Below are 72,089 nucleotides of genomic sequence, written 5' to 3' on the forward strand. Positions count from 1 at the left end.
AGTGCTGTCTGTCTTTGCGGTATATGTATGAATGATGTAAAAGGACTGATTTTGTATGGTGCAGGATACGAATTGTATGTTTACTAGATCGACACGGTACGCAGTGCTATATATTGATGGGTCGGAGATCGGTTTCACGTTCTAATATTCAAGCTCCTGTCCTCAGGGGGAGAGCAGTGTATTAGAGTAGGAGTCTTCCCATATTTGACAATATGTAGGGTACGCAGTGATATATTGCTGGCTTGGAGATCGGTTTCATGCTCTGATATTCAAGTTCTTGTCCTCAGTCAGATAGCAGTGTAATTGAGTGATAGTCTTTCCGTATTTGACGATGTATAGAGTACTTTTCAAGGTTTAATTATGGGTGCAGTATGGCTATCTATATAAAGTAGTTTTCTCTGGCTGAAATTCTCATCTGTAAAAAGAAAAAAGAAAGTGGATGGTGCTTTCACACCAGCGCCATCAGTAATTTGGTGGGCAAATTTGATAACAGCAAATCATAATCCCCCATTCATTCACAAGACAGTCTTTGTGCAGGGATATAGGAGTCTCTACATAGTGGTAAGAACGTTTGTGTATGTTGAGTGCAGGAAGGGTAAGACATGATAGGTGGGGTGCCATGTTAGGATCATCAGGAGGATGCATTCGGCGTTATTCCGGGCTATTTTCGTAAACACGTTCTGTTAGGACAAGAATTTACATGCAGACAAGCTGCGACATCATAAAGGCTCCTACAAAAGTGACTGTTAACTATATCTGGGACACTATACAATTTCGAAGGGGTCGACTTGGGTCTTATTTTACATAGCCATGTGAAGTCAGTATAACATTGAGAACTTTTTAGATGGGGAGTTGTCACATGGACGTTTTGCGGCTTGGTGTCAGTCATGCTGGGGCAGGTAAGCATGGCTGGACACAGCTCATAGTCCGATTAGGATTGCTAGGGAGTAAGCAGCCTGTTCATTTCTGGAACAGATTTCTATAGCGTGATCTGTGACGTCAGCATCCACAGGCGTAGAATCAGCAACGGTAAACACAGGTGTGCTCCCCAGAGGTGTTTCACATATGGGATCAGTGTGAGTACACCTTGGAGTTCTGTGGCGAGGTGGGCAGGGGTGTGTGCTGTACCTCACGTGATTGGCGAGAACGTGATGGCAGGGGAGGGGACACTGCAGAATCGGGCCACTGATAGTAGCCTGGTTGCTGCAGCCCTAACCCACTAGCATGGTGGAGGGTGTCCCATGGACGTCAAAGCGATGCTGTAGCGACTGCGGCCAGGATAGGGTTGGGGCCGGGGGCAGCAATGGCGGCGGCGACTGCGATTGGGGCGGCGGAGGGGGCGGCGACGGCGTTGGATGTTGAGTGGTGGGATGTGTTTTTTACCAGTGATCTTTTGTTTAAACTGTATTCCATCGCTTCACCGACCAATAGGATGTTGTGAATTAAAAAAAATTACCCCCATAGATGTGGAAAATATCGATTTAACTAATTTGCATAATTTTTTTTACATCAGTGTGGTGTAAGTGGTACATTAATTAAGGGGTGGGCGGTGTGCGTGAGTGGGTGACATGGAACAGAACAGCAAGTTATGCGCAGAATACTGGCTTAATTTGCATAATTTTTATGTAAACCATAGTAAAATAATTTAAGGTAGTGGTTGACAAAGAAGAATGCGACAGAAATGGCGTTCGAAAGCATGTACAGTTCATGAAGTGTACCAGAAAATGGTGGGAGGACGTAACTAATTACTTAATTTGGTATCAAAGGCGGTACAGTAGTTTAAGGAAATGGGGGTGGCATGGAAAACCATTTAACAGAACAATAGGTTAAGTGCTGACAAAGGCCCAAACATTAGGTTAAGACACCCAGAGTACAGTGCTGAACATTAGGTTATGCAACATGTTCGGTCCATATAATTGCTTCTTACAAGACCCACATGCTTCCAAACAGCAGAGAACGATGAGCAAGAGAAATCCAACCAAACAAACTGATTTTTTTATAAATAAACAGTATATCCTTGAGTTTCCTGTTACGAGCTCCTTCCTCTCTCCATCAGCCCAGTGCAGGCTGGGTCCTTTTCTCACCAATCCCTATGAAGAGGTGGCAGTCGGATAACTTAGGTTAGAGGAGGTAGCCTAAGTGCCCTTTCTTTCTCACCATTTCTTAGGTTAGTAGAGATAGCCCAAGTGAACTTTCTTTACCACCAAAATTCAAACTTCGCGCAAATCCCTAGTGAGAGGTGGCAGTCGGATGACTTGGGTTAGTGGAGGTAGCCCAACTGCCCTTTCTTTCCCGTCATTTTCTTAGGTTAGTAGAGGTGCGTTGAATTGTCCTGATGGAATCTGAACTTCCCGCCATTTTCTCTGGGAGGGGGTTAGTTGACCTATCTTCCCGCCAAAATTCAAACTTCCCGACAAAATCCGCCATCTTGGAAGAATCATCAGATGACATCACGGCCGCCATCTTGGATGACATCATCGCCGCCATCTTGGATAACGGTACTTTGGGCCAGAAATAGTTTTTTCCCAATACTCACGAGTATTTCAATGTTAGTTTCGAATTCAGTGACACCGAATGAACAAAGCTTAGCTCATTTCATTTCAATAAAATTTGGTGAGTAAAAGAGTGTATTCTGTGGAGTTATAGGAAGAAAAATGCGGCAGTCTGGTATAGTAAAATCAACTTTTCTTATTCAAACTGTGGTACAGTAGTCCTTGCTTTCAGAAAACATGCAACTAATTCTAATGGAAACTGTTGCACTAAGGAGGGTAGTATACTATTGTGCAAAGTTTTTTGATAAACATCTGTGTTTGTTTCATTATTTGCCAAAATCAATGTTTCACTCTGAAACTACAGCAACCATACAGACTATCAAACTATCTCTATAAAAAAGATGCCAGTACTGAGGCAAAACCTTTCGTCCAATCCATTTCGGGTCTTTCATCGGTACTTTGAGAGCTCACCCCGTAAAACCTTCTATTTTGAGTAGCCTTGTGATAAAACATATCGTGATGGACTCAACTGACTCTCTTTTCATTTATAGGACTCAAGGAAACCCGAGACGCTGCAGCCAGGAGCCCCACCATCCATTTCGAGTAGTGACATCAGTGACGAGCAATTGCCCAAAACTAATAACAGAGCGGAAGAGAGTAAACCGTCTAAAGAGGCACTGTTGACTGCTGGGGAGATGGTAAGTACGGTACATGGCAACTTTTAGCTCTTGATCTGTTTCGCTGTTTAATCTTACTATTCATAAAAATATTTTTCAGAGTAATTTTTTGTATCCTCTCATAAAAATATTTTTCAGAGTAATTTTTTGTATCCTCACCCACTCTTTTTTTCTCTGTGGCATCATACATTTGTGATCAGTGATCTCGGGGTATCATCAGCGTTGATGTCTGTACCCTCGATGAGTCATTCTGTCACTTTCGATAACTGAACTACAACGGAAATCCTCTACAGTATTTGAAAATCATGCCTTTTGATCGATTCTAACATTTCAGAGGTCATTTCCAACAAGCGTTAATTGACTGTGTTTTCTCTGGCATTTCCTACTCACAAAAATATCGCTGACAGTGAACCTCCGTGTCAAATCTCTCCGACCGAATGCCCGAACAGTCCAGCCCCATAGTTCTGCCACATTTTAATATATAAAAGGTGTGCCTATAATGCACCAAGAACGCTTAGTATATTTCGTAGAACGACAAGAAGGCCATTTTTCAAGAGGAAAACCTGTCCAGAAGTGCGTAGTTATGACGCTGCCGGGCATCAAAATTAGAATGTTGTGGCGTCAAAGATTCCCAGATTTCGTATTCATAATGATTATGTAACATGTTAGCGGTCTGTGTAAAATGCATACACCGACTAAACCTAACTGCCCTATTCCCCACGAGCTGCACCTTCACTCAATCCTTTGTTCTCATCATAAATGTATGGCTGTGTTGTGTACCAGTGCAATAAAGTTATTAAGCGCATTTATGACACGTAGCAAGGCAAAAGTAACGAAATGACCGTTAGGCTTCTTCGGTATCGCAAAGCTGATTGCAACAGCAGGACTGCAGAACGATTATGCGCAGTGGTTTCCTACCGATAAAATACTACTCACCATTCGATATGCGGCGCAATAGGCAGAAGAGTAAAAGAGACCAATAAGTTGCAACTACAGTACTTTTCACCTGCAATGTTTCTATATTTGGAACGAGTACGTGGAGAAAAGTGTACACCTGTTACATGTTCAATAGTGCTGTCTGGAATCGAAAAATACATAAAATACGTTATCCATACACATAAACAATCTATGTACATGTATTTTTTATCCTAGTGCGCCGGTCGGTGTGGCTGAGCGGTTCTAGGCGCTTCAGTCTGGAACCGCCCGACCGCTAGGTCGCAGGTTCAAATCCTGGGTGTGATGCCCTTACGTTAGTTAGGTTTAAGTAGTTCTAAGTTCTAGGGGACTAATGACCTCAGATGTTAAGTCCCATAGTGCTCAGAGCCATTTGAACCATATTCTAGTACAGATGGGTGTTTGCGATCTGACACATTATAGACGTGCGTTTTTTTTTTTTTTTCTCAGTTATTTATCAGACGAGTTGGAACGGCAGCATAAGCGTTTCAGTTTGTAATTAATGGTGGGAAGGTCTGAATCCATACTTCTGGTTTGGTGGGGGGGGGGGGGGGGGAAGGGAGGGAGAGGGGGAAGCTGTAGTTTAAAAATATTCTGTCATAGAGACACATTTGATTCAACAAAGGTGTTTTCTTAACTCTCTTGCTGTCTGTCACTTTATAGTGGTGACTGCTGAAATTCATATATTTTTATACTGGTATGCAGCTATCTCCTTAGACTGCTGTGTATCACGCTGTATTCAGATTACAACACTGAAAAAATACAGCTCATCCACAAAAGTATGTAGTCCATTATGGTAAACAACGGCCCTTGTAATTATTCACATTAAACTGTTTATCTTACAACAGATAAAAAATTTATCCTAAAAAATATGAATTTGATTTATTACTTATTCCTGCACTACACTTAATTTCAAGAAGGATTACAAATTTCTGTAAAATGTACATAGATTTGTGAGTAAACTAACATCCAAAATTGTAATTATTTTTCATTTTTAGAGAGTAATAAATATAATATCTTGAAAGAACATTACAGACTTCTGTATTACATAAATGTCAGCAAGAACATCGTTGTAACTTCCTGAACTACTGCTATTTTCACTGAAATATTCTGTTACTAATATTTTCCAATAGGTGGTATATGTTATCGTATACGTCCTCTACTTGGGCTTCGTTGGACTCACTTTTAAAAAAAAAATCGATCACGATAAATGGGTAAGATAAACACAGTGTAAACACTAGCGTAAAGAAAATAATAGCACAAAAACAAGTGTTTTGAACTGTAATTCCCACCTATAGTTTTCGAAGAGAGTCTCGTTCTCGATATTCAGTCACAACCATTACCGAGCGAGGTGGCGCAGTGGTTAGCACACTGGACTTGCATTCGGGAGGAGGACTGTTCAGTCCCACGCCAAGCCATCCGGACTCAGGTTTTCCGTGATTTCCTTAAATCGCTCCAGGCAAATGCCGGGATGGTTCCTTTGAAAGAGCACGGCCGACTTCCTTCCCCATCCCTCCCTAAGCCGATGAGACCGATGACCTCGCTGTCTGGTCTCCTCCCCCACAACAACCCCAACCCAACAACCATTAATTTTTTGAACATATGAAACTTATGGACACTAGACGCCCACAACCTGTTCTTTTCCCAGCGCGAGGAGCAAGCGGCGGCCGCTCAGAATTTCTGAACATTTAAAATACTGATCTGTATACATTCTAATAGAGGTTATGAAGGGGTCTGGATATTCTGTAAGAAATTAGCGTTTTTAAAATTCAAACTATTGCATAGCAGGCCAGCCATTGCTATTAGTTAGCGCATATTTCGTAAGAGGAGCTACTATTTTAAAGCAGTGCTTCCATTGGTTCTATCATTTTCTGTATGTTTCCAATCCGTTCATTGCCAACTGATGCCCATATTGTGATATTTTTTCTTTATAAGGCACTTCAGCTTAATCAAACGTTAACAAACAACATTTCAGGTCGTAAATATAATTTTCACGAATGTATCAATGCCTGAATTGTATGGACACAAAGGATCTACCACCTGCACGCTACTTCTGGACGTTAAATAGAATTTCACGAAATATTTATTATGTGCACAAATGTAATACAAATTATACAGTACTGTAGTATATTATTCAGTGTGACAACTCAGAATATTCTCATAATAAAAGCGAAATGCACACGGTCAAAACCGTCACTTTTATAAGCAGTTTGCACAAGTGCTCTACATTAAGGAATCGAAGTTTCAGAGAAAAACTACTGAAAGAAAGAACGGCCAACTAACAAAACTTGTAAGATAGCATAATTGTACACACTTTATTCGCCTTCCGGTAAGAATCACAAAGGATAACGAAGCACATTCGATGAGCAGAAGAATAAAGGCACAATTTAAGCGTTCTGATATGGCCGCCGCGTCGAGGTTTAGTGTTAGTTTGTCACTCGTGCATCGCTACCAGCCCAGGCACCACTTATCATTTAGCTTCCATTATAGGAATTAAGCACAATATAAAGACGTTCGTTTTCAAATGTGATGTTTATTTACAGCAATGGAGTTAAGTTGAGCCTGCTGTGATACTGATAACTCGTTTGGTTGCTGACATTAGAAGTAGCTGCAGCTGACCAGAAAACTATGGAGTTGTAAATGAAAATGTACAGTGGTATTCGAAATAAAAAAAATAATGGTTGAAGCACTTAACACTGTGATTAGAAGCAGTCGTAAATTGGCACAATGCATCAAATTAAATTAAGGCTGGTGAACGCAATAAACGTTAGACTGCTGCGGTTGGGAGCATTCCACATCACAAAAACTGTCAACTTTTACCAATATCTATCGAGGTGAACTACAGTAGTGGAAATCAGTATAAAGACAGGGTTCCTACGAAAGTAGTAGTACAATGTATGTATCAAACTATATCGAATGTATTATGTAAGTAGTTGAAATGTATAAGACATATACGATTATGCTGAAATTTCATAGTTTCTTTCATAACACGAGTAACAGAATAAGGCGCTTGCAGTTCCAGGGTAGAGATTGGTATAACTGTCCTGTTGTGTTATTGCGTTGTTAGTGCTTTGTCTAACCTCAGAAATTCCCTTCGACATTGATTTTGTTAGGGTTTGTAGTTGCAATGAAATTGTAAACCACTCTTCTCATACCCCACTTTCCAGACTACAAATGGCCACAAATTGCCTTCCATTACAGTTAACACAACTTGTAAGTAGTCCCCAGATGTTTTCCATGGGGTTCATTTCAAATTTAGGTGTAGACACCGATGATTTCTTTATTTTCAGACTACTTTTTGGTTGTAGCAGAAACATGCACATATGCATTGTCTTGTTGCAACATTAGACTTTCGTTCCCTTCGTACTCATACATTCTAATCAATTCTTTCTGTATCATCTCAGTGTACATATTAGAGTTTATTGTAGTGTTCAGTCAAGTAATGCTTGATTTACCTTTAGTGCAGAAGGCTGCTCAAATTGTAACTCTTCCGTCACCAGAGTTTTTTCTCATTCTTACCTGCTGCTCTGTTCTCAGATCATTCCAGTAATACTGAAATCATCTGGCTCATCTAAATTAAACTTCTTCTAATCACTCAAGGTCATTTGATCCCATTCTGAAGTCCATCACAAATGTTGTTTTAGCAAACTCCAATCTAGCCTTTTTATGTTTAGTTGTTAGAGCAAGCTTCTGTACTCGTTTCTTGAATGCAAGATATCTGTCATGTGACAAAATCTGTCTTACGTGTCTGGCAGTTACTAACAACTGTAAATCAGCGGTTTGTGGCCCTTGCTTTGCACAAAAGGAAATTTCCATGTCTCAAATAATTTTCTGCTTAGCCCACGTTTTACCTGTTGTGCATAACGTGCGTCCAGCCTAACGAAACTACGCACCGATTTTGTTTTTTCATGTCATGACAACTGTTTTCCGCGTGTCATTGTCACGATCGTGGTTAATGATACAACATCCCCTGTCACGAATAGTGTGTATTTGCCTTTATAATGATTTCCAGTACTTCAAGGGGTTGAGCAACAAGTAGATTAGGCAGACCACGACGGCCTATATTAGAGGCGTCCGAGGGCGGAATATATTGTCTTATCTTTATTTAGGCCTCATACAAACAAATACACCCTCGAAAGATGATCAGCGTTCTGTTAAGAACTTGTCGAGTCTGAAAGCTATGTCGGCACTTTATCCTCTCTCTCTCTCTCTCTCTCTCTGTCTTTCTCTTTCTGTCTCTATCCCTTTCTTCTTCTTTTTTACGCGAGGAGAAACACGTTTCTCGGGGCCTGATAAAGCGGCGGGGGGTAGTAGGGAGGTGCACGTGGCTACAGCTCGGCGGACACACCCCTCCACCTCTGGATACGCCAGAGAGTGTGGATATCGCCAATTCCCGCATTTTCCTTACAACCAAGGCAAAACCTCCCTAAAACTATGATCGGAAACGGGTGACTGGGACTTATTTCAACTTTTTTTTGTGCCTCATGATGTCATTGTCCCACACAAAAATCGCCGCTCGCGACAGCCGTGCGGTCTGAGGCACCTTGCCACTGTGCGGTCTAATGCACCTTGCCACGGTTCGTGGGGCTGCCCCCGTCAGAGGTTCGAGTCCTCCCTCGTGCATGGGTATGTATGTTGTCTTTAGCGTAAGTCAGTTTAAGTTAGATTAAGTAGTGTGTGCGTCTAGGGATCGCTGACTGGTTGGGTCCCACAGAAACTTATCACAAAAACAAACAAATAAATTAAAACATACAAAAATCTAAAAACTTGTGTGTGTATATGTGTACTCCAATGTGTGTATGTTGTATGTCTACAACTGCGTGAAACTGTATATGGGTTCTATTTTGTGTGTTCTGTGCGTATCCAATGTGTCGACAATCATGCACATCATGAAAAAAAGTGCTGTGCATTCAGTATTTCATCGCAGCTGGCTTCATGCAATACGGTCCTCCTCTGACATTACAGATTTAGCACACACCATAGTCTTCATACAAACCCAATGAAACTAGTCAAGATAGTCAGGAGGTGAAAGGTCTGCTGTGCTGACCGTGGTGGCAATCGACCTGACCCATTTCCACCAGTCCAAGATTCTGTTCAGTCCATCGTTCAGTTGGTGTCACGCACTTGCGTCAAACACAGTTTGAGTTCTATTATCTTGCCACCACATATTTAATAAACACGTAGGGCTGTCTCATTTAATAAGGTACAAAAACGCATTTTGAGGTAAATGAGGTACGTATAGCCGGCCGGCGCGGCCGAGCGGTTCTAGGCGCTTTAGCCCGGAACCGCGCGACCGCTACGGTCGCAGGTTCGAATCTTGCCTCGGGCATGGGTGTGTGTGATGTCCTTAGGTTAGATAGGTTTAATTAGTTCTAAGTTCTAGGGTACTGATGAACTCAGATGTTGAGTCCCATAGTGCTCAGAGCCATTTGAGTCATTTGAGGTACGTATACCTGTCAATCTACTTGCTATTAGATACAATCCGGTGATCTGATGACAAATTATCCCCGTTCACACTGAAACTGTGATCGTTTTTTCTGACTACTTGCGAAAATTTGAGTGTTGTTCATGTTCTCAAGGTCATCTCAAGGAAACGTTCATTCATTGATTAATAGCGCCAGTGTCAGAAATTGTGGCTAGAGCGCGCAGCGCTATAAACACCGTTTTACTAACTGCACTTGTCGTTGGTAGTCCTTCGTTATTGTAGCGTGGACTTCTTGGAGACGGCATGGATCTAGATCTTGTTCACAGACCACTTTCTACACGTAAGCAGGAGATGTACCCAAAGCTTATGCCACTTGGCTAGTGCTGGTTGACAGTTGTCCTGCGAAATGTTAACATCGTCTTCAAAGACAATCATTCGAACCAAGAGTGGACGGTCGGCATCCATTCTGGCACCTAATACCGGATCTAAATATAAAGTAATTACGAAAATTGTTCTCCTTACAGACGTTTATAAGCTGACGTTCTGCTTTTAGAGTCAGTGCTTTAATTTCGTTTTTATTTTTTCAGGGAAAAGTATTTTGATATATATTTTTTAAACAATATTAGGATTTTTGTTCATTCCTTTCTTAAAAATCATTCTTTGATCATTATGGACCAATTTAGAATACTACTTTGCTAGCAGTAGCGTAAAAGGCTTCAATCTCCTATGAACGGACGATGTGTGTATTACATATACATACGAAAGTACCTAGTCGCTTTCCCCTCGAACATTTGCTTTTCAAACTGGAAACGGGCTAATGTGAGTAATAATTCGCCTCTATGATGAACTGTACAGTATGCTTACAAGTTTGAGTCTAGGTGTAGATATGTGTATGGGAATACATACAGTTATTCCTAATAATTGCTATACAGGAATTGAGTACATACTCTAATCGACTGCAACATTAAGAGTCCACTGTAGAGGTGTGGGTAGACCCTGGTGGAAGAAGGTGGATCAGGGTGAACAGAAGTCGATCATTGTAGGAGGATCCCTTTATTAATTTATAACAGACTCAAACATTCATTTGGCTCTGGATGGAAAGTGGGTCTCGACCTTCAGATCCCACGACGTTCAAGTGTTCTCGTAGAACACCAGCCGCTGTTGTGCTCTGTGCTGCTTGGGCGTGGTGTGGCCTTGTGCTGTAGATAGTCTGAGCAGGCCAACTTATGTCAGTTGCCGATGCAGTAGGCTGTCACTGCTGAGTCCTGGACTGGACGCCAAGTCTTGCCTGGCTTTGGCAAGCGAAGAACGCAGACGTTCGGAGAGCGAACGCCAGACTGGCACTTGGCTGATGGTGATTACTCCTGGAAAATGTCCCAGTTATTCGTTAGGTGTGAGTACTTAAATTGACCCTCAGCCCATCAGGCTGCTGCTGGACCCCCTTGATGGACGGGCATGTCAGGATGACAGCAGAGTGGAATCATTGCTGGCAATACTGGCACGTCCGCCGCTGACGCAACAAAGAATATCCAGGTAGAAATGATGGAACAAGTTCATTTATAAAAGATGAATGGCACCTCTGCTACGACGTGGATTGAAACAAAATATAAAATAAGTCACTTCTAGAAATACAACAATAATACTTCTGTCGGCTGATAGCCAGTTAGATTGTCACTGAGTGTAAATTTCTTAAAACACACTATGCAAACATCAAAGTCCCATTTGACACCCAGAATTATAGTACAAACTCAATGAAGAAAGTTTAAGTCCAGAACCTACATCTGCATCTACAAGGCTGCTCTGCAATCACACTAACGCGCGTGGCAGAGGGTTCTTCGAATCACCTTCACACTAATTCTGTATTATTCCACACAGCGCGCGGAAAAAACGAACAACTGTATCTTTCCGTCTGACATCTGATTTCCCTTATTTTATTACCATGATCATTTCTTCCTGTCTAGGTCGGCCTTAGCCAAATATTTTCGCTATCGGAGGAGAAAGTTAGAGATTAAAATTTCGCGAGAAGATCCCCAGCAGCGAAAAACGCCTTCGTTTTAGTGATTTCCACCCCAAATCCTATACCATGTCCGTGACATTCTCTCCCCAATTTCTCAATAATACGAAATGTGCTGTTCTTCTTTAAACTTTCTCGATGCACTCCGTTAATCCTATGTGCTAATGATCCCACACCGCGCAGCAGTACTCCAAAAGAGGACGGACAAGTGTAATACAGGCAGTCTCTTTAGTAGATCTGTTGCATCTTCCAAGTATTCTGCAATGAAACGCGGTCGTTGGTTCGCCTGCTCCACGACGTTTTCTATGTATTCTTTCCAATTTAAGTCGTTCGTAATGGTAATTCCTAGGTATTTTGTTGAATGCAAGGCCTTTAGGTTTGACTGATTTATGTGTAACCGGAGATTAACGGATTTCTTTTAGTACACACGTTTCATTATTTATGGTCAATTGCCAATTTTCGCACCATACAAATATCTTTTCTAAATGGTTTTTCAATTTCTTTTGTATTTCTAATGACTTTTCTAGACGATAAACGACAGCATCACCTACAAACAACCTAAGACAACTGCTCAGATTTTCACCTGAATCGTTTATATAGGTAACGAATAGCAAAGGGCCTCTAACAGCCTCTTGCGTAACGCCAGAAAACACTTCTTTTCTACTCGATGACGGTCCGGCAGTTACTACGAACTGTAACCTCCTTGACAGGAAATCACGAATCCATTCGAAAAACTGACACGATATTCCATAAGCACGCAATTTCACTACAAGTCGCTTGTGTAGTACAATGTCAAAAGCTTTCTGGAAATCTAGAAATACGGAATCAATTGGAAATCCGATGCCAATAGCACTCAATACCTCGTCTGAGTAAAGACCTGGTTGTGTTTCACAATAAAATAGTTGTTGACTGTGAGTCAATAGACCGTTCTCTTCGAGATATTTCATAATGTCCGTAGAATATATGTTTCAAAATCCTGCTGCATATAGGCGTTGCTTCTCAACACTATCGGTGTGACTTGCGCAATTTTCCTGTCTTTGGGCACGAACGTTTCATCGAGCGAGAGGATGTATGCGATTGTTAAGTGTGAAACTATAGCATCAGCATAATTTAAAAGTATCCCACTTCGGATATTCTCTGGACCAGAAGACTTGCTCTTGTTAAGTGATTTAAGCTGCTTCACTACTCCAAGGATATCTACTTCTAATTTACTCATTTGGCAGCTGTTCTTGATTCTAATTCTGGAATATTTACTTCGCCTTCTCTGGAGAAGAAATTTCGGTAGGCTGTGTTTAGTAAGTCTGCTTTCACAGCACTGTCATCGATAGTATTTCCATTGCTATCATGAACAGAAGGCGTTGATTATGTGTTGCCGCTAGCATACTTTCCATACGACCAGAATCTCTTCGTATTTTCGAAATAAAGTTTCGTTGTGGAAACTATTATATGCATCCCGCATTGAAGTCCGCACTAATTTTCGAGCTTCTGTTAACGACCTCTAATCTTAGGGCATTGTGTTCGTTTGTATTTGGCACACTTTCTTTCGTTGTTTCTGCAACAGTGTTCTGACGCGTTTTGTGTACCGTAGGAGATTAGCTCCGTCGTTTGTAAATTGATTTCGTATAACTCTCAATTGCTGTCGATAATATTTCTTTCAATTCCAGCCATATCTTGTATGCAATTACATTGTTAATTTGGAAGGAGTGGAGAGTGACTCTCAGTAAGGTGTCGAGTGAATTTTTATCTACTTTTTTGAATAGGTATAATTTCGTTTAATTTTCGAGGATTTGGGGGTTACAATATTCAATCTCGCTACGTCAACCCTGTGTTCACTAATCCATGTATCCGTTTTGGTACTCGTTATTAGCTCAGGATTATTTGTTACTAAGGGGACAAGTGTGTTTTTACAACCGTTTACTATTCATGTGGGCTCATGAACTAACTGCTCGAAATAATTCATTATTCATCATTCATCGCAATCTGAGTTGATCCGAAACATTATATAGTCCTTTAAATTCTTGGTCCTCCAGTAAAATTGACGATCTAAATTTCCGCCAGTGGGTGCTAATAATTATAATCTATGGATTGGCTAACAATACGAGCCTCTGACTGCCAATCCATTCTGTGAAAACCTCACATCTACAGCACTTTCCATTTCCGCAATATTTACAAGGCAAGTTTTTATTGATTCACCTATATATTCCTTCCTCCCATGTATATCTTGCGAAAAGCCCTTGAAGCTAAATTTAGATTGGGGGCTGGAGCTCTGCAACCCCTTCTTGTTGACACTGCAAAATGCGCATAGCATGCACCTTCTCCGTTACTAAGGTCGGTTCGAGAACATTTCTCCAAATCATTTGGTGCCCCCCCCCCCCCCCCCCCGATCACCACGCTCCCAAAGATACTAGTTAGTCGCTTGTCCTTGAGTTCTCGTCAGGCCGTTCAAAATAAAGCAAAATCAAGTATTTGGTAGTGATAGATGTAATTAGTTGTCAAATAAGTCCTACATAGGAACTCCTCTGTAACAGAAATAAATTCCCTTGAATCTTATTCAAGGGCTAAATAGCAGGAGCAGTTCATTTTCATTTAAAGTAATTACTAAAATCTTCAAAAACTTTTAGTGAAAGCAGATGCAATTAATTTAACCATGTTGTTGTTGTGGTCTTCAGTCCTGAGACTGGTTTGATGCAGCTCTCCACGCTACTCTATTGTGCAAGCTTCTTCATCTCCCAGTACCTACTGCAGCCTACATCCTTCTCACTCTGCTTAGTGTATTCATCTCTTGGCCTCCCTCTACGATTTTTATCCTCCACGCTGCCCTCCAGTACTAAATTGGTGATCCCTTGATGCCTCAGAATATGTCCTACCAGTCGATCCCTTCTTCTGGTCAAGTTGTGCCACAAACTCCTCTTCTCCCCAATTCTATTCAATACCTCCTCATTAGTTATGTGATCTACCCATCTAATCTTCAGCATTCTTCTGTAGCACCACATTTCGAAAGCTTCTATTCCCTTCTTGTCCAAACTATGTATTGTCCATGTTTCACTTCCATACATGACTACACCCCTTACAAATACTTTCAGAAACGACTTCCTGACACTTAAATCTATACTCGATGTTAACAAATTTCTCTTCTTCAGAAACGCTTTCCTTGCCACTGCCAGTCTACATTTTATATCCTCTCTGCTTCGACCATCATCAGTTATTTTGTTCCCCAAATAGCAAAACTCGTTTACTACTTTAAGTTTCTCATTTCCTAATCTAATTCCCTCAGCATCACCCGACTTAATTCGACTACATTCCATTATCCTTGTTTTGCTTTTGTTGATGTTCATCTTATACCCTACTTTCAAGACACTATCCATTCCGTTCAACTGCTCTTCCAAGTCCTTTGCTGTCTCTGACAGAATTACAATGTCATCGGCGAACCTCGAAGTTATTATTTCTTCTCCATGGATTTTCATACCTACTCCGAACTTTTCTTTTGTCTCCTTTACTGCTTGCTCAATATACAGATTGAATAGCATCGGGGAGAGGCTACAAGCCTGTCTTACTCCCTTCCCAACCACTGCTTCCCTTTCATGCCCCTCGACTCTTATAACTGCCATCTGGTTTCTGTACAAATTGTAAATAGCCTTTCGCTCCCTGCATTTTACCCCTGCCACCTTCAGAATTTGAAAGAGAGTATTCCAGTCAATATTGTCAAAAGCTTTCTCTAAGTCTACAAATGCTAGAAACGTAGGTTTGCCTTTCCTTAATCTTTCTTCTAAGATAAGTCGTAGGGTCAGTATTGCCTCACGTGTTCCAGTAATTCTATGGAATCCAAACTGATCTTCCCCGAGGTCGGCTTCTACCAGTTTTTCCAATCGTCTATAAAGAATTCGCGTTAGTATTTTGCAGCTGTGACTTATGAAACTGATAGTTCGGTAATTTTCACATCTGTCAACACCTGCTTTCTTTGGGATTGGAATTATTATATTCTTCTTGAAGTCTGAGGGTATTTCACCTGTCTCATACATCTTGCTCACCAGATGGTGATACTCCTAGCACAATTTATAAATTATTTCATATTCCATCGGAAAAATAGGAAAGAAATTAACACAGATCATCCTATTTTATCTGACGTCTTAAACATGAGACACTGTTTAACAACTCAAGTCGTATGTTACACGTTTAAAAAACTCAGTACTAACTTTGTTAAATTACATGAAATTTTCTATGAAAGTAATTCAAAATTGTTGATATTTATCAAAATTTGTATGTGTGCAACTGAAGCCATTGTCTCTAAACCACATGAAATTACTTCTCACAAGAAAACTGTGAAACTGGTCAGTTTGGTGGAGACAATATTAATCGTGATCAAGCGAATTAAACTACTGTTACAGTGAAGCAAAGCGCTAGCACATTGAAGATTTACTTCCGATATTGTGGATAGTTTTACTGCACAGCCATTGCAACACCATTACATTGTGCCACATTAACGGCAGAATTTTGGCGATGGCACGTGATTTGCCCTCATCTTAACACATCAGGTAAAATCTACATTACGTTTACACGTATACTCCACAAACCATCTTAGGGTGCGTGGCGTGCTATAATTCGTTTTCACTGTCACTTCCCTCTTTTGGCGTTCCATTCGCGATTGGTTCGCAGGAAGTACGATTGCTGGTAAGTCTCTATGTGAGCTCGAGTCTCTCTTTCTTTACCTTCACTGTCGTTTCGTGAGATATATGTAGGAGGAAGCTCTCGGAACTTTAACGGACAGAAGGAGATGGCGCAGTGGTTAGCGCACTGGACTCGCAATCGGAAGAAGGACGGTTCAAATCTTCATCCGGCCATCCTGATTCAGGTTTATGTTCCTAAACTGCTTCAGGCAAATGCCGTGATGGATTCTTCGAAAGGGCACTGCTGACATCTTTCCCCTGCCTTCCCTAATCCGATGGGATCGATGACCTCGCTGTTTGGTCCCCTTCCCGCGAATCAACCAACCAACTTTAACAGTGAACAGTACCGTGATAGAGCACGCCTCTCTTGCAACGTCTGAGACGGAATTTGGCTGAGCGTCTCCGTGACGCTTTCCCGTTCACTATATGAAGCTGTGAGGAAACGCACTACTCTTCTTCCTCTACCAGTCCTGCCTCGTACAGCAATATTCAGGTACTGGTCGAACGAGGGTTTTGTAAGCTACTTCCTTTGAGAGTGGGCCACATTTCCTGAGGATTCTTCCAGTGAATATCAATCCCCCACCTGCTTTACCTGCAATTAGTTTTATGTGGTCGCTCCGCTTTAAATCAGTATGTACGCACACCTCTAGATATCTTATGGATATGACTTTTCAGATGATTGTTCTGCAATCGTGATATCACTTTATAAAACGTGTTTCTGCCTACTTATGTGCATTACGTTTGTTTATGCTGAGGATCAATTGTTACCACCTGGACCACGCTTTGATCTGCAGGTCTTCCTGCACGTCGCTACCACTTTATTTCATTGCAACCTCTCTGTAAACAACAGGATCATTTGCAAAAAGCCTTGTACAACTTCCGACATTGTCCATCAGGCCACATAAAGTGGATTTTACTATTAATTTATATAGTCCCATACCACTTTCTTTGGGTACGACCGAAGTCTGATGATTTGTATCCTTTCAGAATTATGTGCTGTGTAATGTTTCCAAGAAACTCTTCAGATCAGTCACAAAGTTGGTCTGACATTTATGAGCTAGTATTTTTTAGGTAGCATTGCGGAACTGTACCTAAGGCACTGCGGAAGTCAAACAACAAGGCATCAACCTGGCCGCCAGTATCTACTGCGTTCTGGGTCTCGTAGACGAATAGAGCGAACTGGGTTTCACACTGTTGTTGTTTTCGGAATCCAGGTTAATTCCTACAGAGGAAATTTCTGGTCACCATAAATTCTATAATACGGAGCATAAAATGTAATCCATAATGTTTTAACAGACCGACATCATAAATAAGATGTATACTTTCTCCAATCATTAGGAACGCTTGGGTCCTCCAGCGACCCAAGGCACACTCCTGCTATAAGAGGAGCAAGTTCTTTTGCATATTCTCTGTAGGATACTGTCTGTATCCCCACAGGTCCAGTGGTCTTCATCTGCTGAACCATCTGATTTGCTTCTCTATCCGATATCACCTATTTCGATATGGGTCATCTTGACGTTCGTGCGATGATTTAAGAGAAGAACTACAGTGTGACATTCCTCAGTGAAACTGTTTTGGAGAAAGGTGCTTAGTAATTCAGTCTTCTGTGTCTCCTTCTCTGTTTCGATGGCATTATGGTCAGAGAGTGCCTGCACAGTTTGCATCGATCTGCTTGCTCACTTAATATCCGACCGAAACTTCTTAGGATTTTTTGTCAAGTCGGAAGATAGAACTTTGCTTTCGCATTCCCTGAATCCTTCACGCATGGCTTTCCCTGTACTAATAATTGCTTCAGTAGATGTTTGTTTGTCTGTGAGGCTACGGCTACGGTTAAGGCGAGTACATATAGTGAAATTGGTCAAAAAGTGACATTTTCTGATTGTTATCTCTTAATAATATATTATCTCTCCTGAATAATTTGCTGCATCATTTGTCGATTAATTCCAATTGGAAGTGTACATTTTATCATTTCATAGTTAATAGTACAAGTGTAAAAAATCCGGTCAATCTATATTAACTTGCTATATCTGGAACTATTCAATCTACAAGGCTGTGGTTTTCATTGAATTCATGTTAAGAGGTTAGATGCGCTGTGTAAACAAAAATGGCACCATTGCACACGCATCTTGTGGATTTACTTTGTGGGTGTAGTGTTTTATAAGTGTTGAACTGTAAACATGATGGTATGGTGTACTATTACACGTTATTATACCTGTTTTCAGCATGACGGAACGTCAGAGTTCTTTTAAGAAGCGACATTTCCACGGAAATCAGCATACGACTGAATCTGAATCCAGTGCTGATCCTGAAATAGATGTTTCACAAACACACGAAAAGGACACGCCTACTAATGCTTCGAGGACGAAACGTGGAAACCTTTTATTGACAAAGGAAATCATGTAAATAGTTTAGGTTATGTTTTATTACGTTTGAGTGTGATGGGACAAGTTATACAAGATGCTGTATAATGTAAGGTTTGTGGTGGGCAAATTTGCATCTTTGAGGAAACAACTGCTGGCGGAGGTTCGAGTCCTTCCTCGGGCATGGGTGTGTGTGTGTTTGCCCTCAGGATAATTTAGGTTAAGTAGTGTGTAAGCTTAGGGACTGATAACCTTAGCATTTAAGTCCCATAAGATTTCACACACATTTGAACATTTGAAACATCTGCAAGAACTTGACTATCTAACAAACTTGTTGTTTGGCGCAAAGTTTGCAGGCTCTCTATGTCATTTTGGACTTCTCAAATTTGCAAGAATGACTTGTTTGAGAGCAATGTTAGATTCTTGTATGGAATGAGGTGCATCGGTAAAGCATTCACTGCAGCTCAAGTATTACGTGCGGTGCTGAACTTGTGAAACCCACCAATCAGATCAAGTAAGTACAAGGAAGTAATTGGTGAATGTGTCAAATCTGTTGCTGTTGCTACTGCTACTGCTAAAGAAGCAGTAGAATTAAATAATATGACAGACTTAGCTATGCCAGTTGATGGTGCGTGGCAGAAGAGAGGCCACACATCTAAAAGTGCAGTTGCAACTGTCAGTAGTGTAAACACAAGTAAAATTTTAGACATCGAAGTGCTAACTGAAGACTGCCATCAGTGTAAATCAGTTGACAATGAAACAAGTGAAAGTCATAAAACAAATTGTGCCAAGAATTATGAGGGAACTAGTGGGGGTATGGAGGCTGATGCAGTTTTTTTCTATGTCGAGACGCTCACAGCAGGAAAGAGGTCTGTGCTACATTGAGTACTTGGGGGGGGGGGGGGGTGATTCAAAGGCCTTCAAATTAGTTGAATGTGTGGGCCACGTTCAAAAACGGATGGGAACACGCCTCCGAAAATTGAAGCAGACAAAAGGAAAATAGAAGTTATCGGATGGAAAGACTCTAAATGGTAAGGGAAGACTTACAAACAAAGACATGATGAGCTACAGCAATATTATGGAATGGCAATAAGGAATAACACAAATGACCTACAAGGAATAAAAAGAGTAGTGTGGGCTACATTCTTCCACAAATCATCCACTGATGATACACCTATACATGGTCTTTTACCACCTGGTGCTGATTCATCGTGCAAGTACTGCAAAGCTGAGGAAGCGGGTACAGAGGAACAATTTAGGCACAAAAACAGCATACCATCTGCAGTGACAGAGGTAATTAAGCCAATATGTAGAGAGTTAGCTAATCGTGATCTTCTCTCCAAACGTCTCTATAGTCGAACGCAAACCCCGAATGAGTCTTTCAATAATATCATTTGGGCTTGCATACCAGAAAATGTCTTTCTAGGCATTAAATTCAATGCTTGGGTGTTTTTGATGCTGTGGCAACGTTTAATGATGGGAATAAGGGAAGAATGGGGGTACTAGAGTAACTTGGTATCACTGCAGGAGCCAACACACTGCAAGCCTTCCAGCGAATGGATCGACACAGGATCATAAAAGCTCAGTGTGCAGCAGAGGAAATGACTAAAGAAACAAAATTCAGGAAAAGAAGGAAGCTTCTAGATTTGTAGGATGATCAAGTACTCGATCCACATAACGCAAATTATGGGCCTGGCTCTTTCTAGGAGGTGGCATGGCTCCACATGTGAGTTAATATCATTTAAAATGTTTAAACTTGATTTCCCGGAAATGGCATTTTTAAAATATTTGACCCATTATCTGATGAACAATAACAGATACATATGTCTTATTTTACACTATGTTACCTCTTAGTATACTACACCTGCTGAACCACCAAAACATCTCTACTCGTAACGATTTTTAAATAGAGAAGGAACAGGGGACATTTTTAAAAAGAATTGAACATAATATTTGAAAAATCGTAACTAACTAATTTTAAGTCTGTATATTCTGATCCTGGTTCAGTAATCAGAAGAGGAGTGAAACTATACTTCCTAGAAATTTCAGACCTCTGTCTCTCAAAGGTTCTGAGATAATGAGTCATCAATATTGCAAATTTAACATATTAGGTATAGGATGTATGTCCTCCTCTTAAATTAGCAGTGAAGCTCTTTTTACTTTTCTAACAGCTTTTCGACATGGCTGTCGAGCGAAAGTGGTGTTTTCAACTCTCGCAACCCTCCTTGGCACATACCTGTGTTAAGCGTATTGTACAACACTCTTGAACTTCTTCGATTGGTGCTCAACACTGCCTGTTCTGGAGACTGAAATTTTCATGTTGACCACTGAGGCCATGTAAAATCTCTTGCTTGTCGCACGTGCTATGTAGACATATCTTCCTACATTTGTTTGTATTTCTATGTACAGCAGTATTCAGTGATGCTGTAACATCTTTATGATCACTTAATTGCTGTTCTACGTCTGAGTCGAAAGTTAGGGTCTTTTGGTAACCAAGACATCTAATAAGTTGGTTTCTCGAGCCGGAACCTAATTAGTGGTTTAAATTAATTTTCTGGCGAGGTATTTAGAACCATTTACTACGATTCCCAGAACCTGCTAATTGCCTTAATCGCTTGAGTCTCCCAGTCAACAGCTGTTAAGCTGAAATCTTCACGTAATCGTTACAACGCGGAAGGGCTGTAACAGATACACTGACGAAAAAAATTTCAGCGCCAAGAAGGGTTGTGCGAGATAAACTAAAATTGCCAGAAATGTTTCTACATCTCAGATATGGAGTCTATTCAGATTTCGCACAAGGCGCATAAGAATGGCGCTAGTAGCACCGCTAAGAGGACGCAAAACAAGTTTGCTTTAAGCGCAAGTTTTAACGGTAATGAGCGTTAATTATGTTTGAGATTGGACTTGGTGAGCTCAGGAAGATGTTGACAATGTCTGCGAGAAGCTGGCTGTTCTTTGCTCGATTTTTGAGAAAGACTTGGCGGGGATGTAGAAACATAACTGCTGGCAGCTGTGATCGCGAGAATGTGCTGTCACAAGAAGACCGGTCTCCGGACGGCCACGTAGCGTTATCGAGAGGCAAGAACATTGTGTTCGGCATATGACTCGTACTACGTCAGCAGCAATTTCAGCAGCTGTTGGCACCACAGTGACACAACGAACTGTAACAAATCGGCTACTTCAAGGACAGCTCCGAGCCATACTACCTGCACCGTGCATTCTAGTGACCCCAAACCACCTCCATTTTCTGCTTCACTGGTGTCAAGCGAGAGCTCGTTGAAGGCCAGTATGGAGATCTGTGGTCTCTAATGAAGGCTGGTTCTGCGTCGGTGCCAGTGATGGCCTTGTGTTGGTTAGTAGGAGGCCAGTTGAGAGCCTGTAGCGAATCTGTCTGCTAGTTAGATACACTGAACCTAAACCTGGAGCTATGGTCTCGTATGAGTCTCGTATGACAGCAGGAGCACTCTCGTCGTTATCTCACGCACCCAGACTGAAAATCTGTACGTCAGTCTGGCGATTCGATGTGTTGTGCTGCTATTCACGAACGTCATTCCATGGCGTGATTTCCAGCAGGATAACGCTGGCCCACATAACGATTTCGTAACTCAACGTGCTTTACAGTGGCAAAATGTTGCCTTGGCCTGTTAAGTCACAAGATCTGTCTCCAATCGAGCACATATGGAACATCATCGGACGGCAACTCCAGAGTAATCCACGTACATCATTAACTGTCCCTGTATTGACCGACCAAGTGCAACAGTCATGGACCTCCTCCCACGAACCGATATCCGGCCTTGTACAGCACAATGCATGCACATTTGCACGCTTGCATTCAGCATTCTGGCGGTCGCAAAAGTTATTAGTGTAACAATTTTTCACTTTTCCAACGGCTTATCTCGCGGTTACATTATCCTATGATCTTGCAGTGTTGATCGCTTAAATACATTTCCTAGACAAATATATTCCAGAAATTTCATTACTCTACATTAGTAACTTTTTGGTATTGCGACTATTTTTCCGTCAGTTTATGTTTGAGAAGGCCCCGTGAGGAATAGTGGTTTTTGGGACGGGGGAATTAGGGGGAGGGAGGGAGGGAGGGAGTCTTGCTAGTGCTCGATTCTATTTGAGCTAGGAACACTGAGCAAAAGTTTTTAGTTTGGACTGGACCGTCGGCCATTTGCGAACACCTGACTTCTTGTATGTGTGTTACAGTATACTGAGCAAGAACTGAACGACGAAATGGAGCCGAGACAAATTGTGCAAATCGATTAATTCATTTTGCAAAAAAATGTTAATTGTCCTAAAATTAATGCTCAGCTAATGGTGCCTTTGCCAACGGCCTTGTCGCAGAGGTAACACCGCTTCCCGTCAGATCACCGAAATTAAGCGCTGTCGGGCTGGGCTCGCACTTGGACGGGTGACCATCCGGTCTGCCGAGCGCTGTTGGCAAGCGGGGTGCACTCAGCCCTTGTGAGGCAAACTGGGGAGCTACTTGATTGAGACGTAGAGGCTTCGGTTTCGTAAACCGACATACGGTTGGGAGAGCGGTGTGCAGACCACATGCCCCTTCATATCCGCATCCAGTGACGCCTATGGGCTGAGGATGAGATGGCGGCTGGTGGGTACCGTTGGACTTTCATGGTCTGTTCGGGAGGAGTTTAGTTCAATGGCGCCTTTTGTATGTGCACGTTCCGATTTTACGCGCAGTTACTTGCGAAAAATACGTTTATCTTGGAGGTTTTTGAAGCTCGTCACTTCTACAGTACAAAAGTGTACGAATCGGTTCGAATTTTGAACTAAGGTACATAAATGGACAAAGTCAGAACGAAACTTTTTTATCCAATAAGGTTTGTCCGTCATCGAGATACGAAGGTTTAAATTCGAAAATTTATTTGACACTACAATAGTGAAACCTTGGTCGCAGTACACACACACACACACACACACACACACACATATATATATATATATATATATATATATATATATATATATATATATATATATATATATATATATATCCCTTAGAAAAAAGGATTACATTACCGGTTTCAACGAACTATGTCGCCATTTTCAAAAGTAAAAACATAAGTTGGAGAATAGAATGGGAATTAAGACCACACATCTTACAAAAATTGCAAGAAATAATGAGACCAGGCAACTGTGGCAATGGTGGCACAACCAAGTAACTACAAGTTGTGCCTATGTTTGCCCAAACGTTCTTTCCATGTCCTACTGTAGAACAGATAAAACTACACCATGGTGAAATTTGGCAAGAATTCCCGCAATATCTCCTGCTGTGACACAACGATCGTATGGCTGATATAAATTCACAATTCGTAAGTATACCAAGCACAGCTTCCATAAGGAATGCAGCACATAATTTTGCTATGTTCTGAAAAAAGAATCTCAAAACACAATGTACTTTCATGTAGGACTGACACACTGCTAGTTAGAAAAACTATTAGAAAACGAGTAATGCTCGTTGGCTAGAGAAAGCTGTTGCGGAAACTTGCTGCACTACACATCTCTATAAGTTGTATCAAATGTTTTCTTAGTATCAGGTTAACTGAACGATTAGTTGAAAGGTAGTTTGTGAGTAAAAACTTCAATATATTCTCATTCGTTTGATGCAAACAGTGCGAAGCCTGTGCTAACCTTTAGTTATAGTGTCAACACTCACACGCAATCACAGTCATTGCTAATAGCAAGCTTACGGTTAATAACCGAAACTGTAACCAAAACGATGTCAAAACGTATTGTTTGTGACATAATTCTTGTGTAAATACTCCACAACTCGATCCCTCTGAACATTCAGTTCTCGGTCCCGGCTTGCGCGGTATACTAGGCGGATTTTGGTTGATTGAAAAGTCACAGTTTACGTATAAAAAACGTAATTTCCGTTTTTCGTATTTCAAATTCGCTTGCATTCATTTTGTAGCACTTCACAGTCAATTTTAACTCATTATTCCACAAAATCATTACATTTATTCAGAGCTCTTTATAACCGCGTCCGAACATGATCAAGGCTGAGATCCGAACTTTACCTAGACACTGGAAATCAGTTCTCTTAGTTCACAACGTATGCATAAACATACTGTCCTCTAATTGGCTGATACACATCATAGCCAATCCGATGTTAGTACTGAACTGCACGATTCCAAGTCTTTTAGATCTGACCAATGACAACCTAGCAGCCTTTATAAGCACTTTATTATATGAACAAGTTTAGATAGTCTACAAATATCAAAATAACTTCCTCTTTAAGTAACTTAACTATCGTAAAATGTTTCTTGTGTTACCGGGACCATAAACTTGCTAGCTGCACTTTACAAATTCCCTGTGGGAGTATGATTCACTCTCTCTGTACAAGCACAGTTCTTGCACTAACATAGACACAGTTACTAGACATGGTAATAATCACTTATTATATTATTTTGCATTCATATATTCATTCACACTAATAACTAAACATATTAAATCATTAGTGATTAACAGAAGACATAAAATCCATAAAAGATAATGTATTATTTCCAAAATGCATGGTTTTGATTATTGGATTTCATACTCTGTAAGATGCTGACACCTTTCGGCCACAGTCGTAACTCCTTGAAACTACTGTGGGATCAGATCTCTGTTGCTGGCACAATTAATCAATATCTGTATGTATCAGACCGCTACTGTCCGACTTACAGAGCTGCAATACAAGGCACTATGCCTCAAGTGGACCCAAAAAAATGCAACGTGGGCTATGCCTTTAATGCTGTAGGCTGGGAAATGTCAGTGGAACGGTACACGTTGGCCATATTTTTATTTTTTATATTAATTTTTACATATTTAAATTTATGAAACTATTGTTAAATTTTAGAGCTGTCTTACTGAATCTGAATGGCAATTATTAAACTTGACAACATGAGTTAAAAAATTAAAAACTAAATTAATTACTGGACATATGTCAAGTGGTTCAGTCTGCCCTTACATCGGGTAAGTAGGCCCAGAGGCTGGGTCACGTTGACTCATGTGATCTTTGGATAAGATAAACTAGTATAACTTTAGGAAATGAAATAAAGCTGATAGTTATCAAGAAACACACTGTAATGCACATAAAATCAAGTTGAATATTGAATCCAAAGGATCAGCACAGTTATAACTTTCATAAAATAGTCCTCGTATTTCATTTTTCACGCATGATTGATGAGTCCAACACTGGCAGTTTGTGCACTGAATCCATTGTGCTCCAGGTTGACTGTTTGAAAAAGACGTGCGCCACTTTAGGCACAGTGAGTCTTCATCATTCTCATCGTCTTCGTCGTCATCAGCGTCATCTTGCCTTGGTTCCCTCTTGCGTTGTCGGTCTGCTGCAGTTGATTTAGTTGATTTCATTCTACCATTGCTCGTACTTTGTTTTTGAAAAAGTGTTTTTTAGCCTGTGATTTAATTTTTCCTTCCAATACTTTCGCTTTCTTTTCTTTTGCACCTTTTGGTTCTTCCTCAAAGAGTTTTTTATTGGAGTGTCTGTCACTCCGGCAAAACTCTTCTCCTTTTCTCTTTTTCTGGGCTCTGCTTTCTCAAAAGATCTGGCCTCTTTTGTAGTTGTAAATGATCTTTCATTTTCCGGTGTCAGTGAAATTTACTCTGATGGTAACACTTCTTTGGACGTTGAAGGAAAAGCCAGAACATGCTGTGAGGTGGTGGGCATAGCGTTTATTTCAACTCGAGTTGATGGACTGCTTTTAGTGTTTCGGTCTGGCCTGTCAGAAGTGTTATAAGACATAAAATCACTGTCAGTAAAAATATTTTTGTTAAAGGGGTTGATCCTAGTGACCTTGAGTCCACTGGTTTTGTTATCAGGAGTTGCAGCATTTGGAAGTGATATTCGCACTATAGACGGGATGTCGTAAATAGTCATAGGCCGTTTATATTGTTAGCCCATACGTCACATGCTGAGTTCACGAACTTGTTAAAAGTTCTGTCAACAGCTATCTCTAAAGGCTGTAGCTCATAGCTACAATGCGCCGGAAAAAGGAGAAACGTGATCTCATTGTCTTTACAATAATCAAGAACTTCCGAGTACAGAGGCGAACTGTGGTTATCAATCAAAACCAAACAATGGCGTTCTTTTGAGCAGCAACCGTGTAGGGCAAAATGTTTGATATATTTAGCAATGTTTCTCTCTGTCATCCATCCTGAAAGATAAGCTGCTCCATCACACCCAATCGGGCCGTCACGGATAAAATGAGGCTTGAAGTTGATCCTCGGGTAGATGAAGAATGGAGGCACACTATTACCCAACGCACTAACTACAAAAGCGATTGTAACAAGTTACCCTCTCTCAGCCGATGTCACTCGCCCTATTTGGCGATTACTCGGTCAGGAAGCTGGACGGTAGTTACTCCAGTTTGGTCAACGCTCCAGATGTCCGCAGGGGTCACTTGTAACCTTTTTAAAACGATGTCGATATTATTAAAAAGCAGTTTTACATAATGCTTGTTGAAGCTGGTACACCGTGCCAAACTAGTTGCTTGAGGAGTCCGAATGGAGAGTTGAGGATGCCTCTTCAAGAATCCCGTGGACAAATCGATTCCCGCTATTTCCGTCAGAGAGAGAGAGGGAGAGAAAGAGAGGGAGGGGGAGAGAGAAAAAGAAAGGGACAAATCAGTACAGTGCACAATATGACATAGAGATAGACACAATGACAATAGCAGGGATAGAAAAACAACATTAGAAATTGAAAAATAGCTTTGCAAATAAAAATAATTTTATTTAACAATACTGAGCCGTGCACGGCTCGCGTTTATCCCAGTTTTGTTTGTCATCTTCCATTATGGTACTGCCACCTCGTTTTCTTATTCCATTTACTGGCGTCACGCCTTACTTGCCCGTGAGCGGCAGCAGCAGCGCGTATCGATAAGTGCACTGTATTACTATCTCAGGAGCGATTGATACGAGGGTTGTTTTTTAAGTAAGGGTCGTTTTTATTTTAAAAAAATACAAATACTTTTGTAAAAAAAAACTTATTTTCTGATTCTACACACTTTTACCTATTTTTCTACATAGTTGCCTTGTTTATTTAACCACTTGTCATACCGTACAACTAAGTTTTTAATTCCCTCTTCAAAGAATTCGGCCGCCTGCTCCGACAGCCAAGAGTTCACGGCCGCTTTCACTTCATCGTCGTCATTGAAGCGCTGCCCGCCAAGATGGTGTTTCAGGTAACGGAAAAGGTGAAAATCGCTAGGAACAAGGTCGGGGCTGTATGGTGCATGGTCCAAAACTTCCCAGCGAAAAGAATCAATCAAATCCCGAGTCTTTTGAGAGGTGTGAGGCCTAGCGTTATCGTGCAGGAGCAAAACTCCTTTTGTCAGCATGCCGCGCCTTTTGTTTTGAATTGCTCTGCGGAGCTTCTTTAGAGTTGCACAGTAGGCATCTGAGTTGATTGTCGTTCCTCGTGGCATGAAGTCCACTAGCAAAACACCGCGCCGGTCCCGGAACACAGTTGCCATAATCTTGCGCTTTGACAGCGTCTGTTTGGCTTTGACCTTGACGGGTGAGGTTGTGTGTCGCCATTCCATCGATTGTCGCTTGCTTTCGGGAGTGATATGGGATGCCCATGTTTCATCTCCAGTGACAATTTGACTCAACATGCCATCCCCTTCTTCCTCGTAACGAATCAAAAAGTCCAATGAAGTGGCCAACCTCTTCCCTTTGTGGTCCTCTGTGAGGAGTCTGGTTACCCACCGAGAACACAGTTTCTTAAAGTTTAGAGCAACAACGTGTGATTTCAAGTTGGCAAATTTTAGCCATCCCCCCAGTGGAGTTTAACTGTACTTGGTTATTTGAATTGAAGTGCACCAGCGGAATCTTCTTCCTTATGGCCGTTAGTGTTCCGATTACCTGCCCTGGCCGTTGATGTAAATTCAGGCAGTGTATTTTCCTATCATGTTGTCGCTGTCCATCAGGGTGTGTAGTTTGACAGCTCAATGTATAATTGGTTGTGGGAGCCAATACCTTCCACGTTGTTCCATTGAACTCCCTGTTGTGTGCTGGTCGGGTGAAGCGGAGGTTACCTTGTCGGTAGGGCCGTTGATTGTGTGTCGATTGGGTTGTCGTGGGATCGACAATGGTTGGGCCGACTGCCTGTCTCACCCAAGCGAGCGTTAGTGTATGAATTCCAGGCCGACCCTCGGAACTTCTGAGCGCCCTTGGGTGTACTGAGTTTTCTTGTTTGTTCTTGTTGTTTGTACTTGTATGGCTTCTAGTTGATTTTTAGATTAAGGTTGTTTTGCCCTTAAGGCATCAGATGGTTTGGGCCTTCAGCATAATTTAAGAATTGTTTTACATAAAGCCTTTGGCATTTTTAAAATTAATGTTATCGGGTCTTAAGTGTTCGGCCTTCGGACGATTTTGAATTTAAGTTGTTTGCTCTTAAAGCGTCAGATTCTTTGGGCCTTCAGCCTAATTGAGTAACTGTTTTAACATCATTACCTTTTAAATTTCTGATTTTGGTTGAGCTTTAAATTATTGGCTTTCATCCGTTTTTAAATTAAAGTGGTCTTGCCCTTAAGGCATGAGATTGTACGGCTTATTCAGCCACAAATTAAATTCCAAAACTAAAGCAGTGTGTGTGTGTTTTTTTTTATTTTTCTTGGCCCTTGTAATGTTTGATCAAATAAAAGATTGTATGTTCGAGTGTAACCGACAGCCGCTTTTTTTTGGCCCCCTTCCACAACTGAAACTACCTGTCCTGTCCTGCAGGCTTAGCAAGGTTTATCAAGTATTTCATACATGAAATCTTTTATCGTAGGCAAATTTATCCCAAGGCTTCTTTTCGGCATTAAGTTTTTGTAGGGCTCCTCCAGGGTGAGGGTTTTGGCCCAATGGAATGAGTTGAGGTTCAGTTTCCTGAGTTTCAATTCACTGCATAGGCTGACATGAGACCTTTTTCTACTTAGCACAGTAGCTTCCCGAAGTTTTTGTTGGAAGCCCAAATTCCTCGCTAACAGCCCTCACAGATCTTTCCTTTTCTTTTACTTCTAAAACTGCTTTTAGCATCGTATCTTCAGAAATCATTCTTCTTTCACTTTTTGTTTTATAATTTCGGACAATTTTTATGTTCCTACAAATAAAAGAAATGCTTAAAACAAGGCCGTGACTGATATGATCTAAAAACAAGGAAATGAACCAGATTCCGACTACTCACATCGCGTTTTAAGATTATGACAAAATTTATAGGCTGTTGTTTTCTTTTAAAACGCTTTTCACCTCGTGAGTATGACGATCTTTTCACCTCTGAAGTGCATCAAAATATGTTTAACTTCGAAAATTATGTCAATAATCTAATAAACCAGACGAATTATAAATATTACTATCTTTGAAAATAACAAACATTTCATCGAATTTAAAATATATGTAGGCCTGGATGGCTATCGTGCCCCGTCGTCTCTGGGCCAGCCTGCCCCATCACCATGTTTACCATAAATTCTGTTCGTTACAAAACCCACTGAAGCAATTTAGATTATACGACGTATAGAAATAATACTTATACTACTAACTTTAATCATACTACTCATCTGTTGCGGTTAAAGTAAGAAAAATTTAAATAGTACACATTTAACCGACGAATTTTACTGAAACACGTACAAAAGCAATTAACCACTATAACTTGTCCGAAACTGCTCCGCCGGCCATAGTGGTCATGTAAAGGGAGGGCGACAGTGCTACCAGCCTGCTGATTGATTCCTAGCACGATCCGGCATCTATTATTTGAATTAACTCGACTGAATCATGGCCAACGTGCCCTGATCTCCGCTACTTCCACTTGATTGCGATATTCCAACCAGTTCTTTCCTTTGTAATTAAATTGGCCAAACTTGGGTGCAGCAGCCGGCTGTGGTTGTTGCTTGTTGTGATAGTGAGTTTGTCGTCTGTTGAACGCTGAGCAGCAGTCATTCAGTCTGCTGCGACTGACACTGATTAATTCCCTTTAATGACAGGTCACAAGGGGCGTCCGACATGATTAAACGCTCTAAACTAGATACGTAAGACAGAAAAATTATGGCCACTGCGACTAGCGGTACACCAAGCAGGATGAAACAGGCAGGAAATGGTGGAAACCAAGTATAAATTTACTTTTCGCCATATTTATGTATGGCAGACGAAAAAACGCACTTGAACACACGTGAGAATCAGACACCTAACCATTTTATATGTTGTGGCAGGCCTACACAACAGATCAATAGGTTTAACTTCTGGAGGCAGTCGAATAGACGCTACAACATGTAATGAACCATTAGTTCATTTTCAGTGAAACGCTTTAATACAGAATATTAACTTTGGATGACATCTATGTCCCTATATAGGGTAATATATAATTGATCAGTAGCAGACCCCGGCATTAACGGCTTACTACTCTGAAAATTAGTACTGTAATGTCGCAACTGTTTTTAGTTCTTGTACTGAATAACAGTCAAATATCACTTTACATTTTAATATGAACTTTGGTATACTGTTGTAACTAACGACACAAGTTAGCTTCTGGATCTGAAATATAATGAGGCTGATACCAGCGTCGCTTATCAGAGTTGGCTTCAAAGTGGGATGGTTGCTGCTGCGCTCTGCCGTTAACAGACTTCCTCAGTGGGGGCTTATAGAACTTGTTGAGTGCGTGTCTTGGTCGACACCTCTCGTTCATGGTTGTGTCTGGCAAGAATGTCATCAGTTTGTGGTTTTGTTGTGAGGTATTAACTTCAGCATGGCACATTACTCCTTGGACTATACCACAATATGGATCACAGTTTTGTAGAGGTCTTTGACTAGAAGGATGAACGACAATATAATAAGAAAGTAAAAAGAAAGAGAGAAATAAAAGCTGCTAATCCTGCCATGTTACATCGCATTCTGTTACGGCATAAAATTAGCTCCGGTACGCCAGTCGGGAACTACAGGGAAGAGTAGGCTGTGAGAAGAGGTGAGCCGTTCACACAATGACCGACCTCCCTCCAGGACGACAACGCAACAGCAGCGGCCGCTAGGTGAAGACGACATATGCGCCACGCCCGACTAGTGCGAGCACTTTGGGAGCAGCTTCAGCATCAGCCACTTCGTTAGCCGGCGCATCGTAGTCTCGTCATTAGCAATCTCCACACAGCACAGTCAGAGATTAGCAGTCACAGCAGTTCGGTTGACAGACTTTTGTTATTCGCGGCGGTTAGGACCAGAGGTGTTACTTGTGTTTGCCTATTCTGAAGAAGATTGATTGTATTGTATGTTGCCCTTTGCTTGCGACACATCTGTGTCATTGCTGTTGTATATGGTCATGTATAAAGGACTACAAGAATTCTCAGTTCAAAGTTAAGTATTTGTACATGCCTTCTTGTAATAAAACTCGTTAATACGAGTTGTTTGATTGTTTGTCTAGAGAACCGAGTATGCAACACATTCGCCATCACACTTTCTGAATGCTAAAGGAAGCAAAGATGGCGAATATAGCCCACTAAGTACAAAGAACGAGTAGCAAAACAAAACCCTGCTTTGGAACAATCCTCAAAGCCATGTAGAAGTTTTTGGCTGTATGGATGAAATATCTCCAGTGGTTACAGACTCATTTCTGTCAAGCATACATAACTCAACGCTTCATGCACATTTACGCAAACAGCAAGACGTGTGAGAAACGTTAAGTGTAATAATTACTTTGTCAACAAAGGCAAAATTCATAAATAAACAACGTTTTGTTTTCTGTTAATAAACTACATTAGATTTTTAACATCTGTGTGTGTGTGTGTGTGTGTGTGTGTGTGTGTGTGTGTGTGTGTGTGTGTATGGAAGGGATTGACATACAGAGGGTGAATGGAGTGAGACAATGAAAGCATAGGTTTGGTTATGACAGAGCTCTGGATTTCTCAGATCATAGCTACAAACTAAATCTAATCAATGGTTTAAATAAAACATACAGACAGATATTTTCTAGATAATGTAAACTTAATTATAGCTATAGGGTGAACATTAATGAAACCGACAAACGGCAGGGACGAACTCCTAACTGGAAGTGGAGGAAGAAAAGGTCCTATGAACGTGTGTCCGGAAATGCATCGTTGCCACGATAGATGGCCCTGACGAATGCAAGTTCCTCTGACCATGTGCCTTGTCTGTAGCCCACGGATGCCGAATATGCAGACTGATGATGCCAGCTCTGGTAAAGAGGACTGATGACAGAAATCCCTTAATTGTGATGGTCTAGTGCAAAAACCAACGACAAAATCCTTCCCGTAGAGGGAAATCCGCTGCTGATTACACTAGCCTGCATGGTATTAGACCACTGAAAATTAATATGCGATACTACCTCAAATTTTTATGCTGATCACAAATCTGTTTCCAGTTTTTTCCTGTCACATGCTGCTTTGCCGCAGTTTCACTTCAATTATATGTTGCAGTGCCTGTAGGTTATGCGTATTGTTGGAGATAAATTTCTCGACACGGCTCTGTATACATTTAGGCTGTTACACTTACTGATACTAGTTGTTATTGTGTGACCTGTAAAGTGTTGTTTATCACACAGACTTGCATTACCAGTGCTATATTGTTATAATACCATATATTTAAGACGAAGTTAATAAAATGGTTCACCTAATTTTTGTAGTTACAACGTATTCAGGCAAGCGTGTGAACAGCTCAAATGTTTTCTGTTGTATTTGTAGAAATTATACAGTGCTTAAGCAGAAATAGCAGACTGTAAAAAAGCTTACTATGCTTGTTTTAAAATCAAAGTTGGTTACCAGGACAAGGGAGGAGTGCCAAAGATAGTTTGCCGCTGTTATGTTGGAAGGTTAAGATTGAGGACAAAAGGAAAGAAAACATCCATGCCGTTTGCGATGGTGTGGAGGAGCCTAAAAACCCCCTAAAGACTGTCCTGTGCTTAGTTAATGTTCAGGGGTGCAATTCGAAAAATAAAAAACAAATTGTGTATCCACGTATTGATTCAACCACTTGGTTGCTCTTCTTCCTTCAGTTGATTTAGAGAGTATGGAAGAAGGCGATGATGAAAATGGAGCTGATGTAGTTACCGAAGACTATGGTGATGTGTAAAAGCCCGAATACGACTTAACTCCACAACTGTTCTCTTAGAGTGAAATTAGTGATCTCGTACGAGATTTGAATTTGCCTAAGGAATCGGCGGAACTTCTTGGCATCCGGTTAAGAAGTAAGAATCTTCTGAGTCTAAGAACACATTATTCACGAAAGAATTCTTGGCTTACTGCAATAGCAAAAATAATTTAACGCACTTCTATGACATTGAACATAATCCAATTCAATAGAGACCTTATCTAGATTCATCAACGAGGAACCCGAAAGACGTGTTACTGCATTATGGGAAAGTCTATGGATTCGTTCCCGTGCCCCATTCAGTTCGAATGAAAGAGGCTTATGAGAAAATGAAGATACTCTTAACAAGTATTCAATATGAGAAACACAAATGGCTTATCTGCAGTAACTTCAGGGTTATCGGAATACTATTAGGACAACAAGATGAGTTCACGAAAATGCTTGTCTTCTATGCGAATGGGACAGTCGGGCAAAGCAAAGACATTGGAATGTAAAGGTTTGGCCAGAGCTGAGGCATTTTTCAGCACGAACCGCTTGTAGAACTAGAAATCTTGCTTCCACCACTACACATAAAACTGCGCTCTATGAAGCAATCTGTAAAGGCTCTACAACACGGTCTACCCTGCTTCAAGTGCCTTCCCAAGAAATTTCCTTTTATGACACAAGACAAACTGAAAGCTGGAATTTTTGTTGGTCCTCAAATAAACAGACTGATGAAGAATGAAGATTCTGATAAGACTACGAAAAAGACAGAAAATGGCGCAAGGACCTTTTGCGGTCAGTTACTGAGAACTTTCAAGGGAATAACAAAGAACCTAATTTCAAGCCCATGGTTGAAAAACCGCTGCAAAATTTCAAGAAAATGGGCTGTAACATGAGTGTGAAAGTCCACTCTCTACATTCAAATATCGACCACTTTTCTGAAGATTTTGGACAGTACAGTGAAGAACAGGGTGAACGTTTTCGTCAAGATACTATGGATGTGGAGAGGAGCAACGTACTATTATATTTTGAAGAGGGACAGTCATCATATACAAAGATCTGCAAGGAAGTTGGAGAAGACTAAATTTATAAATTAATGCTACAATGATGACTCCTTGCTGTTACACAAGAAAGACACGAAATAAATTAGGGGAGCCTCGTAGAGTATTTTATTAAATATATATTATTTTTAAAATGTGTTTTGATTACAAACTCACCATGAGTGAAATGGTGTTTGAATATATATTGTGGGTTCAGAAGTTAAAATCGTCAAGATATTGCTTCAATTTTGCATAAAAACCTGACGTGATAGACAAAAACGGAAGTTATTTCTGGAAACAGCATAAAAAATTTATCCAAGAACATGTACTTTCAACAAATCATCTGACAAAATATTTTAAAATGCCAACTAGTGTAATCCTTGCACTCACTGTCATTCAGGATACACAGATTAGAACTTTGGCTTACACCGTTGTACTAGGGTTCATCTCAATATCCTGCAGAACCAGGTCCTCCAAATCTGGTGTACGCGTAGTCTACAGCCTCCCTGCAAGTTCATCTGTCTAAGAGGACCCGTGATTGCACAAACGCACAAGAAGGGCTTGAAATATTGTGTATTGTGGTTGGTGTCTGTGGAGATAATTGTTTTGGTAAAGCCGAGCTGCATATCAACAGTTTACATCTTCTGGCCATACACAAAAACCATCTCGGCTTGTTCCCAACATGGATAACAGACCATTCTGCTATTTAAATACATTGCGTCAGTCACACAGCCTATAACGCACAAGGAATACTCGGCACGTGGTCTTAGTAACTTTTATTCGTCAGAACCATCTACCGTGACGATTTTGCGTTTCTGGACACATGTTCATAGGACTTTTTTCCCTCTATTTCCAGCATTTTCAGTCAGGAATCCGCCCCTGCAGTTTGTCAGTTTCATTAACGTTCATCTATATTTTATACGAGGTGGTTATAATTAGACTTTTCCATATTTAACACGTTATAATACGGAAAATAATCGCCATATGAGGACCAAACTTGGTAGCATTAATGTCAAGGACATGGGAGGAGAAATAATGCAGAATCAGTTCGAGTGAAACGCTTTTAATGTGCTGCTACAGTACATCATACCTTTACATAACGGTACCATTACTGCTACAAAATGGGCTCAGTGTGGCGTCCATCAGTGTCTGAAAGCGTAGGTTTACATTCTGCACAGCAGAACGAAGCGTTTATCTTGATATGCTGCGCTTTAGATCAGCAAATGTGTGAATGTTCCCCTGGTAAACCGTATCCTTCGTGTGCCCCACAACCAGAAATTGTAGGGAGTGAGATCAGGTGATCGTGCCAGCCAAGCATTTCGGAACGATCTGCTGATAATTCAGTAGTTTCCAAATGTGTTTAGGAGAAGCAGGTGAACTTCACGCGTGATGTGCTGTGGAGCCCCATCTTGCATGAAAACTGTTGAGTTCAATGTGTCTCTGTCCCGTACGGCGGGTATGACGTGCTGACGAAGCGTGTCGCTGTTAACGCTGGTCTGTCACACTGGAGGTCTTTGGTCATTGAGCGCCAAACTGTCCAAAAAAAGGATGGGCCAGTGATGAACGTAGCTGTGGAGCCACATATTCACCATACAGAGGAACTTCATGTACACTGACTGGAGGTGAACATCCCCACACTCGCCAGTTCTGTGTGTTCACCTCACCCATCAGAGAAAAATGAACTTTGTCTGTCCATAGGATGGTCCAAGGCCAGCTCTCGTTAACTTCAGTCCTTGCGAGAAAGTGGAGGGCGAAGTCAACACGTCCTTGTGCGTCCTGTGGCGTAAGCTGCTGTACGATATGAGTCTTGTATGGATACCATTTGAGAATGATTCGAAGCACCTTCTGTACAGCAGACCACGCATTGTTCAACTGTCGTGACACAGCACGCGCACTGCCTCACGATCGGGAATTGCGCGCAGCGCTGTCTGCCACAGCAACAGCGATTTCATGAACCACCTGTGGCGCAATCGGTCCTCGACCACTTCCCGAAGCGACGCCCTGTTCTCCAGTTATTTATAACTTCTTCGTCAAGCTTGGCACAGCAGGTGGAGAAAGAGGACCCTTCCGCAATTCTTTAGCCGGCGATGTTGTCCAAGTGCAGCTGGAGCATTACTTTTGTTTAGATAATAGAGCTTCGCTGATAATGCCCTGCTCCTTTTGTTCAAGCTCATGGTGACACGTCAACAAGTGCACTGTGACTGGTCAGGTATGTGAGACTATGAATCACGATGACAGATAACGGCACTTTATGACCATAGTTGGAATAGTTGAAAATGGACGGTAGCGTTGCGACGCTTGGAAATCATGCACCCCATACTCAGGACGTTAATGCTAATAAGTTGGTTGGTTATTTGTACGTAAATTTGTTTCCGTGTTATATATATAAAACAGTATCCTGAACTGGTTCTCGTTATGCTTTGTGTTGTCTATATAAGTCACAAGCGAAAAACTGTATACCCTCCTGAACCACCTTTGCGCCAAATATCAGTATAATGGTTTGTGATCTGAGGTTTTCCCGGCGTTCAGAAATCTTGATAATTTCTCGGGTATTCAGCCAGGTAGCATCGTCCAAAAGGCGCGATATTTCGGCAAGCCAACTTCTTGCCATCTTCAGGTGTTTTTGGTGTCTGATTGATCTCTGGTGGATGCCGATTTTATATAATCCCCACCCCTCTCCCGCAGCCTCCGTCTCGGCGCTTCCGAGCGGTCCGCGGCCGGTGGTGGGGGAAGGGCGACGCTGGGTGGTGGGGGAAGCGCGGCGCCCCGCGACAGATTATGGGCCGCAGTCCTTCCGCAGCTACGGCCGCTTGCGGAACTCTGCCGTCGTGGTGACAATGCTTCTTCTTCTTCAAGTGTTCTGACAGGAGCGGATTTTCGAGTAGACTGTCGTTGTGTTTTAATCACGGTTAAAGCTGGGTCCTAGGCTTTGCTTAACTGGAAACCGCTGTCTTTATTTATTAGGTCGTCATGCAGCCGGATCTCCACTGCCTGTTTGAGGAGACAATCCCAGAAGGTGTTAGATTGCTGTAACACTTTTGTGCCATCATAGTTCATGTCATGTCCATGTCAGATGCAGTGCTCTACCACGGCGGACTTGGTCGGCTGTGCGTTGTCTGTGTGGCGTTTATGTTCATTACATCTCTCTTGTACCGTCCGGATGGTCTGGCCTATGTACATTTTCCCGCACTGGCGAGGGATGCTGTAAACTCCCGTTTTCCGAAGTCCTAAGTCGTCCTTAATTGATCCTAATAATTTTTTAGTTTTGGATGGAGGGCGAAACACCGCCCTTCCTCCACCACCGGCCGCGGACCGCTTGGAAAGGCCCAGACGAAGGCTGCGGGAGAGGGGTGGGGATTATATAAAGTTGGCATCCATCAGAGATCACTCAGACTCCAAAAACACCTTAGATGGCAAGAAGTTGGCTTGCCGAAATATCGCTCCTTTTGGACGGCACTACCTGGCTGAATACCCGAGAAATTTCCAACTACAATGGTTCATTAACAGAAGTAACGATGGTTGAGACACAACTGGAGTAATGAATTAACTGTTAAAAAGGGAAGAGATATGAGACTGTGAATTATATTATCCCATTACCGCTTTCGAACAACCTAGCTTTTCATGATCAGGTGGGACATATTTATTGATTGTTTGCAGCAGTGTGGAAGTCATGTAACTGTGACAAGATGTTTAAACGATGCATCTAAGCACTGAGTGTGGTGAAAATTATTCACATTATGATATCGATTTTAAATGGAACAAAATTGATCTCATAATGTGAATAATTTCCACCATACTCAATGTTTACATGTTTCGTTTACACGTTTTGCCACACTGCGGCAAAGAACCAACAAATACGTATCCTCCCAGGATGAATCGTTATATGGTTCGTAACCGGTAAGGGGATAATAAAAATTGAAAAACAAAACAAAAGGCTACTGGTTGCAGTTACATCAAGAAACCTTCATTCATCACAGTCGCAGTGATCCTCATTCGTAACGGATAAAAGTATTAGTCTTGACATACAAGCGCAGAATACATTTTACACAATGTTCCTGGTTCTTCATTATTTACGCCTAGTTCGAAGTACATGGTTCATCAATTTAGCTTTTAATTCTAAAATGTTATTTTCTTAAACTAATTGCTGGAAGCACGTATCATTACAAGGACACAATTCTGCCAAATTACTATCTATACATTAATATAATCATTTTTCACCTGTAACCACAATATAATTCACAATCTCATATGCTCTTCCTTTTTTAACTGTTAATTCATCAGTCCAGTAGTGTCTCAACCATCGTTACTTCTACTAATGAATCATTGTATTGATATTTGACACAAAGGTGTTTCAGGAGGGGGATACAGTTTTTCACTTGTGACATATGTAGACAACACAAAGCATCACCAGAACCAGCGCAGCGCTAGAAGCTGTGCTTCTCGAGATACTGTTTTATTGTAGAATCATCTGCTCTGAAGTGATCCGTCCATTAAACGGTGATATGAAGCCTTCTATGGAATGTAGGCGGTCTAGTTTTAAGAACTCGTATAGAAAGATTAGGTTCTGGGCTGACAACACATTTAGCAGCTGCTTCAGCCAATACAACATAGGTTTTGTCAGATTTGTAGAAAGTCGTTCCATTGACAATAGTTGGAAGACGGATTGTTGTACTCGCTGTGCCATATATCATGCCATTGATTAGCAGTCTGTTAACTTGTAATTTCATCGTTGTCATACCTCTAGCTTCCCTTGTTTGTAACAGTTTATGGTCACCAATTCTGGAGTAAATACCAAACAAACCAAATGCATAGCCACACTGTGAAGTCGAGTATGGTGACGACACTTACCACTGAAACTTGGCTGCTTCTGTCTTACTTTGAAACAGTTTTACTTCAAATGCCTGCACTTCAGTCTGAAACATTCCAGTCAGATACACCATAAGACTCTCTCTTTAGGAACCCTGTCATTCATCCACTGAGTTTATCATATAAGTTTATTTTTGTTCTGACACCAACAGTATTTCTTGTGTCTTTACCTGCGGCCATTTTCCCATAGCTTTTCACTTCGCTGGATCAGAATAATCCGTAAAGCATTGATTGTGTAATCCAAACGAGCCACCAGAGTGGCAGGTATTTGCAAGTGTGCCCATTATAGTAATATTACAGTCATACAGCTTGACAAAATTCTACAATTTATCGTTATAACTTATAACACAATTAAGAAAGAAAAAAAAGAAAAGTTCCCAACCCATAACATTTCATAATGATAAAAAAATGGAGTAACCTGAATATATCACAACAGTGTCACCCAAAATAAATTACTTCACATATTATCAACAAAACATATCGCAGACCCATGTTATTCAGCTGTTCTTGATGTGATCTAAGCACATACAGCATGTTTTGCGTTCCGTGGTCAATGACTTTCAGTCTCTTTCCTTTCATCTAGAACTTAACATCCTGCACCGATGATGGCATTGGTAATTGTGGTAGAACATTTAAGCTTTTTTAAATGTCTTGGTATGTCCGACATGCACAATAAAGGTTTTCGTTAGTAGTTGCAGCTTGAAATTGGCAGGAGATGTCATCCCTATGAACTGTTATGGTCCTTGATACCAGTTCAGGAATTTCTTTGTCTTGTCCTTAGGTGTGTATGGATTTACCAGTAAAACCCCACATTTATGTAATTTATTGACCTGTCGTTTCACCTGTTCTTGTCACTCGAGTATTTTCATATTTACTTTTGGCAGTTTCTGCCAAACATTATGCAGCATCTTCACAATGACTTAACCGAATCCAATTTTTCACAATTTAGCTTTTGCTAAGTCAAAGGTGCCAGCACCTTCCTACCGTATACTACTGTGAACCTGACCTATCCTGATCGTCCTCTATACAAGGTAGCAACCAGTAAACCATTTGGTAGACATACCTCATCCCCTGTCAAAATTATTTCTCCTCTCTATAAGTATAAACTCACTTTCTATTTCCTGTATGCTTACGATACTTCAAAATACAAAACAATGTGACTTATGTAGCTTGTCATTCCATTCCAATGGCTCTACAACACATAATATTCCGCTTGGCAAGTCAGTTCCCACACGACGATTTACCATGTACCTCTCGGTACTTCATCATGTAGATTGATCTTTGTGCACATGTCAGTTGTTTATTTGGCACCACCTTCATTACTGGCGAATCTTGGGGCGATTTAGCGCTTACAGAAATCATGCTGAGTGGAAACGATGTCCCTCTGTGCAATATTGTATGACGCAAAAGGTCAACGTTTACCTGATGCTTATCTAGGAAGTTAAGTCCTAAGTTTGCACAGCGCCGCTCATCGACATATGGCAAAACTTGCATATGCTGCTGAAACCTTCGTGTTCCAATGCTACAATAGAGCAGTGCTGTCCCTAATGATGTCCTGTCATTGTTCTGCACCCCACGCAACCTATTACATGGAGTTTTCAGTCTCTTCCCGCCGATTTTCTAATTTGGAGACGTGTGGGACTAAAAATAATCAGCCAGTGGATGAATATAGTAAGCAGGTGCAAATGAACGTAGGTTGCCGTAGTTTTGCAGCGATGAAGATATTCGCACAGGGTACGCTAATGTATAAAGCATTTTTAAGGTCTTTGAACTAATGCATCCTATATTAGGAAGTGTGAAACAAGATTAGTGTAGGTTATCTGCTGAGTACCTTACATCAAATAGTCATGTCTGAGGATGGAATGGGTAATATCGACAGATTCTATTTACAAATACTGTACAGTATGCTATAGACATGTATGTGTCGAACTAAGCTGCATTGCATTGGAAAGACCAGTAGTCTTGCCTAACGTATAAAGCTCTGCGAATATATTCATGGAAAATCGAATCGACGCAAGGTGCAGGGATTGGCAGATAACCGTCCATAAAAATAAAAATAGTGTTTGGGCTTACCTACGTGGACAGATAAATTTTAGTTTGGTTAAATTTTATTAGTAAATATTTGCTACAACAACAAACGTTAAATATCAATGATCATCAGTGTGGCACGTCTTAAAGTGGAACGGCTGCATCAAACTAATTATTGGAAAAGCATATGTGTCACTGAGATTCAGTGAAATTATTCTAACTATTTTGTGCACCAAATAAGTTGCTCACAAAACACTCATTCAATTTATTCTAGAGTATTACTTATCGTCTTGTGCTCTTACCACATAGTATTAACCTTAGCAATACCAATGCATGTTTGACAGTGTGGACTACCAAGCGGGGTGGGGAAGAATGTATTTATTCTCACCATAAAAATTAAACGGAAAACAAATTTCCTTAATTGTTGTTAATTTTTATTAACAACACGCAATTTAAACAAAGATATAAACATTATGTTTCTCAAAATTGAATGTGATACATCAAAAACGACATAGACCTGTGTTCCAGTAATATTCAACAAGTTTAGTACAGATTATTAGATTTCAGTAAGATGTTATTGACACTCTGATGCATTGTTTCAGGAACTAGATGCCACGAAACTCTCAGAGTCCCACCCAGATATGTTACGTAATGTCCGGACAAATCCAGTTGAGAATTTGGATGACCACCGACCTGTAAGTAATTTAGCATTGTGTGCAAGACCAATGTTTTGACTTTCTTTAAGTCTATTGATTCTCATTAGATGTACAGTCCCTGTAATACATTTCCTGTAAGACATTCATTTAGTAACTCTGAATATACAGTGGCTTTGATTTATAGAGATAACGATTTCAGTTGTTCTTGATGAACTGTGGTGTGACGAATGCTTTGAGTGCCACCCTGCAAATAAATTTTGGAGGCATTGTTTAATAATAAACCTTCAAAGAAGTAACTTGAAGACATTAGATATTCACACACCATAATTCAGATTAAACGTGAAATAAACTCACCTATTGAATCACTCCTTTTGGAAAAATTACTGCCTTCATTTGTTGAGGTCAGGGGACATGCTAAAGCAAACATATCTTTTCACATGTGACCGAACCCACACAAATTTTCGTGAATCCAATTTTTTTTTAAATGACGACAAACTGCATACAGTCACTTTGAGTTTCTTATTTAACAGCTATTATAAAACTGGTATTTTGCAACTAGTTGTGGCACATGTTCTTACCGTTTATGTGCAAGATGTATGGTCAAAATTCTTGTACTGTTTTATAAAAGGTATTTTTCTACGTCACTGGCTGCTTCATAGGAAATAGGATACTTAACCATCGTCTGCATAACCGTGGCACATGACCGCAGATGTACCAGAGATCTTAATTTTAGCCTTCTCGAAAGCTACCATTGTACTCAAAAGATTCGCCCTACAACTCACTGGACTATTTTCATTGTATTTATTTGGGCAAATAACGATATTATTACCACCTTTCTTTATGATCCGGACTATGTGCATGCCACATAGATTGTTGCTAAATAATTAAGACGATTTAACTCTTCAGACATTCCCGACGAGTAATGACATCTTGGATTGTCGGTTGTTCTGCAAGATATCAGCGTCGTACTTGCGCGATATTTCGGTAACGAAGCTCGTAACCTTCATCAAGCCTAATGTGGCAGAGGAAATCCGCCGAGAGACTTGCAGCGCTGTCGCCAACGCCAGGCCTCCAAAATCGAACATCACAAGTGATGAGAGGCTTGCACTCAAGAAGCTCCGGGAGCCCAACAGTATTGCAGTACTGCTAGCAGACAAACGGACCTCTTCAGTCATTTTACAGTGGGTTGATTATGATGAGAAACTGCGAGAACTTCTGAAGGACCCTGCATACAGAAGTGTGGAGTGTGACCCGCCTGACAAGGTGGGCAAGAAGACTAGGGCTCTCCTGAAGAAAACAGGATGCCTGATAAGATCATCAGACAACTATGGACAGATCTGCCAGTGCCACCTAGACTATATGGTCTGCCTAAAATACACAAGGAGTGCGTGCCCCTCCGTTCAATTGTCAGTAATATTGGGACGCCTACGTACCCAACAGCCAAGTATTAGAAAAATCTGCTGTCTCTGTACATGGGTAAATGTGTTCACAACATCTGAAACTCAGAAGACTTCCTGCAACGCCTCAAACAACTACTCATCACATCATGGTTGCTTTTGATGTGGTATCTCTGTTCACTAGGGTACCACTGAAAGACTCATTAGAATTGATTGCAGGGAAATTTGACGGTGCTCTGTTGGACCTGTTGTGGCACACACTGACATCCACGTGAAAGGAATAGGGCGCATCACTGCAGGCAGTGGAAAGTCTTCACGGGTAACTGGGCTGACAGGGAAAATAAGGCCACAAGGGGCTTATGGTCAGTGATTAAGTGAAAAGGTCTACTGTAAAGGTACAGGAGGAATTTGGTACAGGCAAACACGATGGCTAGGGCCTGCTTCTTAATTTGAGAATATTTGCATTGTTCTCTGTAAGGGATTTAGATATGTACGCCACCGGGTGTTCCGATCTATCCCATAGACAGTGCGAAAGGACAGCCCCAATACCACATACCACAGTCTGAGGTGTCCGTAGCCAAGAGGAGGGGAAGAGAGGTATTATATGGCATGAAACACACCGCAGAGTGCAACCTCTGCTTTAATGTTTGGAAAGCCGATTCACAAGCCAGGGATCAATGAAAAGGCACTTTCTTTCGGCCTAGGCGATGGAGTCATAGGGTGCCAGCTCACACCTGTTGTAAACTCAGTTTTTAAGCTGACATAAAATATAACAAAACATTGCAGGCAGGTATTGCGGTGAAATTTAAAATACTGAATCACTCACGTTGATTTATAATTTGAACAAGTAGTTTCTTCAATATATTCACTAAACACTTAAAATACAGTCTGAGGGGCTCTTATGTAAGGGCGGCCATTAATAACTGATGCTACATCAGTTCACTATTAAATTTACATGTCGCGATCATGGCATTCGTCAGCCTGTTCACAGTTCACAAAATACACTCTTGTCTGCTGTCCTGAACCGCCATATTGCGGTCCACTTGATCGTTTTCGACCGTCCTACATACATACTTGTCCCCAAACGTGGCTACCAACTCACCTACTATCCCCAGATGCGCGTCACGTCCGGCTCTTAGCGTCGCTCAAAACCAACTCCCCTGTCCTCAAACATAGCAGCCCTATGCACCCTCGGAACGACTGTCTAACTCAAAACAATGTCTGACAAAAATTACGAATATTATAAACTAAACACAAAAGCACATATGATACATTGAAAAATATGGAAATTTTCCGGGCAGTAACAATCTAAAGTCCGATTTTTTGTATCTGCCACCGTTTTCGCACAAATAATGTTCTTGTGGCGTGATTTTGCTTTTCCCGGATTTTTTATACTAAACATAAATAAACAAATAAGAAAATACTTAATTACTCATCTACCTCTCTAAACTTTATAATGCTGTTACTAGTTTCGTCTCTTTAAATTTATTTATTACCTTTGGTACACACTATGCTACATCGCATATGATTGCTCATTGCAGCTATACTAGCCGCACCACTAGACATTTTGTTTATGTTAATCGGCCAAAGCATTGCCGAGATACTAGCTTTTGAACTTTCATAAATTTACAGTTTTTAAGAGAATAATAACTATTAAACTATTATATATTTTTGTGGCACGTCTAGATAATTTTTACATATATTTCTCTCAATGGGTGCCAACTCGCGCCTCCGCGTCACTCTTGGTTTTGTTTTTATCAATTTTTCTGCGCTATATAAATTTCTACAAGCACGGAAACAGGACCATACGCGCCCCTGCCAAACGTCCCCTCGGGTTTTTCCAACACCGCGTAACGCTGTCCGCTCGTCACGGCCCCGTAGCAACCGCCAGCCACGTGCTCTGCGGCGGGAAACTGACGCTCTAATCTCCTGCCACAGCTTGTACGCTCAGAATTACCCCCACTTGCTACTCCATAAACGCAGTGCATGGTGTGCAAGTCGCATCAAACCCCATCTGCGCCCTCAGAAACTAAATAATACAAAAAAATAAAGTCTACGTATTACAGCAGAAAAATCGAAATGACAAGTCCCTATATTATCTTATGCGGCAGCACTTCCTACCCTAACTTAAGTAAACTTACACTAAATACATTATTCATCAGCGTTTGCATGATGCTGATATGGCTGACCTAAGGTTGTAAGTAGCAAAACATAAACGCGTCGAAGGTGGTCCAGCAATTTTCCTTAAATTCTTCTAAATATTGACCTTTTTCTTTTTCTTCAGTCTTTTTATTTGGATGCACTATATTTCTTAGTAGAAATTACACATCACATACAATAAGAACTACACCTATTGTTCTCTTCTGTGGTGTGCCTCTGACCTGCATCAGTGCTGCAGCTAAGACCTCAGACGCCGTTTCTCAAGTTCTCCTGCCAGTCAGCTAACACTATTCTACCAGGAACAAACAACATTCACATGATCAATTTCCTGTATGTCACTGAATATTCACAATGAAAAGATTTTTTCATAGACATGATATAAATATTGTTGATATTTTTTGACTTATATATTACATAGGAGATGGGACCTGGATAAACTGAAAGAACCAGAGGTTGTAGAGAGTTTCAGGAAGAGCATAAGGGAACAATTGACAGGAATGGGGGAAAGAAATACAGTAGAAGAAGAATGGGTAGCTCTGAGGGATGAAGTAGTGAAGGCAGCAGAGGATCAAGTAGGTAAAAAGACGAGGGCGAATAGAAATCCTTGAGTAACAGAAGAAATATTGAATTTAATTGATGAAAGGAGAAAATATAAAAATGCAGTAAATGAAGCAAGGAAAAAGGAATACAAACGTCTCAAAAATGAGATCGACAGGAAGTGCAAAATGGCTAAGCAGGGATGGCTAGAGGACAAATGTAAGGATGTAGAGGCTTGTCTCACTAGGGGTAAGATAGATACTGCCTACAGGAAAATTAAAGAGACCTTTGGAGAGAAGAGAACCACTTGTATGAATATCAAGAGCTCAGATGGCAACCCAGTTCTAAGCAAAGAAGGGAAGGCAGAAAGGTGGAAGGAGTATATAGAGGGTTTATACAAGGGCGATGTACTTGAGGACAATATTATGGAAATGGAAGAGGATGTAGATGAAGACGAAATGGGAGATAAGATACTGCGTGAAGAGTTTGACAGAGCACTGAAAGACCTGAGTCGAAACAAGGCCCCGGGAGTAGACAACATTCCATTTGAACTACTGATGGCCTCGGGAGAGCCAGTCATGACAAAACTCTACCATCTGGTGAGCACGATGTATGAGACAGGCGAAATACCCTCAGACTTCAAGAAGAATATAATAATTCCAATCCCAAAGAAAGCAGGTGTTGACAGATGTGAAAATTACCGAACTATCAGTTTCATAAGTCACAGCTGCAAAATACTAACGCGAATTCTTTACAGACGAATGGAAAAACTGGTAGAAACCGACCTCGGGGAAGATCAGTTTGGATTCTGTAGAAATGTTGGAACACGTGAGGCAATACTGACCTTACGACTTATCTTAGAAGAAAGATTAAGAAAAGGCAAACCTACGTTTCTAGCATTTGTAGACTTAGAGAAAGCTTTTGACAATGTTAACTGGAATACTCTCTTTCAAATTCTAAAGGTGGCAGGGGTAAAATACAGGGAGCGAAAGGCTATTTACAGTTTGTACAGAAACCAGATGGCAGTTATAAGAGTCAAGGGGCATGAAAGGGAAGCAGTGGTTGGGAAAGGAGTAAGACAGGGTTGTAGCCTCTCCCCAATGTTATTCAATCTGTTTATTGAGCAAGCAGTAAAGGAAACAAAAGAAAAATTCGGAGTAGGTATTAAAATTCATGGAGAAGAAGTAAAAACTTTGAGGTTCGCCGATGACATTGTAATTCTGTCAGAGACAGCAAAGGACTTGGAAGAGCAGTTGAACGGAATGGACAGTGTCTTGAAAGGAGGATATAAGATGAACATCAACAAAAGCAAAACGAGGATAATGCAATGTAGTCAAATTAAGTCGGGTGATGCTGAGGGAATTAGATTAGGAAATGAGACACTTAAAGTAGTAAAGGAGTTTTGCTATTTAGGGAGTAAAATAACCGATGATGGTCGAAGTAGAGAGGATATAAAATGTAGACTGGCAATGGCAAGGAAAGCGTTTCTCAAGAAGAGGAATTTGTTAACATCGAGTATAGATTTAAGTGTCAGGAAGCCGTTTCTGAAAGTATTTGTATGGAGTGTAGCCCTGTATGGAAGTGAAACATGGACGATAACTAGTTTGGACAAGAAGAGAATAGAAGCTTTCGAAATGTGATGCTACAGAAGAATGCTGAAGATAAGGTGGGTAGATCACGTAACTAATGAGGAGGTATTGAATAGGATTGGGGAGAAGAGAAGTTTGTGGCACAACTTGACTAGAAGAAGGGATCGGTTGGTAGGACATGTTTTGAGGCATCAAGGGATCACAAATTTAGCATTGGAGGGCAGTGTGGAGGGTAAAAATCGTAGAGGGAGACCAAGAGACGAATACACTAAGCAGATTCAGAAGGATGTAGGTTGCAGTAGATACTGGGAGATGAAGAAGCTTGCACAGGATAGAGTAGCATGGAGAGCTGCATCAAACCAGTCTCAGGACTGAAGACCACAACAACAACATATTACATAGCCTACACCTTGTTTTTACCTTTTGTTTTTGAATGATTTGTCCTCCAACTTATTTCGTTTCAAGCTACAAACTTAAGGGGTACAGTTGCTTCCCACAACATACGAAGACGATTTTTTTAAAATATTGATGTATTTCCCATGCAGCGTGAGACCACAAAGCATAGCTTCTATGAACTTGGCTGTTGAATGCTGGAAAATTCCTTTCTAATACCAGGAAGTGTACACATTTGCATAAACAAATTTAGAAAGAGAAAGACTGTCACCACATTCGATATTCTTATAGCCCGTTTTTGAGTTTTAAATAAGTGCCTTTCTAACATTTATTTCCCAACAACAGTGTCCTTTACCTTATGAAATTACGAATTGTTGAGTAGAGGATATTTTAAATTGTTATGATGTTTTAATAAGTCCTTAAACATTCTGAAAACTGAACAAAATTTACTCAACCTTTAGTTTAGCGGATCTGTACACTTTTACCATTGTAAATCATTGGTTTCGTATCCTCCTTCATTATGAGCAAAACAGAGTAGCAACAGACAGTACATCTACAGACAGACTCAATAATTCACTCAGGGAATTGAAGCACAGAGACAGGATTAAGTAACTATTAAAAATTATTACGTTTTTAAAAACCAGGTGTAATGCATTATAAACAGTGTAGACCCTAGTAAAAGTTCATCAAGTTTAATTTAAAGTATTAGATTTCAGTATGATCTTATTGATACTTTTATGTATTGTTTCAGGAAGAACATTCCAATAACCTCCCTGATTCTTGGACAAACTTGTTATCCAAAGTCAAGATTCATTCAAGAAAGAGGCTGAATTTTAAGCGACCTGTAAGTAATCAAGCATCGTTCTGAATGTGCATGTAAGAGCAACATGCTGCTTTCTATTTTTTTAAAGTCATATTAAAATGTACACAGTTGCTTAAGTCACCCATTAGTGATTTACCATTACTTATTCGGAACTTACAGCTGTCTCTCTTTTTAATGACAATGATTTTATATTTTGTCAACTTTCAATGGCTTTGGAAATGTGGTAATTATCTTCATAACGCTTCCAGTGATGTATTTTTGATTAGTAATTTGCGATTTGCCATGATGTCTATTCTCCTCTGCCAAAAAAATATCGTATTCAATTTAGATTACATAATATTGGGCCAATTTTGGCATACAAAACTGCCATAATCCTTCTGGTGACTGACTCCCATTACTTCTGTAAACTAATAAATGGAATCTTATAGCTTTTCTTGTAAATATCAATAGGTAAGAGGTTCATTTTATGCATAATTAATATATACAATAGGAATGTAATGAATATCTCATGCTGTTTCATTACAATTATTGATCTAAGTGGAAAAATTTATGACTGGCATTCACAGTGTTGGGACTGCTGCTGTTTTTTTCTTATTTATTAATGCTCTTCCATCTTAAATGGATAAGGTGGAAATAGCGTTCTTGTCTGATATTGCAAGAACAACAAAGGTACAATAAATGAAACACATAAAAAAATTTCATCGTTTCTCAGCAAATGGTCTCTGTGTTACACTAGAAAAAGTACTTTCCATGCAGTTCTGTAGAGGGCATTATATATTATCATAAAAAATCATAGCTTATGCGACAAATGATATTTTTAAGGTAGAATGTTCTAGATTTGTAGATTTTTAAACGATTCGAAGTTAATTTGTAAATCCAGAATATATGACTTGTTAGAGCACTTGCCTGCAAAAGGAAAAGGTCCTGTGTTCAAATCCCAGTCTGACACAGAATTTAATCTGCCAGGAAGTTCAGTTTGTAAATCATATAGTAAGTGTCAAATCAAATTTTTCAGTTCAGCAACTATAGCTACATATCTAATTCATGATTTTTCTGATGGAAGTATCATACTCTTGGCTTATTTAGAATTCTTCCATGCATTGATTTTGTATAAAGTAACTGTCTGTGGCAATACCCACATTGATGTAAAGTTTACAATGCACAGAAAGGTGCTTTAGAGACAATAACTGGTGTCAATCCTTGACCATCTTGCAAGCATATTTTTTAAATAGTATAGAAATGCTAACATCAGCTATATGGTAATTTCACTTCTTTATGAAGTTAGTTGTGAAAAATCGGTATCAAACTAAAAATATTGATTACATTCACACATATAGTACTAGAAAAATTATAGCTTTCATGATTCACAGATTCATTCTTGTGCAGGCAGGAGAAAAGTCTTCAACCATAAAAATATTTGATCACCTGCCTTTTGAATTAAATAACTTGGCAGCAAATGAATGTTTTAAAACAACTGAAATATTTTCTGTTACCTACTCATTCTATTGTGTAGACAAATTTATCAGTAACTTCTGTATGTGGTTAATTACGTTTATTAACTTTTTTATGTCAAAGTTGAAATAAACAACAACTTGTTTAAATGGCCAAAATGCATTTTATTTGTGAACCTAGTGACTTGTTTCAAGTTGTAACATGTTTTCATATGTAGGATCCTATCTAACTAAGAAACAAATAAAGTTCCATCCTCATCACCTGTATTTCAACAAACTATTTTTTAATCAGTTGATGCAAAACAGTAGCGTTACCTTAGTAGACTACAAACTGTGTACAGAAACTACTTATTCTATTGTTTCAACATCACTTCAGTACTTAGGCATCGTAAAAACAAACCAGTGTTCACTCTTTCTTTAATTTTATACGCCCATATGTTTTCTCATTGTAAATGGTCAGCTTCATACTAATTTTCGTAATGGAGAAAAAGAACAGCAAGAGATTGCACACACAATTTTAGTGCTTCATTAATAACACAAAAGAACATTATTTTAATACTTAAGTAAGGAAAAAAATGATTGTGGTTCTCAAAACCAGGTGTAACACATTGATAACAATATAGACACTTACCCATCGACATTCATGAAGCTGAGGAAAAAGTGTTAGAATACAGTAAGATGTTGTTCATGCTCTTAACAATTCTTTCAAAACTACAGCTGACTCACCTAACCTACTTTCGGAAATGTGTGTTGTCCCAAGACATGTTCAAGTAAGAAAAGGATCTGGTTTTTCACCGACCTATAAGTGAGGAAGCATTGTTCGGCAACGGATGTGGAAAGCCAGTGTGACGTTTTTTTATGATGCATGTTCCATGTTGTATCTACATTTCCTTAAACACGTATTTAGTAAATTACTGTGACATATCGTGACAACAAGATCACTTTGTAGTGATAAAAATTTGAAAAAGCTATAAATAGGCTATAGTTTATCCAATTCAACTGGTTACAAAGATACAGTTCACAAGTTTTTATCTCAGATATTAAGATCTCGACATCCAAGGGATTAGGATAACTGTAAGTTACCTGCAGCAGATTACCTGTGGTGCATTAGTGACATGGCCATTTCTGATTTAGCACTTTGCTTCACATTCCTACCTTTTGAACAAAATCTTTTTAACATCTGCATTGTACTGTTGACGTAGTAGCAGTTTAAGCATCAGTAACTGTTGTCCTCCTAGTGAGTAAAGCCCATAAAGTGTGTAAGGTAATTAACAGGATTTTGTAGCTTTTCTTATATGGAACAATAATTATGTGGTTCATTTCATGTTTAGCTAACAGGTCATGTAGTGTTAAGGTAGCTGGCGCATGCACTCTTCATCATAAATATTCATCTAAACAGGATAAAAGTTACTTCTGCTGTTCCACAGGATTCAGTACTGGGACATCTCCCATTTTTTCTGACCTTGCACCTTACACTCAAGAACAGGAATAGTGTTCCCCGCTGTCAGTGCAAGAACTATAGACAACTCCGATAAAGATGTAACTGCAGAAGGAATAACAAATAAAATGTGCTAATAAACTATTGATTTGTTCCCAGATAATGGCCTATGGCTTAATTAGAAAAAGTAGAGTTCATTCTATTTTGTACATTTAATTAGCAGTCATCATCAACACTAAAATTGTGTGGGTCAAATGGAATGTATCACGCTAAATACTCAAAATTTAGAGGTTTCATATTCATCAGAGCTTAATGTGCATTCATTTAATTCACATTGTATCGAAAGCTTCATTTCGGTAACATTAGGTCTGTATCTAACTGCTGGTTTTTCTCATGAAAGAATCAGAATGTTGCTCTACTTAGCACACATGGATTCATTAATTTTATGCTGAATAGCTACTGGGGCAGTACCACAGAAAGAAGAGAACACTTGCTTTCAGAACAATAGTGGGTGTCTATCGTTGAATTTCTTGCAGGAATCGTTTAAGAATGAAATATGTGTACTAACATCAGCTTTACAATAAATCTACTCACTTATAAAGAATGTTGTGAAAAATCAGAACCAAACTGAAAATATTAGTTTCATTCTTAAATAAAGGGTGTTTCAGTACTTCCGTGACATATTGGGTATATGATTGATCACACAAAGAAGGTAGACTTTTTGTTAAAGACCATACACAGATTAGCTGAAGCATTATGACCACCTGCCTAATAGCTTGTTTGTTAGTCTTCAGAACGAAACACATCACTGATTCTACTTTTCAGGCATCCAACAGGACTTTGGTAGGTTTCTGGAGTTATGCAACATTAGATGTCCACATGCAGATCATCTCATTCGCGTTAATAATAGGGCACTAATGTGCGTATTTGGTGATGGTGCCCGACAGACGCATGTGATAAGATTTGCATCAGGCGAATTTAGCTGCCAAGACATCAGTGTGAGATCACTATAATGCTCCTAAAATATCTTTAGCACAATTCTGCCTATAAGACAAGGACAACTACATTGCTGAAAGATGAAATTGCTCTCGGGGAACACATCAAGCAACAATTGAAGTGCGTTTCACAGCTGTCAGCATGTCTTCAGTTACTACTAAGAGCCCGTGTAAAATAGGATATGACTGTCATAGCATTATACTGCTCCCACCAGCCTGTGTCCGTAGTGAACTGCATGTTTCGAGCTGCTGTTCAGGTCAATGACGGCGTTTGTGGAGACGACCATCGGCCCAGCATAGCAAAAATGTTATTAATCTGAGGAGCCAACACATTCCCATTGATCAGTGGTCGAATACCTACTGCAATCGTAATTGACGATGTGGCAGTAGGCAAAGGTGGCATCATCCCACTCGGAATTGTTCTCAGATTTATTCACCGTGGAATATCCAAGAAGGTGGCCATGGATATGGAAACATCATACTGTCATCATGGCGTGAAGTTCAAACTTTGGCGAGAAAATAGGTCATTTGGGCTACCTCCACTAACCCGACTCAACATCTCCCCCCCTTCCCCTCCCCTCCCTCCTCTGGAAACTGGTGGGAAAAGGACTCAGTCTGTGCTTGGGTACTAGAGAGGATCGATATAAGTCTTTATTTTGTATCCATTGCAGTATGTTGTTTAGACAGTAACTCCATGCAGTGTGTTCACCTTCAGGTCTGGAGTCCAACTGTCCTAGTTCACAACATCACCACCACAGGGCGCTTTTTGCCCTGCCCCCTCCACTCCTGTGACATAATCTAAGATGTGGGTCCGGGGTAAAACTGGCGGGAAATTCGCTCAGTCTGTGTCTAGCTGCTGGACTGGGAGGATGGATGTAATTGTTTATTGTGTACTGTGTGTACAATGGATGAGATGTCTGTGCTGGAGGAGGAGTTCAATTAGTATATTAGCCACAATCATGCAGCTGGGGACTACATCCCGTATGATACTCGTAAAGCAATGATATTTGGTGAATGTTTGCGAAACATGAATACACTTCATCAACTAATGAAGATCCAGCAGTATGGGGCTAAATTACACTTTCCCACTCATGCTGACAAATACAAGTGTTGTCATTCGATGAAGGTCCAGTCAGTCTTCAGAATCGCTAGAGGCAAGGCGTTCACCCTCTCCAGCATGTGTGCTTCCTGCCCAGAGTCTTTGCGCTGGGCTCACAGCACCAGAAAGCTGAATTCATCAGTATGTTAGTAATTTTTGTTATCTCTGGCCAAACGATCATGACATCACTTCTAGCTACATATTCTAAAATTGCTTGTAAACGTAGTAGTATAGCTGTCAACACTGAGCGCAAATGCTCCATTTTTCTGTTTGGACACTATAGCACTGCACTGTACATGAACACACACAACCACATATTCTACAGATGCAGCGCGTTTGGTTTGTTTTCTGGAAGTCTGTGCGTCTATGCATGTGTCGTGAAGGGCTCAGAGAGGACGGCAGTATGGCTTCAGAGGTATTGCCGGCTTCATGTGATCAAAAGGAAAGATGGCTGAGGTATTTCCTGTGCGAAATGAAGTGTACTTTTGTCAGAGAGGGATTAGCGCAGTCCAGAGCATGGACCATGGCTGGTGTGCTGCGGCCCGATAAAAGACACATGGTGCAGCAAGGGTAGTGGCATACGCTATGTGTTCATAGCTAAGAAGTGTTGCATTACCATTTGAGGGACTGCAATATACTACAGAATGGATCACATGTTTGAGCCTATATGAGACTGATAGGTGTTTTAAATACTAACAAAAAGTGTTTACAATGTGATTCTCTGTACACTGAGCTATCTGTTGTCCCATTACTGTGAAAGATGAGTTTAAATGTAAAGGCCATGAATCACATTTGGGCAGCTGTTAGGAAACACTTCACAATGCCAAAACACTCTTCCAGTTTCTATACGTCTTCTGTATTATTTTCAATACAAACCATTGCCTCTGTCTTTTATTTCAGTCATCCTGTGTATGTTATGGAAGCAGCAGTGGCATAATTTACACTGTGCGATGAGTGGTTTTCTGTCAGAGCCAATGAAACAAAACATGTCAATGTCAGTTTAGAACATGACACAGACCTTGAAGTCATGGTGGAAAAAAAATGATAGTGTACAAAGCTGCAGTCATACACTGCTTCGATGTGTTCCAGCAGGAGAAACAATGTATCAAACATCAACACAAGAACCCTCTCTTGCGATTGATAGTCCATAGGATGTGGTCCTCCTACAGTACAGGCGATGTCACTTTACACTGGCCTGTGCAAGCGACTTTAATCACTAGTCATCTTGAACATCGATCCGAGTAACTGGTCCACAATAGCAGAAGACCGAAGTCGCTGGCGCTCAGTTACCTCAAATGCTCTTCAAAACTTTGAGCTGGAACGTCGAAGAATGGAGGATGACAAACGCTGGAGACGTAAACTCCTCCAGGCTCAGCCACGTCCTCCACCTTCCATCAGCTGTAATGTCTGTGGCCGCCTGTTCCACGCTAGGATTGGATTGCTAACCCATCAACGACACTTCCACGCCTGAACCGTGACAAAGGAAATCTCAGGAGAGAAATGAAAACTCGGATACGAGTATCAGACGACGACGAGAGTTCTTTACCAAGTTTTCTTGTAGTTTGTATTTTTTCTGTGTTGGATGGCACAATATAATGATGACAGAGAGAATGTTTGGGTGACAGACGTGAGTCCACCCTGAGGGATGAAGATCTCCTCCAGACCGCAGTGTGTGTATGTAGTTTGGTGACATACCACAATGCTGCAGCAAAATCATCATCCTTCTTCCATTTCCAATAACTGCTCGCACTACCTTTTCTGCTACCTCTTTTTATATTAGATATCTTGGCAACAAACTGACCTGGTCTTTTTTAGTTAATCTAGAAGAAAGTGTTAACGACCATAATGTCGTTGTGGCTTCTTTGTCAGTGGACATTACAAGAGAAACCAAAGAAACAGCATAAAGTTTTCTTGTTTGAGAAAGCAAATAAAAATGTCATTAATGAATATCTTCATAGTCATCTCCAAGCATTCACCGCGGGACACAAAGATATTGAGCATCTTTGGTCGGAATTTGAAGGTATTGTCCACCATGTGCTAGAGAAATATGTGTTTAGCAAAAATATAGGGGTGGGAAAGGATCCACCTCGGTACAACAAACATATTAGGAAGTTGCAGAGAAAGTAGAGAATTTTGCACAGTCGTTTTAAGCGTAGTCACTGCCCACTGACAAACAGAAATTATTCGAAATGAAAGCAGTTGTCAGAAGGACAACGAGGGATTCTTTTAACGAATTTGAAAGCAATATTTTATCTGCAGATTCTAAAAATAAACCCAAAAAATTTTGGTCGTACATAAAATCTATGAACGGTACAAATAATTCAATACCTTCTCTATCTGACCTGACAATATGGGTAATGTAACTAATGATGATAAACAGAAGGCCGAAATTATAAACATAGCTTTGAAAAACTCGTTTACGGTAGAGGACTGCAGCAACATTCCCCCATTCAATTTTCGAACAAAAGCAAGGATGGCTGACATAGTGTTTAGTGTATATGGGATTGTAAAACAGTTAAGATCCTTACACGCCAAGAAGGCATCTGCCTCAGACGGTATCCCCGTAAGATCATATGTTGACTATGCTACAAATATAGCACCGTTCTTATCCATCATCTATCACAGATCATGGGAACAGCGGAAAGTTCCACGGGACTGGAGGAACGCCCAGGTCATAACAATCTATAAAAAGAGTAGAAAATGGGATGCACATAATTTCCGGCCAATTTCACTAACATCGATTTGTTGTAGAATCATGGATCATATTTGGTGTTAAGACATAATGACCTTTCTAGACTCTGAGAAGCTCATCTGCAGAAAGCAGCACGGTTTCAGAAACAGCGGTCATGCGAGACACAGCTGTCCCTCTTTGTGCATGATATACAACAGGCTCTAACTACCGGCTCCCAGGTTGATGCCATACTTCTCGACTTTCGAAAGGCTTTGACTCAGTTCCGCACTGCCAATTGCTCCAAAAAATGCACGCTTACCGTCTATCCGATGACATATGTGGTTGGATAGAAAGTTTTCTAACAGACAGGGAGCAGTATATCGTCCTGAACGGGGTGACTTCAACAGAAACAGGTATTACTTCAGGTGTGCCCCAGGTCAGCGTAATAGGTCCGCTGCTTTTTACGATTTACATAAGCGATCTGGTTGATGATATTGACAGCGGCATTAGACTGTTTGCCGATGATGTTGTAGTCTACAGGAAAGTAGTATCACACGAAAGTTGTGAACAAATCAATGAGGATTTGCAGAAAATAAATGCATGGTGTTATGACTGGCAATTATGTCTCAGTATTAGTATATGTAACCTACTGCGTACAACAAGGCGAAATCCCCATTAATGTACAAGTACAAAATAAATGCCCAGTCTTTGGAAGCGCTAACATCCGTCAAGTATCTGGGTGTGACTATTCGAAATTATCTCAAATGGAATGATCAGATTACACAACTAACGGGTAAGGCAAACTCTAGATTGCGGTTTATTGGTAGAATCCTGAAGCGATGCCGTCCTTCAACAAAGGAAATAGCTTGCAATACGCTAGTTCATCCAGTCTTAGAGCACTGTTGGTCTCTATGGGACCCTTAACAGTTGGGTCTGATTCAAGAGATTGAGAAGGTCCAAAGAAGAGCGGCAAGATTCGTGACTAGTACATTTAGCCATCACGAGAGCGTTACAAATCTTTGAAGTGGGACACACTTGCAGATAGACGACGCGCTAAGCGGAAGAGGCTGCTCACTAAATTCCGAAATCCGATCTTCACCGAGGATGTAGAGCATATATTATTACCACCAACTTTCAAATCACGCATTTGTCACCATTCAAAGACAAGGGAAATTAGAGCTTTTAGGTTTCCAACTGCTGCCCAGTTCCGAGTTAAATTGGATCAATCACATGGACAAAGCTGCAGCGATGGCGAGGCATAGACTGTAGATCAGTTACAAGATGCAGAAGAACTGTCTAAAACAACACTGAAATTTTTCTGTATGGGATCCTTAGCAGATAAGTTCGAAAAACATGCCTCGTTTCAAGATATGACAGAGTGTCACGAATTTATATAAGTGGCGGCTGTAATCATTACGAGATATTTCCATAGGAACCAACACAGGTATGCAGTTCAATGGAAGGGCTTAATTCTAACTTGAAGACAGCATTTGTACTAGAAAGCATAACACTACAGATCTGAAAAGTCAGTGTGTTGCTAATAGGATTTTGTACATTTCTTATGACCTCAATCTAGCAATGAATTTTTTTTAAAGTGATTCGTTATGCAGCACACCACCTACTGTATGTGATCATTCTCAATCAACCACCATCCTCCCTCATTATAAAAATGCGGATATATTGCATAACCTCTGACGTGGTATCAAGACACAATACGATACAAATACTGGTTTTTAGCGTGGGAAATATCTAGTGGCAGCATGAGGGAGTTGCAAACATCGGCTTAATATCACGTTCCTTGGCCAAATCACTTTCCAAATTCGGTGATTTTTATTACGAGTTTACACTACACTTGCGCTTCTGTCTGTTGATACACACCTCAATGTTCACAGTATGTATTCATTGTCACAGTATTTATGTGGAAGATCACTTCATTCAGAAGCAATATCATAAGTACAACTTAGTCCCATTCTGTTGCATCTTCATCATTTTATGGACCGTATTCGTCTTTTTCATACATTCACCAAGTATCATAGTTTTCCAAGCACCTTGCAGGACACTGTCCTCAGCTGCATGATTATAACTAATATACCCATTCAACTCCTCCTCCAGCACAGACAGCTCATCCATTGAACACGTAGTACACAGTAAACATTAATGTCTGTCCTCCAAGTCCAGCAGTTAGGCACAGACAGAGAATTTCCTGGCATTTTTTCCCAGACCGCCATTTCGGATTACCTCACAGGAGAAGTGGGGGAAGGCCAAAAAGCGCCCTCTGGTGATGGTGTTGAGAACTAGGTCAGTTGGACCTCACACCTCAAGGTGAACTCACTTGGTGGAGCTACTGTCTATGACAACTCAAAGTGTTTAAATAAACAATATACCACAATGCATACAAAATAAAGACTTACGCCTGTCCAACCCAGCCGCCCTGTACAAACTGAGTCCTTTTCCCATCAATTTCTTGATGGATTAGTGGTGAAGAGGGGAGAGGGGAAGGGTGGAATTAGGTTAGTGGAGACAGCCCAAATGACCTATTTTCCCACCAAAATTTGAAATTCCCACTATGACATTAATGCAATGTTGCCACATCTATGGTTGCCATCTTGGATGCACCATCTTCAACAAATTTGGCAACGATGCAGAGTGGGATAATGCCCCCTTTGCCCAACTATGTCGTTGGGTCAACATGTTAGCATGTAGGGGTGATCTGCTGTTGAGCTCCATGTTCAATAAAGTACGATGAACAGTGTGCTCCAAAACACTTGTGGTTAAACCAGAATTGTACTCTCTTGGCAGAGATGCTGTAGATCACCATCTATACTACTTTACAGAGCATACAAGCCTCCAAACCCCACATTCTGTGAAGAGTCGTGGATGTCCAACCATTTACTGCCTAGTGGTAGGTACACTGTCCTTTTATTTATTTCCATAAATGCTCACGACAGTAACACGTGAACATTCGATCAGCTTCGCCATGAGCGTGATGCTTGTTCAGAGGCTCTTAAACCAGCATTCTACTCTCTTAGCGGAGATGCTGCAGATCACCATCTATACTACTTAAAAGAGCATACAAGCCTCCAAACCCCACATTCTGTGAAGAGTCGTGGATGTCCAACCATTTAGTGCCCAGTGGTAGGTTCATTGTCCTTTTATTTATTTCCATAGATGCTCACGACAGTAACAGGTCAACATTCGATCAGCTTCGCCATGATCTTGATGTTTGTTCACAGGCTCTGTGTAATAATAAAAAAATGGCTCTGAGCACTATGCGACTTAATTTCTGAGGTCATCAGTCGCCTAGAACTTAGAACTAGTTAAACCTAACTAACCTAAGGACAACACACACATCCATGCCCGAGGTAGGATTCAAACCTGCAACCGTAACGGTCGCTCGGCTCCAGACTGTAGCGCCTAGAACCGCATGGCCACTCCGGCCGGCCTGTGTAATAATAATCTGCCCTTTGTCAACGTCGCTATTCTCAGAGTATTTCCCCATTTGCAGCCCATATCTTCGCTAGGTTAATCTCCCGTCCGTGTCTGCTCCACTTATATACTTTTGTTACCGCATCACGTGCCCGCATCACCACCAGGCGGCATCCAACGTCGCAGTGGGAGTGGTCATAATATTTTAGCTGATCAGTGTATAGTCTCAAACGCGTCCTTGAGGTTATCATAACGAATGACTACAACTGCGAAATAATTTCGTTTTATTAATATTATTAGACATGTTTTGGCAGTATACATGAATGGCTCAAAAATCCGCCCTGTGACTCAATACATGCTGCTCACATTCGTATCGGTACCTTCAACTCTGGAGAGCACGTCAGAATTCTGTCGGATTTGGTGGAATTCATCAGTAACTCAAATGATCATCTTAGCTCTAGTGACAATTGTAGTAAAGTAAATCATAGTCTTGACATGTTCCCAAAGAAAGTAATCAAGGGGTGTCAAGTTAAGTGAATGCGCTGGCAATGCAATGGGCCCCCATCATCCTATCCAGCGTTACCCAAAATCGACAGTTAGCTGTGCTCGCCCATCAAAAGTCTTCCTGGAAGACGATTATCGATAATCCCCGCTCAAATGCTCTCATGTTTACAGAGAAACCTCGTTGTTGCGGGTTAACACCAACCACAAGCGGCTTTTCATAGTCCCCGATGTGGCTGATGGTGCTTTTAAAATACCTCAAGTGAAAGGAAGGCCTCATCTGTAAATAAAACATGTTTGCGGAAGGCATCATCATTCACTCTGCGGTGTATGAACCACTGCACAAACAGCATACGATGTGGTTAATCAGCTGTTGCAAGAGCCCCCACCCTTTTAATTCGATGCATGTAGGTTATACTCCTCCAGTACTCTCCAAGCAGGTAAGTGGCTTATTCCCATTACACAAGCAATAGTAGGCCTGTAACCTGGTGGTTCACTGCTAACTCTGCTGATCACTTCACTATCAAAATCTGATGGTCCCATGTGATATTCGCTATTTTTGGCTTCATTAAAACAGCAAATAGTTAACACTTTCAGCCAGAAGGCGAATACTTGATAATGATTAATGTATAATACGGCGTCGCATAGCGACGGTGGGATTTAACAAATAATGCAATTCGTCGTCTTTGGGTGGCAATATAAACATAAGAATACGGATCACTATGCGATTCTTCACCATTTTGTTCGCTGGAGAACAAATGAAGCCTTGAGCGCTTAACACTTGTATTGTTTTTCTTAAGTAAGACAGACGCAGATTTGTGGCGGCCTCATCTAATTTTTACTAAATGTATAAAAACGTGTTCCGTCTAAGTTTGAGTGAAGCGTAAAAAGTAGAACTGTTATAACTTATCGTGACGACGCACGGGCGACTCAAGAGGACAGTGGCTATATGAAAGAGCGCTCAATGGACATGAATCGGACATAAAAATCTATCGTCATGTTGTACGAAGCATAAGATACGATATATGTTTTAGTTATAGTAAATATCTGTTCTGTAAATATTGAATAATTTAGCAGTGCTCATTCCTATCATCTCCTTAGTATTGAAACTTCCTGGCAGATTGAAACTGTGTGCACTGACCGAGACTCGAACTAGTGACCTTTGCCTTTCGCGGGCAAGTGCTCTACCACTTTTTTTTTGTTAAATCTTATTTTGTTCGCTTTTGTTCGTTGCATCTGCTCGGGGCGGACGTCGTAAGACATCCGTTTGAGTTCGTTGTTGATCGATTAACTCAGGTTTTTTTTTTTTTTTATTACAGAGGGCAGCTAACCCTCTAACCGAACACGCTGAGCTACCGTGCCGGCACCACTGAGCTACCGAAGCACGACTTCCCGCGGCTCCTCACAGCTGTACTTCTGCCAGTATTATTTTCATTTTAATAATGCATTTTGCTAAGGTTACAGACACCAAGATCAGCAGTCCAATGCGCGTGTTACAAAAAAAAACTGTTTTATCGTGCTCTTGCATCAACTTTAATTTTGAATTCCCTTTCTGTGTGATGTTACAGTTGTTTTTGCACCCTTAAGAACTTTCTTGTCGCTTAGGAAATTGTTTTGTCTTAACAATAACTTCACAACCGGGTATGACGATAATGCAATGTCTCAATCAATGCCTCAATCCTTGCGAAGCTGCAAGTAAAGACTATTCACATTTCATAATGCAATATCTTATGACAATGGTCAATCCATGATTCTTACGCCGAATGTGATTGATAAAAAAAAGTAAACGAAATCTCAAATTCCCACTTTTCCATTGAATAACAACATCAATTTTATTTTATTACATCACACCCACTTCACGCCTACCGTAAAAGCGTGCTCAGGACGCAAACTCCCTGTTTTTCATAAGCGCCCTTCATTAGCAGCTAAAGTACTGTTGTGTGAGTGTCTTCCGTTAGGAAACCGATTTTCATAGATACTAGAATATCTGATAAAAATATTCTTATTATGCGAAGAAATTTTAATGTATTAATGATTATTATACTACTATAGTGAGCAATGTAAATGATTAATTAACAAATGTTCATTAAAATCCAGAGGCAGTAAATATGAAACGTAAAAAGAGACCTCGGTAAGAAAATTACATTCTTTTTTCTAAAATAAACAGATGATTTTTGAAAGGGCGGAGACGTTCTCCTCTAATGTTTTGCTTCTGTAGGTGCTTCGCAGTAGTAAGAGGTAGACTAATGTGACGTAAACCCCTCAGTGTGTACGTTTATAAAATGATAATACTATCGTTCGTAAACATTGGTGTCATTGTAACGAATATCACCACATTGAATTTGTTTAAATGAATTTGCATTTTTGAGGTACTGTATTGGGAAGTTGTGCTCACATTGTTTGAAAGCAAAGAGGCCGTTTGCTCATAGCGTCGTGTCTTTTAGGTATTTTACTCTGCACAAGTCGCATCTGCAGAGCTGTTTTTGCGAAGTCCACTGTGTGTTAAATAGGTATAGAGAAAGGTGGTGCTGATAATACATAATATAGATTCTAATGTTCGGACATGGAGGATTCCGTTGGAAATCCACACATATTGATTCAGTGCTTGTTAACTTTCTGCTTCTCTGTCGAGATTGTCTTTTACGCTGATAGAACGTATCAGCTTTTCGACGTGTATCTCATATTCAGTCTCCTCTCTTTTAATATTACTTTGAACGTCTGATCTGATCTTTCCAGCTGTTGCATGTGTGAGTTGTGTTTTTAGTGCTTTTAAAGTTACAGAAAACTTATCACGAGTACTGCATGTATCACTTCGAGAGAAACCTAATGGGATACTCAATTTTGTATGAAATGTTTTACCGTTTGTTTCTTAGGATGTATCTCCCGAAATATTTTTAAACTTTTTCTCGATAGTTCTTCAGGCAAATTCTGGTTCTGTGTTTTATTTACTATGTAATGACTGGAACTGCCTTTAAATGGCAATACGCGTTTTGCACCGTTTCTGCTGAAAGTTTGTGAGCATGGTTTCTGTGTTTCCCTCATTTATCAACTCGAGACATGCCTTCATTTTTTAAGGAATTACTAATAGTTTCTAATCTTTTCTCTGAAATCCCATCCAGTGATATAGAGGCTTTGTGACGAAAAGTCAGTTGTCTCATAGCATTATCTTTCATTATCCTTACCTTGTAATGTAGTATATAGTCATGCAAAATATCTACTACCTGATCTCTGCAAGAGGTTCAGCGTTGAATATTATCAGTACAGAACGGTCCTGTCAGATGACAACTTCGCTCATTTCAGTCCATTAGTAGATTGAAATTAAATATGACTTTAAACTTGTTTGCATCACTTAACATACCAGTACAAATCTCCTTTCAATTTCAATGCTCTATTACTTCGTGTGATACAGTTCTTGGTCTTTTAGATACTCCATAATGTCTTTCTCTAGGCTTACCCCTGATGCTTGATTCTGGATATTATATTATCAGTTAAAACACAGACCCCATTTGGCTACTACACGAAATTCAATTCGGCCACAGTACAAAGCAAAGACGCTATTATCCGCTCACCAGAAGAATAAACCTGATGTAAACAAACACAGACACGATGATTGGTCAGGATCCGTAGCACGCTCTTCGAAGTAGGTCCTACTTATGTATTAGACATATTATTAATAAGTACGTTATATGAAACTTTAAAGACATTCAAATTTGTTAACAGCCATCAAAGCTTTTCTTAATCACGCTTTAGCAACGTAGCTTTTATTTCAAAAATCGTATACAATCACAGCGTCTGCAGCGTTGTGCTCTGATTGTCGCGCTGTTAATGCGCGCTATGAAAATGGCTCAGGCTGCTTTCTGTTCCGTAGTGAAACACGCGTGTGGAGTTAAAAAGTGCCGAGAAATAGACTGTTCTTAATGTATTTCATAAATTTGCAGAGATAATCGGCTTTGAAGTTTTCCCAGTCACTGTATGTAGGCCTACTACAGTTGATACATTAACGGAGACCGTACGTGTAGCACAGTTGGTAGCGTAATTAAATGAGAACCTACACAGTTCATGATCCATTAGTTCACATCTCCCCAGAATTTTTTTCTTTTTCTCGTTCAATCTGAAATACTTACATCTCGTAATTATAAAACCCATCATCATTTTTTACGAATAGCACACATCTTGTTTCTAATTACATATTAAACGCGAAGTAACCGTTTTCATTTCAAATACAAATTCTTAATTATCGATGTTTTATGAAAGACTGTTCATAAAAGTTGCTTAAATTAAGAAAACATAAAAATTTATTTTTAAGGCAAAAATGAAAAACCAAATCCTCTTTATTTGAACTATGTACATCATTTTGTACTACAGAGGTCGATAAGTATCGTAAAAACATGAAAAACAATAATTTTCACAGCATCGAGGACATCATACAAATGCTGCATTTTTACATTTGCTACTATACCATTACAATATGAACCCAACAGAACTGATCTGGTGCCAAGTTGCAGGATTTGGCCGAGAAATAACAAGACTGTTAAGCTGCCAGAGGTACTGAAACTAAGACACGCAACTTTTTCACATGTCACTACCGAACGCTGGCGGGATATAGAACGGCTCGTCATAAAAGAATAAAAGAAAATGCAGCGCCTCGTTGGCTTCGTGGATTCTGTTGTTGACAGGCTCGTTATCAACGTAGGAGGTGACACTTCCAGAACTGAAATGTGTTTCTCGGATTCGGATAAGGAAGGTACTAAGAGGTTAACAGACGACTGACTAATTAATAGCTTCAGTGGCTTCAGTATTCAACAGTACGGTGAAATCCCTGCAGTATGCTTTTGCATTACACACGGCTCGCTCAGAAAAATTACGCTATGTCTAAATTAGAAATTTTTATCACTCTTGTTTATAATTAGAATACTATGTCAGGTGAGAACGAGTGCATTTTATGCTTTCCGTCTGATCACCTAAGAAGCTCACGGTAGTGCTGGAGTTTCTCCGAATACTACTTCGTTCTGCTTAAAAATTAAATGACATTCGAAGCTATATTGTTTCTTTGCTCGTCTCTTTTTACGTCTGAATTGCAACTGCTCACAACATTGCAGTTTAGATGGACCGCTGGCTGGCCAGTGCTGTCCAAGTTTAATGCGCCCGTAAAGCTGTTGTCCCGCACGTTATCGCTCAATCTAATGTGCGTGTAACACAGCATAGGACATATATTTATGATCGTACTTGACTGTACTGGTCACAACTTGGCTTCCGCTCCATGTGAAACGAAACCCAATGAGATTCAAGCAAACGCGTAATGTTTATGTTTATATCAGGTTTATTCTTATGGCGAACAGAGCATAGTCTCAAGTTTTCTCTGTGTTAGCGGAAATCACAGACTTGCACAATACAAAAAAAATCAACAGTGACATTGCATTTAACAACGTTAGCGATGAAACTCTCATAAAATCATACAAAAAAATCAATACAGCTCAGAAATAGCCACCTTACAGGACTTTTGTCTTTCCGTCAGTGTTTTGTCTTCACCTGTTTTCTCACTGTACGCGATGCTTTTACCTAACTCCAGGACTAAACCTATTACTCGTAGCTAAGTTGACACAACTGAAAGTAAGTGTGACGAACTATATAATAACACCAATAACTCGTTTCCATCAAATTTGGGCTTAACCTGTTCTTTCCATGTAGTCAGCATTCGTCATGTGTCTTTCCTGAGGCAGACTGATATTGATCCAAAGCATATGATAAATTAATTATTTCTCTCACTTTCATCTGCCAATAAGGAAAGATACGCTACAAAATCAAGTGCTGATTTTCCACTTCCCGTCGCTTCAACATAACTCATAACTATGTCAGTAATCGCACCGAGACGGAAGGTAACAGAGAGAAGGCCAAAATACTGAATTCGCTCTTACGAAGTTGTTTCACCGTGGAAGATCGTAACACTGTCCCTCTTTTCCATCGTCGAACGAACGTCGAAATGGCAGATATTGAGATAACCGATCTTGGAACTGAAATGCAGCTTCATTCACTTAGTAGCGGAAAGGCCACCAGATCAGATACCTATAAGATTCTCTGAATATTATGCGAAAGAACTCGCTCCCCTTGTAGCAGCAATTTATCGTAGATCTCTTGTATAACGTAAGGTACCCAACGACTGGAAAATAGAGCAGGTCATCCCCGTTTTTTAAGAAAGGCCGTAAGACAGATCCACACAGTTATAGACCTATATCGTTGACGTCAATCTATTGTAGAGTTATGTAACATGTTTCATGCTCAAGAATTATGACGTTTTTGGAAAATGAACAACTCCTCAATAAAAATGAACATGGATTTCGCAAACACAGATCCTGCGAAACTCAGCTCGCTCTGTTCCTCCATGAGATCCACAGAGCAGTGGACAACGGCGCTAGGTTGATCCCGTGTTCCTTTATGTCAGTAAAGCATTTGACATCGACACGCATTGCCGTATAATGAAAAAAATACGAGCGTACTGAGTGTTGGAGCAGATTGGCGATTTGATTCAAGATTTTCTTGCAGATAGAACTCAACACGTCGCTCTTAACGGAACTAAACCAACAGATGTAAAGGTGATAACCGGAGTACCACAGGGAATTGTGATAGGATCGTTGCTAAAGTTAAAATCTTCTGAGTTGTTAGGCACCGTCATACTTCCCCTAAAATAATCGACGTTTCAACCCCTCTGCTGGGATCTTTTTTAGGATCTTCTGGTGTCCACTATTGCTATAACAATGGCAATAGTGGACACCGGATGATCCTGAAGAAGATGCCAGCAGAGGGGTCTAAACATCGATTGTTTTAGAGGAAACATGATCCGGCCTAACAGTCCAGAAGATTTTAACTTCAATGACAACAACCACGAATGCCTGCAGACTTACATAGAACCATTACTGTTTACAATATATACACTCCTGGAAATGGAAAAAAGAACACATTGACACCGGTGTGTCAGACCCACCATACTTGCTCCGGACACTGCGAGAGGGCTGTACAAGCAATGATCACACGCACGGCACAGCGGACACACCAGGAACCGCGGTGTTGGCCGTCGAATGGCGCTAGCTGCGCAGCATTTGTGCACCGCCGCCGTCAGTGTCAGCCAGTTTGCCGTGGCATACGGAGCTCCATCGCAGTATTTAACACTGGTAGCATGCCGCGACAGCGTGGACGTGAACCGTATGTGCAGTTGACGGACTTTGAGCGAGGGAGCGAGGGCGTATAGTGGGCATGCGGGAGGCCGGGTGGACGTACCACCGAATTGCTCAACACGTGGGGCGTGAGGTCTCCACAGTACATCGATGTTGTCGCCAGTGGTCGGCGGAAGGTGCACGTGCCCGTCGACCTGGGACCGGACCGCAGCGACGCACGGATGCACGCCAAGACCGTAGGATCCTACGCAGTGCCGTAGGGGACCGCACCGCCACTTCCCAGCAAATTAGGGACACTGTTGCTCCTGGGGTATCGGCGAGGACCATTCGCAACCGTCTCCATGAAGCTGGGCTACGGTCCCGCACACCGTTAGGCCGTCTTCCGCTCACGCCCCAACATCGTGCAGCCCGCCTCCAGTGGTGTCGCGACAGGCGTGAATGGAGGGACGAATGGAGACGTGTCGTCTTCAGCGATGAGAGTCGCTTCTGCCTTGGTGCCAATGATGGTCGTATGCGTGTTTGGCGCCGTGCAGGTGAGCGCCACAATCAGGACTGCATACGACCGAGGCACACAGGGCCAACACCCGGCATCATGGTGTGGGGAGCGATCTCCTACACTGGCCGTACACCACTGGTGATCGTCGAGGGGACACTGAATAGTACACGGTACATCCAAACCGTCATCGAACCCATCGTTCTACCATTCCTAGACCGGCAAGGGAACTTGCTGTTCCAACAGGACAATGCACGTCCGCATGTATCCCGTGCCACCCAAAGTGCTCTAGAAGGTGTAAGTCAACTACCCTGGCCAACAAGATCTCCGGATCTGTCAACCATTGAGCATGTTTGGGACTGGATGAAGCGTCGTCTCACGCGGTCTGCACGTCCAGCACGAACGCTGGTCCAACTGAGGCGCCAGGTGGAAATGGCATGGCAAGCCGTTCCACAGGACTACATCCAGCATCTCTAGGATCGTCTCCATGGGAGAATAGCAGCCTGCATTGCTGCGAAAGGTGGATATACACTGTACTAGTGCCGACATTGTGCATGCTCTGTTGCCTGTGTCTATGTGCCTGTGGTTCTGTCAGTGTGATCATGTGATGTATCTGACCCCAGGAATGTGTCAATAAAGTTTCCCCTTCCTGGGACAATGAATTCACGGTGTTCTTATTTCAATTTCCAGGAGTGTATAAATGATCTCGTAGAAAGCGACGGATACTCTTTAAGGCTATTCACAAATGATGCAGTTGTTTGTATCAAAGTAGCAACGCCAGAAGACAGGAGACAACGTCTGCCTTAAAATATCTAGGCGTAACTATACAGAGCGACCTTAAGTGGAATAACCACAGAAAACAGATAGCAGGTAAAGCAGATACCAGACTCAGATTCATCGGAAGAATATTAAGCAAATGTAACTCATAAGCGAAAGAAGAGGCCTATAAGGTGATTGTTCGCCCGATTCTTGGGTATTGTTCATCTATCTGGGATCCCCATTAGGTAGGACTGATAGAGGAGATAGAGAAGGTCCAGCGAAGAGCGGCACATTTCGTCACGAGATCGTTTAGCTGGCGAGAGAGTGTTACGGAGATGCTAAACAAACTCCACTGGCGGACGTTACAAAAGAGGCGATGTGCATCCCGGAGAGTTGTACTACTGAAATTTCGGGACAGCACTTTTCAGGAGGAGTCGGACAATCGACTTCTCCCCACATACATCTCGCGTATTGACCACGAGGAGAAAATTCGAGAAATTAGAGCCAATACAGAGGCTTACCGACACTCATTCTTCCCACGCTCTATTCGCGAGTGGAACAGGGTTGGAGGGATCAGATAGTGATACCGAAAACACCCTACGCCACACACCATGAGGTGGCTTGCGGAGTATGATGTAGATGTAGAGGTAGATCTCATCAGATCCATACTCCATGTTTCATTGAGTACTTACTGTAACAAAACCTTAATTCGGGACTAGTCAGAAGCACTACACAACACCAGCTGAATAATACAACACGGTAAGATGTACGCCTCTGTGTATACAGTATTACAGCTTCACAAGTTGAATGACAAGACTGCTACGACTCCACAGAATAACGAATTCATTAGAAGCTGCACAGGGGGTCACTAGATGATGGTGGACTGTATGACTATGTAATTAACTCATAAACGGTGGACCCAAACGGATGTTCGTTAAAAAGAAATGATCGTCTTTTGTACCTCAAAATTTGTCGATGAAGTCTTGAAACAATCTGTATAATACAAGCTTTTACCACTTACAACTTTACTCTTACTCGAAAGAGAGAAAAATGTACAACCTCTTCCCTTTTGAATTAAAGATTTTGACCAATAATGAATCTTTCAAGAAGATTTTGATGCTATTTGTGCTTTATAGCTCCTTCTGTTGCATATCTTAATTTCTGAGTATATAATCTCTGCATGTATTTTGTCACGTTTATGAAATTTTATCCCTGCTTTAGCTTAAATAAAAATCGTTTTATTCAAAGAGTCAACGTGTGTGCTGTTTGTAAACGTAATTACATATTTCACATCGTGGAGTGTTGTCATATTCACGATATCGTAAAAGTGAAGTGACTAACCAACTAACCAAGAAACAATTCTAGCACTCTGAGAGGCAGTAGATCAGAGTAACAGATTCTAGACCGTCTTTCTTTTCTCCATTACAGATAATAATGGCTTCATGGTACTCAAATCCGTTGACTGTGAATGCCAGAGTGTTATTTCATCTTTATAGCATTCACACCATTCTTGAAAATAAATTGAAGATATTTACTTCTAAATGACTATTGTGTCGTAGTCGAGTCAGTGAAAGGTTTCTATCTTTATAATAAATAACTGAAAGAAAACCATTTAGTATGGTGTGACGATCATATACAAACTATAATCATTTCTAAACAAAAATGTAAACTTACCCTCTTTAAAAAATACAATAGTGTGCAAATATACATGAGTGACCATAGGTATACAAACGTCATTCGCTTCCTTTTTCTGATTCCCACAAATGGAATTGCCCCTTTATTAGAATGAAGGAGAGTAAACCAAGCATTGAATTCTGCATTAAAAGCTGCTATCCGATAGCTTCTATCAGCACATATCTCAAACTTACTACTGTTGAATGCGTTCTGCACATTTGGATCAACACAACTACAGATGTATCTGGTGGCTGAAATTAGGCAGACACTCAGAAATGACATACAGCTCATACTGAAGTATATTGATGTACCGTATCACCAAATAAGATTTCTTTGACTTCAAAATAACAGGCAAAACGTATTGGTGAATCAACGCAAATGTCACGATTACAAATCAAAATCCGGGATGTTCACAATTATAGACAATGCACACAACATAATATGAAAGAATATTCGACATTAAGGTTGGCAATAGCATTTCTCTTGGTAAATAATACGCTGGAAATTCTTTGACTTGAGGACGTCCAGTGAAACAATTCCTGATTTCGACATTAAGTATCACGAAAAATTAGTGTGCTTTATTGTTGACTGCAAACAGTAGTCAAGAGGAGTCCGATGGGCCGAATATGGAAGACAATCCATTCCTGTAACACCAGTAATTTTTCCAATAACCCTACGGAGTGAATCTGTTCCCAAACGACTGTTGAAGAAAGCGACACACCTTTTCATTGAGATGTGATCTGGCTCCATCTTGCTTGAACCACCCTGTCGATCCTCCAACTCCATTTGAGTGACGACAAATTGTTCCAAAATTGCAACGTAACGTTCACTAGTGATCGTTTCTCTCATGAAAAGAGGGTCAGCAGAGCCTCTGCGGCATACTGTACCCCAAAAAGAAACTTTGGAAGAATACAGCGGTTTATCTCCACACAATGGGTATTTTCGGTACCCCAAAATCACCAGTTCTGATTATTCACGACTCCATAAAGGTGGAAATGTTGCTTCGTGTGTGAACCAGATGCAATCAACATCAAATCCTTTATTATCAGTCATTGTGAGAATATGGTCCACAAATGCAGCCCTAGGACGCTGAGCTCGTAAATGTATGGCCTAGTGGCTTTGGATGTTGAACAGAAACTTGTCTAGGCTCTGACTCTGTATTTTCTGAGTGCTATAACGCTTCAGACCAGTCTCTGTTGCAATTCCTTGGACGGATATTCTTGGAATTTGCGGAATAGTTCCACAAACCATGGAATC

The sequence above is a fragment of the Schistocerca cancellata genome, chromosome 1 (assembly GCF_023864275.1).
Source record: "Schistocerca cancellata isolate TAMUIC-IGC-003103 chromosome 1, iqSchCanc2.1, whole genome shotgun sequence".
Lineage (NCBI taxonomy): Eukaryota > Metazoa > Arthropoda > Insecta > Orthoptera > Acrididae > Schistocerca > Schistocerca cancellata.